The sequence below is a fragment of the Poeciliopsis prolifica genome, unplaced genomic scaffold, assembly GCF_027474105.1.
Source record: "Poeciliopsis prolifica strain line A6 unplaced genomic scaffold, Auburn_PproV2 SCAFFOLD022, whole genome shotgun sequence".
In the NCBI taxonomy this organism is placed as follows: Eukaryota; Metazoa; Chordata; class Actinopteri; order Cyprinodontiformes; family Poeciliidae; genus Poeciliopsis; species Poeciliopsis prolifica.
In genome coordinates this window covers 3093461-3153160 of record NW_026562397.1, presented here as the reverse complement: position 1 = coordinate 3153160, position 59700 = coordinate 3093461, and the positions used below count along the sequence as shown (strand labels likewise).

The 59700-nt window shown below is 42.1% G+C and overlaps 3 protein-coding genes, 2 long non-coding RNA genes, 1 other non-coding gene and 2 pseudogenes across 9 annotated transcripts; 6 read left to right on the top strand and 2 right to left on the bottom strand.

The window, feature by feature from the left end:
* Positions 1 to 16078: 16078 nt before the first annotated feature.
* On the top strand, positions 16079 to 28368 carry si:ch211-149e23.4 (uncharacterized). Its single transcript, XM_055045471.1, has 14 exons — positions 16079 to 16188; positions 18833 to 19168; positions 20032 to 20340; positions 22933 to 23214; positions 23299 to 23455; positions 24348 to 24517; positions 24630 to 24902; positions 25037 to 25336; positions 25436 to 25711; positions 25793 to 25955; positions 26585 to 26736; positions 26834 to 26909; positions 27854 to 27878; positions 27970 to 28368. Exons 1-14 carry the CDS (start codon positions 16122 to 16124, stop codon positions 28117 to 28119), a joined length of 2736 nt encoding a protein of 911 aa, XP_054901446.1. The 5' UTR covers positions 16079 to 16121; the 3' UTR covers positions 28120 to 28368.
* Positions 17860 to 20317, bottom strand: LOC129369830 (uncharacterized). Its single transcript, XR_008606988.1, has 3 exons — positions 20205 to 20317; positions 18328 to 18414; positions 17860 to 18250 (listed from the first exon to the last, which is right to left on the bottom strand). It is a non-coding gene; the product is annotated as an uncharacterized LOC129369830 (long non-coding RNA).
* Positions 28369 to 28947: 579 nt separating the features above from the next.
* Positions 28948 to 46125, bottom strand: rrp8 (ribosomal RNA processing 8). 3 transcript variants are annotated; one of them, XM_055045473.1, is made up of 8 exons: positions 45792 to 46125; positions 33126 to 33254; positions 32761 to 33022; positions 31329 to 32196; positions 30763 to 30892; positions 30578 to 30684; positions 29772 to 29868; positions 28948 to 29421 (listed from the first exon to the last, which is right to left on the bottom strand). In XM_055045473.1, exons 2-8 carry the CDS (start codon positions 33228 to 33230, stop codon positions 29308 to 29310), a joined length of 1683 nt encoding a protein of 560 aa, XP_054901448.1. In that variant the 5' UTR covers positions 33231 to 33254; positions 45792 to 46125; the 3' UTR covers positions 28948 to 29307. The 3 variants fall into 3 exon arrangements, with proteins under 3 accessions (XP_054901448.1, XP_054901447.1, XP_054901450.1); XM_055045472.1 differs by lacking the exon at positions 45792 to 46125 and adding an exon at positions 33379 to 33396; XM_055045475.1 differs by lacking the exon at positions 45792 to 46125 and having other exon boundaries at positions 31329 to 32193; positions 33126 to 33379.
* LOC129369714 (uncharacterized) lies at positions 34646 to 40190 on the top strand (annotated as a pseudogene).
* On the top strand, positions 39716 to 39900 carry LOC129370028 (U2 spliceosomal RNA). The gene has a single exon (XR_008607012.1). It is a non-coding gene; the product is annotated as a U2 spliceosomal RNA (small nuclear RNA).
* On the top strand, positions 39968 to 42069 carry LOC129369829 (lysophosphatidic acid receptor 1-A). Its single transcript, XM_055045477.1, has one exon. The coding sequence runs from the start codon at positions 40441 to 40443 to the stop codon at positions 41494 to 41496; it is 1056 nt and encodes a 351-aa protein (XP_054901452.1). The 5' UTR covers positions 39968 to 40440; the 3' UTR covers positions 41497 to 42069.
* Positions 42086 to 42256, top strand: LOC129370029 (U2 spliceosomal RNA; annotated as a pseudogene).
* Positions 46126 to 51967: 5842 nt separating the features above from the next.
* Positions 51968 to 55659, top strand: LOC129369834 (uncharacterized). 2 transcript variants are annotated; one of them, XR_008606993.1, is made up of 3 exons: positions 51968 to 52066; positions 55409 to 55505; positions 55598 to 55659. It is a non-coding gene; the product is annotated as an uncharacterized LOC129369834 (long non-coding RNA). The 2 variants fall into 2 exon arrangements; XR_008606992.1 differs by lacking the exon at positions 51968 to 52066 and adding an exon at positions 54804 to 54965.
* Positions 55660 to 59700: the final 4041 nt, after the last annotated feature.

The following is a 59700-nucleotide window of genomic DNA, read 5'->3' as shown; positions in this document are numbered from 1 at the left end:
TCTGGCTCTCGGTGCGGTTCATGATTTTTACCAGGATTAAAATAAGTTTCTGCTGACTTGAACTCTTCGTCGCTCTGCCCACCCGGAGCTCCTCTCCGTCCTAATTAGTCAAATATCCGGGCGTTTCCCGCGGTGATGTTAGAACAACTGTCACGGGGCGTCGTTCCTTCGGCCGATGCCCGTGTTTGTTCGGGTGTAAAAGAAAAAAAAGGCAGAATGATCTCCCCAGGCTGCCTGTCAGCGGCCCTGAGGATCAGCAGCCCGGTAGCCGTGAAGATACACTTTCATTTCAGCCAGCTCGTAATCCCACAGCGCAATAAAACCGTCTGGCCTCTTTGACTCTGGCTCCAGTCAGACCAAGAAGTTTACTCACAAAAATGTTCCAACCCCCCCTGCAGCATTAGTGAGTGGAATGTAAATCTTAAATGCTTTTTCCTCCACTATTTTTCCCTATAATTGTCACCAAAGCGCTCCCGCGAAGAACCAAAAAGAAAAGAGTCGGTCATTTTACACCCGGAGAGAATTGCGAGGAAGGAAGAGAGTCTCCCCGTAAAGCAGGACACCAGCAGGGTCAGAGGTCACAGCGGTGCGGTCGACAGTGTTTTGGTTGGCGAAGCAGCTGCGGCTTCGTGCAGGAAGGCTCTATCTCACAGCTGCCTCTGGTTACGGTTTCAAAACAAACAAGCAGCTTCTGCGATTCCCCCCAATTAGTTTTGTCATTTCACGAACTCGCATTTTGTGTGTGTGTGACCAAAAAATCGATAGCGGTTCTGCGGTCGACTCTGCTCCTTTCTCTCTTTTTTTTTTCAGGTACTGAGTGATAAAGTAGCCTGGGAACCGAGCGATGTTGAGGCCGCTTCTCCCGTTTGAGTTGGCGGTATGCGCAGGCCCTCTTCCTACTCAAACAGAGTTCCCCTCTGCGTTCCCACAGCGGGCCGAGCACAAAAGATCGGAGTCGCTCTTCATCTGCGTGTCGCCGATGGCGTTTGCTTGTTGAGGTTTTGTCGATCTGCCGATCCGATCTACAGTAAAAGTGATCTCAGGGCACAACATGGCCAAGAGAAACAAATTCACTAAATTCACATTTTTATACAAATGTCTTCGTCCAGATTGAGAGGCACTTAAAACCGGACCGGGATGGAAGATTGGATCATGCAGATAAAAAATAATTCACAAAAAAAGCGTTTCTTCATCCAACATTTGATGTGCATTTTATGGAATAAGCAACACAAAATGTAGCCAAGCAGAAATATTAGATGTTTTCCAACGAAAATTAAAATTTTAATACGATCTCCTAAACCAAAGGCCCAGTGACTCAGACTGCAGCCAATTGGAAATATTTAGCAGGCTTTAAGTATTTTAATCACATATTTAAGAGGTTGCTGTGCAACTCTGTGACCCTGAATCAGCTCAAAGGAGGCAGACAGGCATGAAACAAAGAGGCCTTACCTCCCTGAAGGAGAAATGAGCTGAAAATGGCTGGAAAGACAAAAAACAAACAACAAAACTGTGCAAAGTTAGGAACATACAAGAAATCTACAACTGGAAACTGACATATTAAAATGAAAATAAGACCAAGGAAAAGTGACAACAAATATAACCAACAATCTGCTGATGATGAATACAGATAGAGCAAATGGTACAGCAGCTCCTCCAGCTCAGATTATGAACAAATTAACATGAAACTGCTGGATCTTATCAGCAACATCTCATTAAAGGACAGACGCAAAAATGAATCAGGAAGAAGATAAACACAAAATAAACTCGCACAGAATCATCAGATCGTCTGTTTTTTGTCTAATTCAATCATTTCAGAGGATGTTTTGGTTAAAATTGAAGATTCAGAAGAGAGACTTAGCATCCAGGTGCTTCTGAAGCAACAAGTGTGTACAAATTTTCATATTTCATCCCAAATCCATCCTCATTATGTGTTTGTTTTTCTTGGTTTTCTACTGAGGTTATTTTAGTTCTTCTGATTGGTGAAGGTGTGTGTGGGAAAGCCAGAGCCCAAGAACTGCTGTGCTGAAAATATCCTTTTTTAAAACAGAATAAACCTGCCCTACTGCTGCAGTTCCCCCAGAGTCACTGCCAATCAAGTGATTGGTTAATGGATCATCAAGACGTCTGTAAGAGTCAGAGCTTTGTTGGTTGTTTGCTGGTCTGGAGCAAACATATTAAGATGAAGGGGTTTTGAGTCAAGCTGATCATTCTGAGCGAGAAACACTCATATTTAGGATAGAAGCTAATCTTCCCAAGATACGCCCTGGAAAATTCACTCCAAATACAGACTGCGTAATGCCGACAAGAGCTGCCAAAAACTGCATGAATACAAAAACCCCCAAGAGTTCAATCCCAGCCTCTGCAGCCCCGGGCAGATTGAAGTCATTGAGTCAACCTCAATGACTGTTTGACAAAGTACTTTGAAGTTCAATGTGAGAATGCAGTCTGACGGCTAACGCTAGGCCAAAACCGAAAACTGTTCCCAAACAGCAACGACTCTGTAACCGATCAGTTTAAGAGAAACGAGTCAGAGAAATTTATCCCAACTTCAGAAATGCTTAAAACGGACAAACTGGCCAATTAATAACACTTTTATCACCGTAGAAATGCGCCCAGGTTTTCACGACCCAAGCTCGAGAAAGTTCATGTCTTTCATTTTTGGCTAAATGGACTGGTAAAAAATCTGGTCACTTCCTGGATTAGCTGCTCAAAGATCTGAGTTCGAATTCCAACCTGTTGGATCTGCTGTGGCACAGAGACCCATAGAGCCATAGAGCTTACACATCATTTTGATCTGCGGCTTAGGATCCAAAGTATTCCTACAAAAGTGAACTGACTCCACCTTGTCTGATTTGCTACATGGTGCTGCTGTCAAAGCAGGTATGGGGAATTTTGTCATAAGGTAGTAGTGGTCCAACTCACCCCACGATGTTTAAAACCAGGAAACATTGGAGTGAAATCTGCCGAGGTTCATACGCTTGTTTAGACACCAAGTGGACCAGAGAACGCTGCAAAAGCAGGAAGCAAACGATAGTGCAAGGCATTCTGGGTAAATACAACCAAAACAAACATGCTGATCTATTGCTAACTGGAGAAACGAGCGTTTACCAAAGAGAAACCCAACAACTGCTAAAATCTACCACTCTATTTTTAACAACATTTTGTGAAGAAGGAAGCTGCGCTCAAGTCTTCTTGAGAGGTTTTGTGTGTCGCTTCCGTTACTGGTTTCTGCTACAGCGCCACCACAGGCGAGGAGGGAGAATAGGTTTTTCAAACGCAGTGGAAAGCAGCTAAAAATGGAGCCGGTGTTGCAAGTTTCGGTCTCCTGTGAAAGCAAATCTTACACCTCAGTTGCCTAAAGCAATTCTGGAAAGAAGTGTTAGTCAAAAACATGAGGAACTGGAAAAATATTAAAGCTCCTCTGCTTAAATCTGGCTGCAAATATAAATGACAAACTGGAAGCCACATTTAAAGCTGCGCAGCGGTGACATATTGTTGCCGACATTGAATACAGAAAATATGAAACCTAGAGTTGACCTCTGTTTCCTTATCTCAGATCAGTTTCATGCAGCGCTGCCTGAAACTTGACCATCTGATATTAAACTTACTTCCTGGATCACATATTCTCTGAGCTCCGAATCACCTCCTCGGGGTTCATAACAATCAGATGTCATAATAATAAAGGGAAAGGATTGTGTGACAGATACACTGAACATTTAATGAATTAAATCACACTCATATCAATCAAACTCCCCCAGCCCCACCCTCTCCCAGCAGCTCATCTGCTGCAGTTGAACTGATTTCATAATCATAAACTTCCTGGCAGCCTCCGACTCCGGAGCAGAACTGAGCCAAGACCAGATTCTAAATCGAGGCTTTGCCACTGCAGTAAACATATATGGCGACTCTGATTTCTCATCATAAGTTAGATCATTAACATCAGATGGTTTGGGCCACGAGCTTCAGATTTAAGAGCTCGAGCAGCAAGACAACACGTTGGTTTCAAAAAAATAAAAACAGAATAAAAAAATGAAGTTCACACCCACTGGCAGCCGCTCACAGCAGAATAATCACTCAGCATCAAGGAGCAAATGCTGAGTCAGTGAAGGTATGATGAAGGTCAGCCTGTGCAGTGTGTGTGTGTGTGTGCGTGTGCGTGTGTGTGTGGGGGTGTGTGTGTGTGTGTGTGTGTGTGTGTGTGGGTGTGCGTGTGTGTGTGTGTGTGTGTGTGTCGGTGCCAGATTCAGAGAGAGAGTGCTGGTCACCAAGGGACAATTAAGCCTCTTCCTTCCTTGTTCTGGTCTGGAACAATGTGTGCTGATGAGGCTGCGCCGACACTTTCTGTCCATCATCATTTCCTGGTGTGGGAAAAGTCATTTAGCGTTCAGTCGGGGCTGCAGGAGTCGCAGGACGACGTGCTGCAGGAATGCACCGGCTGAACGGTCACTGCATTCACAACGCCGTGGAGATTCCTGTGGCTCGTTTGTCCTCCTTAGTTCACAAGACAAACTTCCATGCTGCTTGCTGCACTCAGACAGATGGAACGCTCTGGAAAGATTCTCCTCACAACACAATTGCACGTCATCAGAAAGTTGTGGGTTCAAATCCCACTAGGACTTCTCCTGCATGGAGTTTGTTTGTTCTCCCTGTGCATCCATGGGCGTTCTCCGGGTACCCCGACTTCCTCCTGCAGTCCAAAATAATGACTAATGTTGGTTTGTCTCTTTAAGACCAGTGTGTGTGTGTATGTGTGTGTGCGAGTTCATGTGTGTGTGTGTGTGTGTGTGTGTGTGTGTGTGTGTGTGTGTGTGTGTGTGTTCATTACCCTGAGGCAAACTGGCGGTCCCCGCCCCTCTCCCGACTGGGCCTGTCACAATAACAAATTTTGCTGTCCCAGAAATGATTGCGATAAATGATAATATTGTTTGAAGTCAATGTCCTGCCAAAAATAAATGCACTTTACTTTCAAAAGAACACTTAATGCCAGAAATGATGAACAAAAATAAACCAAAAATAAAACGGACTCTCAGTTTCTGTAAAATGCACTTGAATAAAAAATAAACAACATAAAAGCAAAGTGGAAATAAAAACTACATTCAACCAAAAGAGTGCAGATTAAGTCTGTGCACTACATTTCCCTTCAATAATTGTTAGATTCAGATTGAGACTTGGCGCATCGACTACCTGATGCAATAGTTCAGGTCCTCACACTGAGCAAATGAGGAGGGAGAGTCAGTGGAGAGCACTGGACTTCAGTCTTTTTTTATCCAGTGACTTCAATAGAAAAGAAAAAAGGCCAGAAGAAACCATGAATTAAAACGATAATTTCATCTATCATGCGATTAATTGGTTTATTGTTTGTATTTTCTGTCCAATCTAAGTGAGCCTCTTAAAAAAGTCTCCAAATCTCTTTTTCTTCCCACCAGTCATCAGATCTCCCTATATGTGGCAGCCATGACTTTTTTTATATTATTATTTCTTTTATAATACGGAAGCTCTTGAGTCGGGTTTGTTGCACAGACTTTCCCACCTGGTACAACTGTTTGCCTTCTGCGACTGCAACCTGAAACTCGCAGGCGGAATGTGGGACCGGTTCTGGTACGGAGTAGAAAAACAGGTGTTGCTGTCAGAGCGACTTCATCACTTCATCTAAGCGTCGTCGTCTCAAAGCCTGGCGGTGTTGGACGTCAGCTGAGCTGAACGCCAACATTCAAGGCGTGATTCAGGTGCATCGATTTGTCTCCTGTCCTTCCTTCTCCATCGTCCCCCGACGGGTCGGTTGGTGCCGGTGTCCCCCCCCCTCCCCTCTCTCCTCCAGTCTAAAGTTGCATGTGAATTTTCTGTGGTGTCAGCTGGGTTTTAAGTGCAGCGTGTGCTGGAGTGGAGGTGAACTCTGGTTATCCCCACGCGGCTTTAATTAAGAGCTCGGTGTCAATAAACGCGACATCTTTAACTGGTTTTGCGGCCTCCCTGCAGGAGGAGGCGTCCTCCACCCGCAACAGGCAGTTTGTCATCTTCCACGGTAGAAAGCGAGGGCTTGTCATGGACACATCTGAAGCAAATAAATGCAGAGATGAATAAATCAGCAGGAGACGGGGGACGTAATTGAAACTGATGCGTGGCTCTTAAGTCATAAGCCATCGCTTATTACTCAATACTTTTGCTTCCAAGGAGGTGGAGTTTGTGATCTGTTAAAGGGTTCGTGGGGAACAGATCTCCAGGATTTGCAGGAAAGTTGTTTTTTTTCTTTCTATTGTTGTTGATGAAGGAATCTCGTCCTCAAGGAGTTTCCGTCCATTTAAAAAAATGGTGCAAATGCCAAACATAACTTAAAAGAAATTTGACTTCTAAATTAGATGGCTTGAAATTGGGCCTCTGTATCTTTAAGAAGCGCTTGCACTTTCCGACTCTTTCAACACAACATGCTTCTCATGATGTCATTTACGACTGTTCTCAGAAACATTGAGCTGAGAGCTGGTTCATACTACGACCTCAGCAGACCTGCAGGTCCAGCATGTGTTTGGGTTGCCATGGGAGATTCAAAGCTTCCTTAGACATTCATGAGAGAATCAAAGCAACACTTCAGGTGTTTTTTTTTTTTTTACGAAAGAATAAGATTATAACATCTTAAAAACTCTAATGATGACGAGAGAGCAAGCCCAAATCCCACAGAGGTTAAAGGTTAAAGTTCATGGATAACCAAAGAGCAGGAAGGGAAGGATCAACATTTCTTCCATCAATCATGAAGCCCAAAAATGATTGGACCCAGCCTCCAACAATATTTTAAAGAGTGACAACAAAAGCAAATGAAATGAATTAGCAGACCTTGCCAACAACTCATGATGCCAGTCGACTTTATTTATAGCATCGGATTTGGTTTAGTCAGCTTTCTTCCCAAACAGAAAACCTAACAAATCCACAAATAGAAATCTGATTAAAAGTGACTTTTAAGGGGTGACATTAAGCAAAGTTGACTTTCTTGAGCTTTACATCTTGTTATAATGTTTTTTCCTCATCAAAAACATACCTGGAGTTTTGCTTTGATTATTTCATGCATGTTTGAAAAATGCTTTAGTTTCCTGTGGCAACCATTCAGCTGGGTGGACCAAGATCAGCGCTGCAGTTTCCCAGCTTCCTCCCCACAGAGCAGCCCTATCCCACAGTTTCTACATTCAGCTCCTTCAGACGAGCCAGCAGCAATTAGCAAACACCTGGTGGATCTGAGCATCTTCTGAGCTCGTTATAGGAGCAACACTGACAAGTAGCTCAACGTTGCATTTCTCAGCTATTAAAGGAGCTGTTAAAGGGTTAATGGATGGATGTTGTGATGACTTTGGCGGAGTTTCAGGAAGAGCAGGAGTTTTTAAAGAGACAGAGGCCCAAATTCAAGGCGTTAATTTACAAAGCCAAGCTGATGTATTTAGCATTTTTATAACAACTGAAGGCAACATACTTACTTGATGGTGCTGTAGAATGGCACAGACACTGAGCAGCAAGAGTCTTCAGTCAGAGGCCTCAACACATTTTTTGCAAAACTGACTGCTAGTGGAGCTCCTTCCTGCCTACATGATTACTATTCACAACAACTCTGTTAAAATGAAGATACGAGTTATGTCAACATTTAATTTCCCTTCGGGAAAAATGAAGTACTTTTGAATTCAATTCAATTTGGACAAAATTATCGGGTTGGGCCGCACCTGGCCACCTCTTGGTGGCGCCACTGACTGATCAATTCATTATTCTGCCTCTTGTAATGTCAGTGAGCCTAAATAATAAACAAAAAGCAGAAGCAGCTGACGTGTTTTTTTTTCAGTGTGCTTTGATTTTTACTGAAGCTGTTCTCCACCAGGAGACAGAAACGGCGTGAGGCGGGATGGTTTCAGTGGTTCACTACGGCTGTGGTGGAGGCCATATGATCTGGGTGGAGCAGGTCATCATGAGACAAAGGCACTTAAAGATAAAAACCAAGCCATATTTACTATTGTTTTTTTTTCTTTTTCACACATCTGTTTCTGAGGCACAGATAAAAACAGCCAAACCTCAGCACAGCCCTGCAGGAAGATTGTGTAGCTCTAAATTTAGTGTAACTGAAGCTCCACAGCGTGGCTTCACAGCTCCACCCTTAAAGGTGGGACTTTAAACTGTAGTAAACACAACACCTTCTTCTATTCTGCTTTTGTTTTTTTTTTGTTGTTGTTGTTTGTTTTTTGGGTGGTGGGAGTGAATTTAAGGCTGTTTTTTGTGCTCCAAACACCTCGAAACGTCAGGTCAAAACGTTGGTTGAAACGCGTGGCTCTGGGGACGTCTGGCCCTCGGTAATTCAAACGTTTCCTCCACAGCTAATCATCACCTTTCAAAGCTATAAACACTTGCTTACTTACACATCCACCGGAGCAACATTTGCATCCATCTGCAGACACGTTTCCAATATTCTCCTCTCCTGCTGCTCCGTTCTGGCCTCGCTCATCTCCTGAGGGAGACTTCTGACTCCTTAGCTGCTAAATCCTGCAGTGCTCTCGCTAATTGTGTATGTCCGCTGTTTCTTTGCTGCTGAGCCACTAATTTGTGCAGGATTCATTATACAAAAAAAGAGGGAGAAAACCCCCACCCCTCCAGCTCTCTTGTTGCTAAAAAAAAAAAAAAAACACCACATGTGGGAACGTGGAAAATTCTTCAACAAAAATACAGTGAGATATTTTTTTAATACAACAGTTGAATATTTTGTGATACACCAACCACATCAGGCCTGATAATGCCAAAATAAATAAATAAATAAAAAGATAATCAAATAGAAACTATGAGTAACAAAAGAGATGAGGTAGAACAAACATTTCCAGGCAGATAGTTGCAGTTCGGTGGTATTTTTGTTACTGCAGCAACTTGGCACTCTAGATGTTTTTTCCACTCTTAATTTCCACCTACTTCCACATCTGATAAACTTGTTTATTGTTGCACCAAAGCCCATTTCTTCTCACTTTAGTCACTGAATGAATTACATGAACATTTTAGCATTTTGTGAAAAACTACAAGATTATTTTTAACAATAAAAAAAATATTTAAAAAAGCCTGGGCAGCCCAGCCTGCAAAACCCTGTCACATGGTCATGTTCGGATGTGGTTAATGAGGTGTGTCCCTCTGGTTCTGCAGCAACGACAGCCTCGCGGTTTGGGTTTTTCAGAACAGGGTTAGTGTGCACAATTCAAACGCCGCTCCTATAACAAGTTTCACTGTCAACACAAATGCTAAAAACATCATTCCTTCCATTTGCAGGGATTTTATAAAGGATTATTTGGAATTTTTCACATAACCTGATAATATTCAATGTGTTTATAGCACAATCAAGTAACCATGTTACCTTCAGCTGCTATAGAAATGCAGCATATGTCAAATATGAATTGAAAGACATCTTGACTTTCCATTTTGACGCCTGGAAATTGGTTGTCTGTCTCTTTAAGAAGCTCCTACTGTTTCCAACACTTCATCATCACAACAAAGCATTCTTAGCACCATTGGACTGAGCAGTAGCTCGTCTGATGAGCTCACCAGGCTCGCAGCTGTTTGCTAATTGCTGCTCCCACTACTCTGGTGGAGCTGAGTGGAGAAGTTGAGAGGGAGGACTGCCTGGTGGGCTGGAAGCTCGGCTGTGGACTGCAGCTCCAAGGAGGAGCTTTGTGGGAACGGGCGGGGCTTTTTGGAAGTAGGTGGAGCTTTGTGGGAATGGGTGGAACGTTGTGAAAGGAGGTGTTTAGGTACCTCCTAATGGTTTTTCATTTATGAATGAATCGAAGTAACATGACACGTGTTTTTGATTTACGCGGTGGGCTACAAATTTCCATACATAGAAAAAATAAACATGTTTTCTATGAAAGTTTTGTGCAACCATGCAACTGCTTTCCCATCCAGCCATCAGTATAATTTCAATTCTTGACCTGAACTGGTCAAAGAGAGCATTCATAAGAAAAGAAGCCCACAGTAACTATAAAGCTGCTGTTAAGTTCTTCAGCTCACTTGGGAATATCTGTCATCAGGACTCAACAAATCTAATCTGTACAGAAAAGAAGTGATAAGAAAACCATAAGTCACCCTGTTTGCAGTTCGCCACGTAGAGCATGTAGCAAACATGTGGAAGAATGTGTTCTAGTAAGATTAGACTAAAACAGCATGCAGAAAGCTTGAGCTGATGAAAAATGAACACCTTGAACACATGAGAGTTGATGAAATTACAGTTGGAACTCAAACCTTTGGCAAATCAAAGGTTTGAAACGGGTTCAGAAGTTTCACTTCAGTATATTGCTTTGTCTTGTTATGAAACTAAGAGGTGCTTTTTGCAAAGCACCGCGTATTGATTTCCCTCAACCATAAAAGCCATTGATTCTTCCAGAGCGTGTCAGGAAGTCAGTCTGTCTTCTGCCTGGCGTTGTGGAGGTTTCCTCAACACAGGCTCTCAGCCTGCTGGCTGCTCCAGAGGACGACTGGTGCCAGGACGGGTCTGCAGGCCCAGGCATGACCAGCGGGTTACCAAACAACCCACAGCAGATGAACCAGAACCATCTGGTGCCTATTTCACCACCAATCTCACTTGATGCTGCGCCAGTCGCCTCCCTCTTTCATCCCTGGAAGTAAAGTCTCTCACAAAAAAAGAAACGAGCCACCGAAGGATGACCGTACCAGCCACCATTTGGGTTTTGTCTTCTTTTTTTTCTCTCCTGATTTCTGCGTCAAAACGAAGAGATATGCTTCCCTGAAAATCCGTCTGAAGAAGAAGAATTGTCTTTTATCATGAGCGCTCTTTCTCCCTCTCACTCCATCAAATGCTTACCGTATTTGATGGAGTGAGACCAGAAATGCGTCTTCGCTCCACTTGAGTGTGTTTAAGTCATTTCCATCAACTAAATAACCATTAAGCACTCAGCGGTCTGGCCTCAACTGTTGAAACACATAAATGGCCCATGAACCGAACATTAGACTCCTCTTCCTCGGAACTTCCGGATCACTGTTTGAGTAATTTCCACCACCTTAATAACCATTAGGCACTCAGTGATCAGTCCATTTTATAACCTCCTCCGCCCAAGGAATCCCTTGGGGGCATTAAAAAAAAAAGGAAATTGGTGGAAGAAGTTACAATGTTTCTGTCCTTGCAAACCGTTTCATTGTGCGAAAGTTTCTTTATTGTGTCTGCATCAGTGTCAGTTTGCATGATAAGCTGCGGGTACTTCCTGTCAGTTGTAAGAAAGTAAACCAGCATTTCAAAATGAGTCACTTTACGTTGCAGATGGATAAAAACTTCCTCAAGAAGCACAGTGATTCATAAAGAGTCACAGCACATTTCTCTGAATACTTTTGTCTCCAGTAGCAACATGGCTTTAAAAGGTTAGACTACAAGTCATAAATATTTATACGAACATCCAGGCATGTATATCATTTTATAGGAGATAGTAAATGCACCGCTGACCATTATGTGGTCCTAAAAACCAGACGAGGCCCTAAAGAGTGCTCTTTGTTCATGATGGGACTAATGTCTGAACTGCTGCAGGAGGATGCACTGCGCACTGAAAGGTGTTGATTGTTTTCTTTGTCTTTTTTTTTTTTTTTGTGCTAGCTGGTTCTGTGGTCTCTGCACAGGGTTGTACCTGCCTCCGCAGAAAGCGCAATCAGCCGAGCGATCTGGCAAACTGTCAAAAGCGTCCGTCACAAACAAGAAGTTACAGACGAGCGGATGGGAGCGGTGCTGCAAGAGTCTGCATCATGATTTTGGATCTGAAGACGTGTTGTGTTCTTTGCACAGGTGTCACGCAGGGACAAAGACACTTTTTAAAAGCGGACAATGGGCTGTGAGAGAATTGGAGAATTTTGAACATCTTGGGTTAGGAGCTCTGGTTTAAGCAATTAAAAATTGCTTAAACAAGAACTGGGAGCTGAGCCTTTGTGCTCAGCAGATCTTTTTTTTTCTTTTTTTTTTGAAACTCAAAACTCTTGATTGTTTGTCATATTTGCCCAATCTATTTTTATTGAATGAATCAGTAATATCAACCATAGCAAAGGCAAAATTAGACCTGCAGAATAGCTTTTGATGCTTTTCTGGGTTGCCTGGTTGAGTCATTGGGACTTTGTTGCAGTAATTTTAGTTTGGCCTGGGAAGAGTCACTATATTCTAGGTTTCTTCAATTTGTGGTTCACTGAAGTCCCAAAGCATAAACATAAAGTTTTGTCACTTTCAATGTTTATTGATAACAATGACTTAGATTCTCACCTTTCTTGAATTTATTTCAATCATTTCCTCATGTCTATTTTTTTAGTCTCCTTCATGTTCTCAGGTTTTGTTTTTCTTCTTGATTCTTGAGTAGTAACATTTAATTCAACTTTTCAAAACATGTTCTAATCATGTAAGATGCACTTCAAGTAATTAGTATTGATTAATTGGATTTTAATGCATTCTTCTGAATCCTTCTATTTGCGTTTCCAGTAGGCCTTTTTATCTGACGCGCAACCAACGTTCACAAACAGCGGTGAATGACAAAGCCGCTTCTCCTGGCCCAATGGATGTTCATTTCTCCTTCAAGAAATTATCCGATGGAACAGTGGAAAAGGCCATTATTGTACAAAAAGCAGTTAGGCAACCGGTGAAGCTGTTCAACCCTAAACTAGCATCTCAATGCTACACATGTTGCAGCAGAACAGACATCCCCACAGCTGATATCAGACTCCACAAGTCATATTTTTAGAGAAGTTCCATGAATGATCAGGGATTCTGGAAACATTTGTGTAGAACAGCACTTTGCACCAATCTGATGGCTGAACAACCCAAATCACAGATTAAAAACAATGAAATGTCTCTGTTGTTGAGTTTGAACGTCTATTTATTCAATAATTTAGCTACCAAATGGATTTTAGATAAAAAATGTTGCTTATTTTGTTGTTGGTTTCCATTTAAAATGTGATTGGTTACAATTATTTAAATACAGACTCTGCACTTAACACTATTATACATTTTATTTGAGTTCCACAATTGGAGTGTTGCAAAAGTTACAGCATGCCCAAATAAAACGTGTTAGCAGAGAGGGAACGGGTTTTTCATTGTTTCACTATCTCAAACAGATGAGTCTGTCGTGATCACTGTGTTGCCTCATATATATATGTGTTCCCAGCAACTTATCTCACATCAAAATTTGCAGAGTCCATTGAAAGTTGCCTATTTTTACTCACCTGCAGCTGAAAACCAGAATGAATCTGCTGGAAAAGGTTGGGGCTGTATTTTGTTCACCCAGTTTGCACTTATTTTTGGATTTCTGCTCCTTTTGTTTAGTGCATGGATGCCAGTAGAGTCACAGGCCAGCCCTGGTATGTGACTCGGATTGAGAGTGTCAAATCAATCAGGCTGAGAGTCAGAGTGGTATCTCTTCAGCATTTGGGGTGTGTGTGTGTGTGTGTGTGTGTGTGGGAGAATTAGACTTTTCAAGCGATAGCTTTGCTCTAAATGAGCAACAGCTGGCAGAGACGGTGCCGATGATCAGAGATTTTACTCCTCCGCTGAGAGATAAGGTTACAAATGCCAGTAATAACTCGTGTACTCGTTCCTGTAAGGAACGAGTACACGAGTTATTACTGGCTGATCACCAACCTGTTTTTTTTCTTTGTTTCTTCCAGCTATTTCCAGATGTGCATCTACAGAGAAAAATGATAAAAGTGAGAGAAAGCATTGCAAAAGCAGAGCCTGTTACACATCTGTGAAAACTGTAAATACCTTGTCAGGGAAATGTTAACATTTCACTGTCATGTAAAACGAATCAGCTCAAAGTCTGCAAGCGATACACCCGGAGAAGATTGAAAATTTCCAGACGCTCCAAAATTTCCAGCCTCCACCCACCCACTGGGACCAGCCACATCAGGTAATTTGATTAGCAGGAAGTATTAAGTGCGTGTCCGGGTCCGCGGGATGCGGAGAGACAGACGTGCGTGTCCAGAACTTGCCCTCAGAATTCAGCGATGCGTGTGACTTTTTTTTTTTTTTTTTTTTGGTCTCAGTATTACCTTCCGGAGGTTCAATCCCGAACAGTCAGTGAATAAATTGGAGCAAAAGGAACACAAAGTAATAAGAAAGTTAATGTTGCGTGCGAAATCGCTTAATGCCCGTTAAATTCAGAATGCCTTCAAAATGTATTTATACTCCTTCAACTTTTCCCAGTTGTGTCAAATCCTAACCACGGACTTCAAAGTATTTATGTGCCACATAATTACAAACTGAACAAGGATGATTCTTTTTTTTGTAGTGTTTATCACCAATAAAGGCGTAAAAATGTTGTTTGCGTTTGTCTTCATCTTGCCTGAGTCAATATTTAGTAGCTCCATGTTTCACCGCAGTTGTGTTTGCGACTCCCTTGAGGTTTGGCACATCTGGAGTCTAAAATCTAATTACTTGTTTTTGTTAAATAACCTGATACTCAGTCACAATGGATGGAGTCTGGACTTTGACTGGTCCATTCTGACATATGAGCATGCTTTGATCAGTTTGATCCTTTTGAGTTTAGTTCTGTCTGTTCTTTTCAGATTGAATTTAGCATCATCACTATCAGCACTGAACAGCTTCTGTCTCCCTGTTAAAAACCCCCATCCCCACAGCATGATTCAGCCGCCACCATGTTTCCATATCTGCTGTCGTGTCTTGTACATGCTTTTTTAGAAAAAAAAAAAAAAAAAAAAAAAAACCATTTACCTCTCCAGTTATCTGGGGTCTTTTGGCCGCTTGATTGATCGTGTCTTTGCATTTTTGTCACAGTCTTTGGATTTGCAGACGACTGAATTAACAGCTAAATTGTTTTCTAAACTTACCGTGCCTAAAATGTCTCCACAACTTTATAACTGATCTGGTGTATCTTTGGGTCTTCATGTTGTTTGTTCAATAACGTTCTCTGAAAACAAACGGATAAAATGTGGACGAATCATCCATCTAACCAAATCTGGAACAAACTTCAAGAAAACTGCTGTAACAGTTTTCCTTTAAGGCTAAAAACCCCCTTGTTTGAAGCTGGCTTTCATTCTTAGTAACTGGAATATTGATCAATATATTTATGTATTTGCTTGATAATAGCTTTTGGCAAAATGTAATATTTATTGCTCGTCTCATAATTGGTTACTGTATTGTTTTATGATGTAAAACACTTTGAACTGCCTGGTTGAAGCAATGCACCACACTAACTTAATGCGATGCTCTCTGAAGTCATGGAAACTCATATCGTTGTGAACGTGTGTGATCTGCAAGTGTGTAAGTCGTAGTATTTCCTCTTTTGTGAAACCCAGTTTCACATGCTGCAAGTTCTCTCGCTGTGCCTGCTGGTTTCAGAAGCGATCATTCAAAAGACCGTTACAAACCGCACAATAAAAAATGTGATGGCAGCACTTTTTTTTTTTCTATACATACATATTGGGTCATCACATTCACCGTAGCGGTTTGAATGACTCAACACTAAAGCTGGAAAGATGGCACACGGTCTAAAACTTTACACAGCGCGGAGCTGCATCGCTGATCCATATTGCATGCTCTCCATAAAACGGCGACAGCTCGAGCAAATAATCTGTCTGAAAGAGAAGCGGCATCCAGAGTGAATTAAGGAAACATTATGTCATAAAACAATGACCCAGGGTGAGTGATTCCCCCCCAGCACTCGGGCATAAGCAGAAGCAGTCAGACTGGTCGTCTCTGAGGTTACCCCACAGGGACGGGACGGTATGAATGATACATGGCTTTAAACACTTCCCTCCCCAGCAGACGCATCCTGCAAGCAGACATGCTAAAAACAAACAAACAAACAAAACAAAAAAACAACACACACCGTGCATCTGAGACATAAAAATCATGAGACATGCAAAGCTTTGCTGAAGCATTGTTTGAGAAAGGAAAACGACAAAAAAGGAGAAGTTGGTCCTCACACAGCTGTTTGTTTCTGTATGTATATCTGTGCACACACACAGTATGCGGTTGGGTAAATGAACCACGCACACGCTTCGGTATCAGCTGTAAAGGGTGTGCACCTATAACCATGAACCACAGAAACACACACTTTAAATACCCTTGTGCCTCCTGCACAGTTGGTGCATCTAGCTCTGGGTTGTTAAATGACACCATCATGGGATGCTCGTTGCTGTTGATTCTGGCTCTCGTCCAAAATGTTGCACATTCCTTGGAAATTCAGGGTAAGTCTGCAGGGTTACAGCCCATCTGTGGCTGTCGGCTGTTTATGGGCTTATTTTACTGGACCTTCAGGTCTTATTTAACCTGTAGGATTTATATTCTGGGGCTGCTTTGGCTTTTCCAAAATGATCAGTTAAATTATAAATGCGTGCAGCCTATAAAAATCAGATGATTAACTGCGCATGGAACTATTTCTTCCATATTTTCCTGATGGCATGCCTGCATTGTCACTCTGCCAGGGAGGGGGTGGGGAAGTTTATTGTTATTGATCAGCTGTTTCACCTAAAAACCTCAGTAATTTCTTTACAGCCTATTAAAACTAATATACGAGGGGTGTTAAGGTGCGTTTTTCTCGGCGTAAGGGAAAAACCCTCTACGACCCGAGACCATAGGCATGTGCTTTTTTTTTTTTTTTTTTTGCTTTTTGCTTCTGCAAAGTCACAAAGTTTCTGAGATGAAAGTTTTAATCGTGAGGAAGAGCTCTGTATGCCTGCACTGAAAGACTTTATTTGTTTACCACATCCCCAGCCTGCAGGACAAAGACTTGCTGTGAATTGTCACTGTTGAATTTGTGAGAAAAAGAAAGAACCCCCCGGGCTTTAAGAAATATGATGCACTAAATGAATGCATGTTTTTTTTTCTCTCTCTCTTTTTCTCAGTTATTACCTTGTTTGTGTCCTCAAGGCACAGCGTTTCCATTCTTGGCTGACATTTATTTTGGCAATAACCTGCAAGGGCAAATGGACCCAGAAGGCGTTACTGAAGAGATGGAGCGTATTTATTTATTTTTTCCCATCTCAAAGGCTTTGGAAGCCCTCCACATTGTTTCCATTTGCTGTGAGATACAGTGAGCCCAGCTGCATTTTCGGTTGCAAAAGAGCTGGATGCGTTCTTTGGGTTTGCCGTGACACTGTGCAGCACCAACTTGTTGCCATTGTCCTCATTGTGAATATAAAGCCAGAGAAGAAGCTCTTGGCTTCTCCTGACAGGTCAAATAAATGCTGTCCTTAAGCGCACCTTTGATGAAGTTGGCAGAGGAAGTGGAGAAGTGAACTGAGTTAGCAATGCAGGAAACACTCTAAGTGTCTCCTCTTTAAGGGGTCTTTCCTTTGAAACATCCCCCAAATTGTGACTGATTTGTGCAGGAAAAACCATGTTGTCTGGACACAGACCCATCGTAACTTCTGAACTGTTTTCATTAACTTAATGGACTCCTCAGATACATACACACCGCAAAGACCAGGCGGCATTCATCAAACGCGGAGCGCAACAAAGTCAATTTCTTGTCTGCAGCCTCTTTGAGTGTTGACAGGCACAAGTTGAACTGCTACAGACTCTCAGCCAGCTGGAGAAAGAACTGCCTGCCAACTTAGAACAGATTATTTATAGAACTTTAATCATCTTCACACTTTGGATGCATTTCTGTTGGGGTCTTGACATGACACTCATCACTGGGCTGCAGGAGAAGAAAGAAACATGTTGGGGGTTTTTCCAGTGACAGTCGGGTTTTGATGTTTGTAAGCAGAAAAACATTAATTTCTTTATTTAATTTTCCAGTCACACAAGGGATTTTTAAAGTCCACACTGTGCCTTTGGTATGGCATGAAGACCTTTCTAGATCTATTGATGGAGGATTTATGCTCATGATATTTCCACATGTCAAAAAGAAACAATGAAATTGAATTATATTTATTTTATCCAGAGGATACAGGTGAAGCTGAATTTCCTTCATGTAGCTGAACAACCTTTTCAATGGAGGAGCATCCTAAGAGATCAGTTTGACTCTCAAATCAGTCACAAGGTTTGTTCACTGCTTTTCAGTCTCCATGGTAATCACCTGTTGCACTGGCTGATGGATGGTGGTAGTTTCATCAGCAATCACCACCGTTTCAGGATGTATTGTATTCTTACCAGTTGCCTACATTTCTTGTGACAAACTCCTACATTTCCCACAATCCAGTTTTGATGAGCTGGTTGGTACCCAACTCCATTTCTGACAGTCCAGTTGATGCGCATCCTTGCATCTGGTTGTGCCAACTTTCAACCTTATCAGCTCTGTGTCACCTACAAAACAGTTTGACGTGAACACTGTTCAGTTCACCGGGTGACACAGACATGTACACGTGGCTGTAAAAATGTACCTTTTTACGTAGGTGTGCATTGGGTCCGCGCAAAGAACCTCAGCGTAGTGAAACATGTCCGAGTACGAGGGGGCATGACTGCAGGATCTGCAACAAATGTAGTTTGTTGCAGTTTACAACTTTGCCACCTGATATCACTTTTTTGCCAAACTTAAAAAAAAACATCTGAATATTTTCATTGGGAATTTGAAATTCCATAGTTACCGACATTAAGCTGACGAAAATATTTCTTTGTTCATACCACAATCGCCACCCGCTGCCCTTGTATTGTCGTTTCTATTGACATGCAACTTGGAACATTTTGATCGCGATAAAACAACAAAAGACCACTTTAATATGAGTAGTGTGACTCATCTATCAGTTTCATTACTGAGAATCTGAAAGGTCTTACATGGGGCAGAGTGAACATCAGTTCATCGGAACAACAGTTCTTCTTTTCTAGGTGTGTTCACGTGAACTTCTGACCTCTCCGTTTGACTGATCATGTTGCTGCGTTGTGTCTCAGGTTCAGGTGAAGAACCGGCTACTGTGATTGCTCACAACGCCACCGGAGTCCTGGGGGAGGACGTCTACCTGAGATGTGAATATCTGGGCGCGGGTCAGATCCAGAAGGCCGAGTGGAAGCTCAAGCTCAACTCTCAGAATAAATTCAGGCGACTGGTCAGATTTTCTCAACCAAATCAGAAGCCTTTCACCCGAGAGGACTTCTCGGAACCGGCCTCTCTCAAAAACCTCACGGTCAGGATGAGGGTCTCCAGCGTGGAAGCAGAAGGAGAGTACATGTGTGAATTTGAGAACGAGGAGGAGAATTCATTCTCCATCATCTTTGTAACTGTGCTTGGTAAGTGGAAGAAAGTCCCAAATGAGACAAACTTTAAGAAGCATCTTCTAAAGCTGCAGTATGTAACTTTTATAAAATATGTTTTTACGTGTTTGTTAAAATTATTATTACTATGTCCTGACAGTAGAATATAAGATGGGACAGTCTGTGAAAAAAACAAACAAACATGCTGCTCTGTCAGAAACAGCCAATCAGAGCCAGGAGGAGGGTCTTAGCGTTGTCAACTGTGCTTTGTTGTGTCGCTGTGGGTTCGGGCTCAGAATTTGACGTGCACAAAGTTTGCCATTTGCTTAACTGGTGGAGAGACAGTGATTGTCACCACAAGCTCCATAGGAATCCACCCCACAGGTTTTCCCCCCCTGCCATTAGAACATTTAGCAGCATGTACACAAGCTTGATTGACAGCGCTAAGACTTCCCTTCTGGCTTGGATTGGTTGCTTTTGATCAGGAGTGGTGCATTTTTTTGTTCCTTCTTTAACACTTTTTACAGTCCTAGGGAGCTGATAAGATGCTTCTCTGCCATTAGCACATTTAGCAGCGCATACATTAGCATGACTGCCAGCGCTGAGACCTCCCTCCTAGCTGATTGGATGGTTTTGAGCAGGACTGTGCATTTAGTTTTTTATTTATTTTTTGTTTGTTTTGTCTTGTTTATTAATCATTTTTCGACTCTGTGGACTTTTATTTGAAAAGGTAAGAAAGGAGGGAAAAGACACGAGACATGAAGCAGGTGGAGAAGCTTCGTTCTCTCTCTCTCTCTCTCTCTCTCTCTCTCTCTCTCTCTCTGTTTCATGCCACGCTGTAATGACAGCATATTAAAACGAAACGGTTTAAAGCTGACCCTGCTTCTAAATGCCCGCAGCTAAACCCGAGGTTCAGACGGCGGTGAGCTCGGAGACCATAAACGGCACTCACTACCAGTCGGTGTCGTGCTCCGCCGTTGGCGGCAGGCCGACGCCCCGCATCGACTGGCTGGTCGGCGGCCGTCCTCCTTCGGGCTTCCCCTTCACCGTGACCGAGCGCGAAGCGGCTCACCTGAACGGCACGTCCACGCTGAGCAGCGTCCTCCGCTTCCCCACGCGCCTCCAGGACGAGCAGAGCGTCACCTGCGTGGTCAGGCACGAGACCCTCCCGAAGCCCGAGCGCAGCAGCGTCAGGGTGGAAACATACGGTGAATATGTCTAAAGCCGCGCGCGCCCCGCCAGCGACACTCGGCGTCTTGCCGCAGCCCTGCTGCCGCGAGGCGTTGCGTCAGAAGCTTGCCGTCAAGCGCCGTGACTCAGCAGCTTACAACGCTTTAACTTTCTCCTGCTGTTCCCTTTCACTCTGCCCCGCACGCACACTGACAGACCATAAATCACGCAGCGCACTGCGGCGCGTTCATGTGGGATTGCAGTATTTCACCGAATTTGAGCAAAGGGAGCAGGAAGAAAAGCTGAAAAACTGTTTTAAAAACAATGATATAGTGCAGTGCAGAGCTTTGGTGACCGATTTAAAAGCAGAACAAGGAGGGGTGCCTGCAAATCAGAAGTTCAAGAACACCTGTTGAGCTATGTGGAAATATGTTTCGCTTATTTGTTACAATAGCTGGAATCAGTTTGATCTATTAGAGCCAGTGAATATGTTTACAGGGATGGTTCTGTGGGGGTCTGAGGTGATGGGTTAAGAAAGGGTCAGGATTTTACTCCACAATCCTCTCAAGGTTGCTGCCATCCCAGTTGCGGGTGTATCTTTTTCTAACTCACGTTTTCCTTCCACTCAACTTTCTATGAGCATGCCAGTGAACAATCAGCTTCTTCAGCAATCATCTTTCCTGGCTTTGTCTCCTTATGGAGGGTTTTAGAACAAATCTAGAAACATCAACATTAAAGATGTTTGATGTTTTTTTGTGTGTGTGAAAATAATTTTTAATGATGTGGGGAAAACTAAATCCCTAAATGAAATAGTGAAGGTGCAAAAAATGAAGCTACTTCAGGCCCGATTTACACCCATCATTATGTTCATGTTTATGTTTATTCTGGGGGAAGGTGCAATATGTGGCATTAGGCGACCGGTGATTTTCACCAAAGCAGCCCTCGCCGAAATAGGAAGTGAGACCTTCTTGCAGCCATTACAAAGAGATCAGAGGAAGAAAACATGGAAGTTACGCCTGATTAAAGACATGCTCTGTTGTGCACAGCTGTAATGCTAACCCTCAAAAATGTCAAATATTTGAGTCCTCAAAGCTGGTGGTAATCTCACAAACAGTTGTGCTTCGCGCGCACACACACACGCAGACAAAAGGAAGTTATGTGCGTCTGTATCACTGTAATTTTACATCACATTGAAACGGTAAACAGCTGCCCTGCCCAGTTTTTTTTTTGCAGCTGAAACCTGCGGCTTAACCAACTGCAATGCAATGGAACATCACTAAAAGTATCTGTAATATTTTTAGAACTATAATTTTCATCATTAATTCATCTTTTTTTTTTTTTATACTCATTCACGGCCCTCAACAGGTTTTACTTGAGCAAAAATGGCTCTTAGGACTGTAAATGTTGCAGACTCCAGGTCTAAACCGTTTCATTGTAGCATTCAGCTGTGCAAACGCCTGATGGAGTTTCCTAGCATGCGTCCCAAAAGCAGCACTCTCCTGCAATTCCCCCCACTCAACACCTTCAGACTAGCCAACAACAATTAGCAAACACCTGGTGGAACTGCACATTAACTGAGTTCATTATAGGAGCTACTTCTCAGTGCAACACTGGTGAAAATGTCTTTAAAGGGCCAATAGAGAATGACTTCCTAAAGATGGAGTGACAGAGCGGGAGTTCCTTAAAGAGACAGAGACCCATTTTAACAGAGGCAATCATTTACTAAGTAAAATTTATTTTAACTCATGTTTGAGATATATATATATATATCTATATTTAATTTTTCTAATAACTGAAGATACTATGTGCCTGAAAATCAAGTACTACTGTCCCTCTAGCAGAAATTCTTTCAAGATTTCTCCTTGTTCAGCCCCACCATGTTCCCATGTGGTGGTGTGTTCAGGGTGATATACGGTGTTTGTTTTCCTCGGCACATTGGGTTTTGCATAGAGGCTTTTCAGTCCACGCTTTAAGCCACGCAGAACCTCGAAACTGCATCAGTGACTGTTTATGCAGCGCGCTGTACGGAAAGCGCCGGCCCGGCCATGCAGCTCATTTGTCTACCATAAATTTACACTTGTGCTGAGGTCATTTTCTGACTGCTGTGGTTAAATCACACGTAGCTTGGTGGAGGTGTTAACGGATGGAACGTTTTTCGATCTGAAGTGAGTTAACTCCCAAACACCTGAGCTCTTATGAAGTGTTTTCTCACCTTTGCTGCTCATGAGGGACGCCGGCGTGTTGCATGAAGCGACTTTTAATACATTTGATGACAGACTGCAGCCCTGTTGACTTCCTGGTATTAAAACCTGCAGTTCTGCTTGGCTTTGGTTGGACAGCATCTGCTTCAGACATCTGCGCTCAGCTGCAGCTTTAAGACAGCAGATGGGACAGGTGATAAGCCCATAAGTCTGTGCTCTAAAACACAAACAGGATCCCCTCGGCACAACTCCATTTTCGGCCCATGTTTGCTTAACTCGCTGCTCATCCGGGCCGCTAACTTCCTACTCAACATGAACCACCACAGAGCCTTTCTGACTTTTTAATTTGCCGGAGAAAGCACTGACAGTTGGAGAAAGGATAACTAATTCTTCCATTTTTTTTAAATACTTTGTCTTCCTGCTTCTCAGTGAGGCCAAACGTGACGATTAAAGAAGAGATGGTACAAGAAGGAGGAAACGATTTCTGGGTGGTCTCTTGTGTTTCTTCCGGAGGGAGACCCGACGCTGACATCTCCCTGGCTTTGGACGGGAGCGAAGAGGTGCGAAGAGAGAGCGGCGAGAGGTCAGAGGGGAGAAGTCTCTCCGTCCGGCTCCCTGTGGCGGAGCACGAGGGCCGCAACGTCACCTGTGTGTTTAAACACCCAAAGTTCTCACACCCTGAGGCGAGAGCCGTCACCCTGCCCACTTTGTGTGAGCACCGAGCCTCAGAATCAGGACCGCTTTGTTTCTAATGTGGCGAAGCAGAAACGAGAAACGCTTTTGTTCTGTCCGTAGACTTGTCCGGAGTTCAGCTCCGCTCAGATCTGAGAAGCAGCAGCGGTGAAGACTTGAAAGAGGCTGAATTTTTAGAGCTTCACGAGGGAGACGGCGGCGTTATCATCAGCCTGGAGGTCGCGGGGAATGTGCCACGCTACACCGTTATCTGTAAAAAGTAAGAGGTATTCGGTGATACGGAGGCGCTTCATTAATCTCATGATACAACATAAGCTTCAGGTTAAACTGCGGCAATATAATGATCTAACAGCTTGTTATTTAGACGCAAGCAAACAGAGGTCAGTGCATGAGAGTTTGTAGTGTTTCTTTTTTAGCATTTGCCTTTATTTACAAACCCTGAATTTCTATTGATGCATCATAGAGTACCTTTCAAAAAATATCTAAATTTGTCTGATTTTGTTGCAATATTAAACTCTAGAAAGGTTTTTTTTCTCCTGTAAGTTATTATGTCTGTAACAGCTTTTAATTTCAATGCGGTGATTAAATATTGGGTAAAAGTTGCACAACTGAATAATATTTTCCATATACACACACGTGAACTGACACAACATAGACATCCTGGAAAGGATGTGGTGAAACATTTGGTGGCATCAAACCACAAGTGACAGACAGTAGGAACCAGATTCTGGTGTTTTTAAAAAAAAAAAACTCATTTCGTTGTTTACTCAATTTCTCGTGAGATCCTAAAAGATAACAGAGGAGAAAACAAAAAGAAGAATTTGCAGCAACTATAATGCATAACTTAATGATCGCAAAATTAACAAATAGAGCAAAGACAATGCAAACAACAGTTTGAACAGTGTGTGCCTATCTCCAGTCGAGATTGGGTGAAAGGCGGCGTACTTAATGGACAGATTATCAGTCCATCACAGGGCAACACAGAAACACGCAGGACAAAGCTCTGAAGACACAATGTGGACCAACCCGGAGAGAAACAGAGAGCAGCAACGACAGCTCTGCCAATGAACCTGATGTGATCAAACAAAGATGTCCTGACCCAGGGGTACTTTCTAGCTCATTGTTTTTGTCTTTGTGTGTCTGCCCTGTAGAGACGATGGGCCCTTGCCTGAAGACGTGGAGCTGGTTGGTAGAAACCTCACAATTCAAGGTGTGGTGAAGCATCAGCATGCCGGTCTGTATGAATGCAACTGCTCCTACCTCCACCTTAAAGCAACGCTGCAGTTTAACCTCACAGTTAAAGCTCTACCTCCACTGCTGGGTGGGTGAAAAGAAGATTAATTTGACTTCGAATGGTTTTCTTCATTATATCTTCACGGTATTGCTCAAGAAATTTTGATGTGGAATCTTTCTCGCCACATTCTTTCTTTCAGTTTCTCCCACAATCAAAGTCGATTCACGTAGTGGAGGCGGATTCAGGATGATTGAGTGCGCTGCGGCCGACGCCGTTCCTGCAGCCAGTGTTTCTTGGATTCTACCAGAGGCTGATTCTGAAGACTTTTGGTCCAATTCCACTTTTTATAATGGGACTCACTCGGTTTTGCTCCTCCCTGCATGCTTGCCTCAGGAGCTCACAGCGTTGTGTGTGATAAATCACCCTGCATTTAAGGAAGCACAGAACAGAAGTGTAACACTCCCACTTTGCGGTATGTTCTACAAATCAGCCAATATATAACTTGGCACATATTTGGCTACGTTGACACACCATGGATTCTATCAATTACTCAGAGGAAACACCTCATTTCCTGTTTTTGACTTCTTTTTTTTTTTTCCCACGCAGCTCGACCAAACATCACCGTCAGCCTCAGCTCTGAGTGGGAAAGCGGTCAGAAATACTCTAAGATGAACTGCTCTGTTGTCAGTGTTGCCTCTGCTGCAGCTGTAGCCTGGCACACCGGAGACAAAAACGACAACATCAGTCATTCGACAAAATCTGAATTTCAGGCCGAAGGCTTGGTATCAACCTGGAGCTCTGTGTTTTTCCTGACCTCTCTTTATGCCGGTCAGAACTTTACTTGCACCGTGAAACATGCAAGTTTGGAGAGTCCAGAAGAAAGAACAATACGCATTCCGCTGCAAAGTATGCCAACTTTTTCCTCTGATGACTGTTTTTCCTTGACAAATAAAGTCCCAAAACTGCTGCTCACCTCCTTCCTGCCACTGCTCTTTTCTTTTTCAGAACCCCCTCGGCTCAGTGCGTCTGTGGTGAGACAGCAAGACTCCCTTCACTGGCTGGCAGTGTGCAACTGCAAGGGGGATTGCGTTGACTCAAACCTTGCATGGACCCTGCCTACAAAAGCCACAGGTGAAACAATCCGGCACACGAGACACAAAGGACACATAAAGGTGACTTATCAGTTCCCTCTGGTCCTTCACGAGGGCCACAACCTGACCTGTGTGTACCAATCTGACAACGGGGTCACACAATATACGACTCTTCGCATCCCGAAATACCGTGAGTGCAACTGAGGGTCATAAGAACACCAATGCAGAGGTTGTTCTTAAGATGCTTGATGTTCATCTCATGTTTCTGCAGATATCTCCTCTGTAAAAGTCCTGAACAACACGAACACCCTGAAGAGCCGCTACGCCGATCAGCCTGTTGTGTACAGAGTGTCCGCCTACGAGAATCGACCCAACCAGAAAGTGCTGCTCGGAGTTGAAGGAAACGTGCCGGATTACAGCCTTGATTGTCGAAGGTGGTTTATCTCTTTGCTGTGGAGGCTCTGAAACATACTCATAAGTACCACCTCAGTAAATACTACTACATAAATCACAATAGAATCTTTACTGTCATTGTAACAATCAACCATTGTACAAAAAAATGTGGGTGCAATTCTCAAGATAAAAACAATGATTTAAAAACAGATTTATATTGTAGCTATTAATTGATGATAGACGAGGTCAAATTGACCTCTTGGTAGCCTTCACCATGGTGATGACTGATGGGTAATCATACCTTTGTGTGCTCAACTTTTTCCTCAATGTTGTTGCAAGACATGTGGAAATACCTCTCTACCTTCACCTAATTATCAATTTACCATGAGAGCATGCATGCAATCTGGTGCCCAGACAAGCTATGTTGCTAGGGAGTATTTTGCTAACTAGCTACATTGCATTTCAACACACAACTGTTTACTCTCTCTTGTTGTAGGCTTGATGTCAAAGTAAAAAAACCCAAAGAACGGATAAAAAAAGGCAGAGTTTCTCAGGTGTTTTTGTTCCCCTAAGTGACAAAGATAGCTGCCTCCCTGCTAGCTCTTTTGTTAGCCATCGAAAATGTTAATAAAATGTTTCACCCTAAATTTTAGCATTGTGTGTGTTTTAGGAGTGATGGCTCAATTGTTCAACTGGACGGGGCTGCAGTGATCCTTCAGTCGGGGCAGAATAAAGGCCTGTACATCTGCTTTGCTTCTTTTTACCATCACACAGCGTCTGTCAGCTTTCAAGTGGAAGTCCTGAGAGAGAGCGAACAGTTCGGTAAGTGCTGGTGCTCCCTAACACACTTAGTCAAGAACCCCTGATGCTATCTGGTTGCCTTGTTGAGATGTCCGATAACCGTGGTTGTGTGTTGCAGTGCCGGTCGTCCTGATCTGCATCTCCTCAGCCTCTGCAATCCTTATCGTCTTCACCGTCATCCTCTGCGTTTGCTGGTGAGTCCCGCAGGCGTCGGCTCGGCAGGCGACGCGCAAACGAGGGCAGCGCTGCCAACTCAGTACGTTCAGTACAATGTGAGACAAACAGGATGTGTGGATCGTTAACCCAACTCACCAGCCAACCACTCCAGTGTCGTTATTCACAAACAGGAAGGCTGTGGGTGAAGCAGACAGGTGCCTGTGCCACCGCAGTCTCCGCTTGCTCTAGTCAGGTAGAAATTGTTCGGCGCAGTGCAAAAACAGATTTATTTTCTAGTTTCCTGCGCTGGGTTTTAGGAAGCTTAAAGTTATTTCACTTCTGGGCCATTACCAGAAGGTAATGTCATTCAAGCTGTTTGTACATCAGCCTTGACATGATTTTGATTTTTTATGCCACTGCTGGGAAAAGTTGGGTCAGTCATAGTTGAAAACGCTGTTTGTGTTTTCTACCTGCAGAGGTTCGTATACTTTCTAACAATGAGAGATTTGTGGGACTCACATTTAGAAAATAAGGCTACATGAGAGATTTATAGCTTGTTTCAATAAGTTTGTGACTTCTGCTCCAACACTTGGATTGGAGCTGTCTCATTATCCGTGGGATGATGCCGGCAGGCTAATTTTGGAAGGTCAGTCACCCGGCGAACAAGAAGAAAAACAGGAGAAAAGTTATTTTGAGTTTACCTCAGGCCTCCTGACCTTCCACACCGACTCGGGAGAGCATGACAGCGCAGCTCCTTCTCCAGGCTACGATCAAAGACGAAGGAAGCTGCTTCTCAGAGTTCAGTGACAAAGAGTTGGGCCAATTTTCCATCTGCTAAAATTCATGCTGCGTGCACTGCCACCAAGTCAGCCGTCTGAAATGATTCTGAGCTCACAATTATACCACACCGCCATCTAGTGGCTGTGTGGCGCCACTAGCTGAAAATAAACTTTTTCTAAGTTGCCTTTTTCTGGTTTTGCAGTAAAAGAAAGAAGACACCATATAAGGTACATTTAAACATCTTATTATTTGTTTTTCACGTTTTCGAAAGCTTTCGTCTTATAACTCCTGTTTTTGTGTTTGACCTTGGTAACAAAGGAACGGGAGTCCGTCTCAGCCTTGACGAGTCTCATGCATGAACCGGGTTCACCGGAGGTCAGGAAGCCACTGGCAGGGATGGACGGCAGTAAGGAGTATGCTCAGCTGACCAGCTTCGCCATAGTCTTTGACGCCAAGAGTACAGTGTGAGGAGAAGTCGGAGAATTTTTACATCTCATTTAGCTTGAACTGTGCATTTAACGTCCAACTGCAGCACTGTGTGGGTTTTTTGTGTGTGAAAATGTAGCATTTGATATGAAATTGAATATGCACTGACATTTGTAGCATTAATGGTTTAAACAGCAACGAGTCGGCACTTTTTCTAAGCCTAACTTGAACTTTGCATTCAATTTTATATTTTCTTGTTTTTTATGGCAATAAAAAAAAAGTTAAACTGAACATTTCAATGCAATTTGTTCCTGAAGTTTTTTATTTTTAATCTATATTCATGCACACTTGTTCACATTATCCACTGGGGGATTTTTAGGTTGCTGAATGAGAAGAATCACAGAAGCACTGGTGTGATGAAGACTTCCTGAAGTCAGAAAGCGAGGGAGCTTCTCGAAAAGAGAGGTCCGGTTTTTTAAGTTTGTTTGGTACATAACAAACTGAAGCTAACGTGGTTACTTGGTTGTGCTATAAAGTCCATGAAAATGACTTTATACAAGGCAGGAGCATCGTTTCTCCGTCCTGCAGTAGAAAATATTTCTGCAGGTGAATCTGTTCAAATAACTCAGCTTTGGTTTTCTCAAATGACTTAAAAGAAAAAATTAAGACAATTTAAAAAAATACATGAAAAACAAATTTGTTTCAGAAGTTATTTGTAATAAACTTTTCAAACAAACAAGAAAAAGGAACAGAATATACATGAAATGTCTTAAAAACTTAAAACCATCTGAATGATCATTTCAGCAAATATCTAATAAGGATAGAATGAAATGGCTTCAAATTACTTAATTTAAACAGGTTGAACCAGAAAACAATAATGGCAGATATTTATTCTGTGTTTACAAATCTTTTTGTAACATGAAATGTTTGTGCAGTCTTGGTTGAATACCAGCTGTAGCGTTTTAGTTAAACACAAAGGAAGTTTGGCTTTTCTTCAGTTTATGCCAGCCTGCGTTTTTGGGTTTCTTCAGGTCAAAGACACATTCCACCAATACATTAGTAAAAGGAAACTAAATATGAAGAGTTTGGGGTCATTTTCTGTTTCTGTATCGAAACTGCAGCCAATCGTCCGCCTGTAGTCCTGCCGACTACAGGAAGCCCAGAGGTTCGGTCAGTCAAATGACCTGCTGACGTCCAGCAACATTTTACACATCGACTTCTCCACTGTCCTCATCTTTTCTTGTACAGACAAGGCTTTAACTGCAGTCTCAATTTCTTCACGTTTTGGGGAACATTTCCTGTCTTCACAAACTGGAAGGAGAAGAAGTGACTGTTTTCTGTATCCTAAAAGAAAGAAGAAAAAAAAAGACGAGACAGTTATTTCCGCAGCTTTTTACCTAAACTCGAGATGCTGACACGCTCAAAATCTTGATCTGAATGAGTTGCAGGTTATCTAAGCTCACTGCATTTAACCATCTGTTTGTTGCCAATGATAAACCAGTTCACGTAATGTTCTTTTCAGCTGGTGGTTTCCTGCCCGCTGCGCCACACGCTACAAATGATCAAATTTTTTTAAAAAATGCTGCAGACAGCCACCAGCTCATGCCGCGTGCCTTCACTATGTGATAAAGTCTTGGCACAGAAAGACATTTTTTTTGTTTCTAACATCACATTTGAGATGTTCGAGTCCTCACCTTGGATGTCAACTTAAAACCCAGGCCTGCGAGTGCAGAGGTGAAGCTCTGCACGTTGTCGAATCGGCTCGCGACTTCTGCAACTTTCAGGACGCCCCTGGAATGATTGGACATAAAAAAATGTAAACATACCAAAATAGATTCATGCAAAACTGCTAACCTTACTAATAATTTGCAGGTGAAAGGTACGACCGCAAACATCTATGTGTCACCTGTATAACTGGATAGTAAAAGGATCTAAATAGGAGATTTTTTTTTTCCCTTTTTTGCAGAATTTGAAGCTTCAGTTTTTGCACAGCTCTATTCACTGACAAGTGAAGGTTTTCCTTTTTATATCTTGAATGCAAAATGTGTATTTATATTTTTGTATAGTTAGTTTACTGTTTTGACTGTGCTGTTCTTTCATGTTTGAGTTTGTACACTGCAGGTGACGATTAATCGATTACTGGATTCCTTGATGAGTCTGTCAATGAATTTGACTGAGTGTGAAGTAAATCCAATCAACACTGGGTGACAATTCACAATGTTTAGATATGCAAAGCTGGCAGAGAGACATTCTGCAATTTGCGGCTTTACAATGCCGTTCTATGTAGCATCGACTCAAAAGAACAAGATGCAAATAAAAGTCACACTTTTTCTTTTTTTTTATTTTAAATAAAAGCTTAAAAACGCCTCAATTTAGAAACGATGCACTGCATAAGCCACGTTACGTAGTTGTAAGGCGACAAAACGTGGAGAAGTCCAAGTGGTTTAAATATGACGGCAAGGCTAACGCTGACATGTACAATCAACTTTCCCTCGTTTACCTCATTTTCAAGACGCGGTTGGCTTCTGCCAGGAATTCCACCAGGTTGGTCCCCATGAGGGACAAGCAGAACACGGCGATGTCCACAGAGCCGTCACCGAGAGGCACCTGCACGGGCAAGCTGCATGTTTACACACGAGAAAAACACAGAGAGAGAGAGAGAGAGAGAGACGGCAGCCGACTCACTTTGGCCATGTCACAGACGGTGACGAGGTCACAGGCGGCAGCCAGGTCAAAGCTGTGCACTTTGTTCTTCACGCTGCGCGCGATCTTACAGTCACCGCATCCGAAGTCCGCCACCACCAGGGAAGGTGACCTGCAGCAAATTATAATCAAAAGAAAGTAAATGAATAAAATCTGCTTTCTTTGAACAAGAATGGTCTTTGTGAAACTGTTTTTCCCTCTGCTGTTGATGAAGGCAGTTTCCTCACAGCGGGGAACAATAAAAGCATCACTTTCACAGAGCAGAGCAGAGCTACGTCTGCAGCAGTTATTTATTTACAGCAAATGTTCTTAAAGAACACTTATATATATATATAATATATATATATATATAAATTTGATTTTTTTCTTTTACTTAAAAACAGTGACTCTTTATTTTGGGATGTTAAGTCGCAATTTGGTTATAAAGTCGTATTTTTTCCGTGCATTTGATGGACAAACTGATATGATCAAATCAAAGCAATAGATGGATGGTGAATGGATGGTGAATGGATGGCTGAAGAGTGAATGGGTGGATGAATAGCTCTGACCTCTTGTGGATGTAAGCGATGATGGCGTCCAGCGGGTTGGCGGGCCACCTCTGGACCTGTGCCGTGTATCCTCTGTGGTACACCCAGAATGCCTCTGGGTCCTGCTGGAACATGCGCCTGGCCTCGCCGCTCGCCGTGCTGTACAGACGCTCGTTGATGTAGCGGAAGCGCGCCGCCTCCAGGCGCTGCTCCATGCGGGACCTGAGGGAGTCGGAGCGGCTCTGCTCCGCCGCCGGGACCGCCGCCTCCGGAACCGCCGCCACCGGAACCGCCGCCACCGGAACCGCCGCCACCGGAACCGCCGCCTCCATCTCCGTCCTCTCTGCTGGACCCTCGGCGCTGACCCTTTCCTGGCGGAGGAGGATCTTCTGCAGCTTCTGCCTTTTCAGACTCCGCTCCCTGCTCAGCTCGGGTTTCTGTCGGTCGGTGCTCGCCACCAGAACTTCACCTGCTCCGTGTTCTAATCCCTCAGCAGAGCCTTCAGGTCCACTTTTTAACTTCTCCGGCTGGTTTCGCCCTCTCACCGCGCTGCGTCCGTCTGCCTCTCTCTCCGTGTTCGTCCTTTTCACCTTCTCCTTCTTTCGTTTCCGGTTTGCCATCTTGCTGAGGTTTTCCCCGTTGTGTGGATCTTTTTTGACGTCTTCTGTTGGTTCCCGTTTATCGGCGGTTCGAGCTCCGTCTGCAGCGTCCTCGGGTTTGTTCTGGCGGAACTTGTTCTTGGATCTCTTCTTATTCTTCATCTTGTTTCTCCACTGCTGCCTGCTCAGCCTCTCTAGGCCTTGATGTTTGTCTACAGTCTCTAGCGAAGGTTCTGGAACTTTTTCAACTTCTGTCTCCCCTGAAGGCATCCTTGGTGCTTTTGGGGCTACTTCAGAAAAAACAAACAAAACAAAACAAATGAATCACTTCTTCACTCAAGAATGGTACAGAATGTGGAAATTTAAACATTTTATAGGAGCCCAAGGAAAAGTTTGGGTATGAAGGATTATTCATGTGTTGTGTGACTGTTTTTCTCTTTAACAGCTTTGCAAAAATGTACAGAGCTGCCCGCATTTTTGACAACCCTGTTAAAGAGCCTTAATGCAAACTGCTCTTTTATTACAGCAGGAAACTCGCAAACTAACAAAAATGAATCTGTTGATTTAAAAAACTGCACACCAGTGCCAATTGTCAATTGACTAAAAAAAATGTTAGAACATTACTAAGAGATCAGTTGTTGTTATTCAATTGTCTAAATCTAAAGTTCAGCAGTTATTTGTGGTTCATAAGCTCTGACATAAAGTTTAAACCAGGGACAGAACTTTTGCTCCCCAATGACGACACTTTTTCCAACTTTATCTGTGTGAAATCATGCTGCCGCAATGAAAGATGAATTTTTCACTCATCCCAATAAATGCAGTCCTAGTCCGACTGCATCCTAAGAGTTACTAACCAGTTAGTAACTCTGGTTTGTTTTCCCTCTTCTTCTTCTTCAGCTCAGGTTTCTCTTTGACAGCTTGAGGTTCGTCTCCTCCTTCCTGCCTCTCCTCTGACTGCTCTCCGTGTTTCCTCCTTTTCTTCCTCTTCTTCTTGCTGGGTGATGAAGGGACCTCTGTCTCACTGCCGCTGTCCTGCTCCTGCTCGCCTCTCCTCCAGTCTGGTGTTGACCCCAGAGTCTCCAGGGTCCGCAGCAGACTCTTCCTCCCAACACTGGACTGACCGAGACAGAGAGGACAATTACAAGTCTTCCTCTTTTTTAAGAAGGGAAATTTATCACAAGTAGAAACTAATAAACTATTAAAACTATGAAGTGTTTACCTGTAGATGTAGGCTGCTGTTCGCCTTCGGGGACGTTTTGAAGACAGCTTTGCTCAGGATTCGTCCCTCTTGTTCGTCACTCCAGTCCTCGTCCTCATTAAACATTTTTTTGTTTGTTTTTCTCGATTCCTGTCAAGAAAAGAAAAAAAACTGGCTAGAAATAAATAAATGTGCGTGAGAACGAAGAATGCTGCACGAAGCTGCAGTGAAGTTTCTTGGGAAGGGAGCGCCGTGGCAAGGTGGTTCGACTCACGTGCGTCCAGGAAGCAAAACAGAACGGCGGACGCGGGCGGATGACGTAGTGAAAAGACGAGTGAAGTCTGGGATAAGAAGTTTTATCTGTGTCTCTCGTCGTTCTCCTCTGGTCGTTTCTGACTAATGTTAATGTATAATTTAAAAAAAAACTACTGGCTAGTTTTTATCTTTATATTATTTTGAAATACAGTCGTGTGTGAGATTGTGAAATATAAATAAACACAAACATAAAATATAAAAAAATATTGACAAAAGAATCTTTGTTATAATTATACGAAGTTTTGTGATTATTAATAAGCGATCTCTGTGGTAAATTAGCTGATCTGATCTACTGTCAGAGTTGGTCAATAGTTTGTCTTTCTATTATTTTGCATGTGAACCAAAACAAATGATAAGACTGTCAAAGTAAAACTAGCTTAACTGAACTACTTCCCTCCCCTCACAATTTATTTTTCTGCATTGAGACTTTTTCTTGCCCTCATCTAGTTGTCTTAGTGTTGACAATTAGTAGTATCAGTTTTTTGCTGAAGAGACTCTAACTCTCCACTAGAGAGCGCTGTAAGCTCATTGTTTAGAGCCAAAAACCGTGAAAGGCTTCATTCATTTCTATCGCACAGTTGTATTCATTGTATTCAAATGTAAATCCAATGGCATGAATAGCAGCCATTGGGTATCACAGCTTTGCTAATGTTTAAGCTTTTATGTAAGGTAGTGTTTTTCTTTAAACGACTTTCATCCTTCAGGCTTCCTATTGGCTTTAGGCATGTCATGTGACCAGAAACAAACCACATCGTTTAGTTTTCCATGCGAGTTTGTAGTTTGATGTGGCTCATTCATTTTTATTTACCACTGCAAATCAACATCAGTGATTTATAAATAATACTTTCTATTTGCACTGCTTGTTTTGTCAGTGATAAGATGTCAAAATTTGTAAACCGTTAGCCAGAATGGAGTGTACGAGATTTATATGGTTTCCTCCCCAGTTAAATGGGTTATCGCTTCTCGGCCTTTTGGCTAAGATCAGCGATCGCCTCCGTTGGGTGGTGATAGCGGTAGTCTTTGTGACTTGGCTGTTATCACTGATTTGAGGTAAATAGAACCTGTCCCAGGTTGAGTTGTTTTCCGCTACTCTAGTGCAAAATACCTCATCCTTTTAGGTCGATTTTATTCGCGTTTTTACTGTGCTATTTATTTATTTATTTATTTATTTATTGACTATTTATTTATTTGTTGGATTTTTGTAAAGTTTTTACCGTTTCCTCTCACGGGTGGTGCCTCCACCATGGCGGCTAGCCATGCCGGCATGCGGAGGCACCACAGCGTCCGCTTTTTATTTAACGACCGAGGAAAGGACACCGGACTGACGAGATTGGATTTCTCCAGAAAATTGATTCAGCAAACGCTAAAGTTTCGGCCAGATGACCTGAATTGTATCCTTACCCTGCCTTTCAACAAGGGATACGACCTCAGTTTTGCTTCCGCCGCACTTTTAAAAGATTTTTGGACCCGCTTCGAGAACGCGAAAACCCAGTTTTTGGCATTTGACGTCGAGAAACTGACTGACAACTCCCTGAAAACGGTGATTGTCAGGATGTTCAATGAGACTGTCAGTGCCGAAGACATCTGTATGTGGCTGGGTAGATTTTGCACTGTGAAAGGCCAGGCTATGAAGGTGCGGGATGCGGACGGCATCTGGAATTGCGCTTGGAGGGTCCCCATTAAACAATGGGAAGACCCCCAGGGCTTCCAGGGCCTGAAACATCTCCCATCCATGATAGTCCTGGGGGAGAACAGAGGCTACATTCATTACCAGGGCCAACCGAAGTTATGTAGAAAGTGCGGCGAACACGGTCATCTGGCCGAAACTTGCGATAAAGTCTTCTGCGGTAAGTGTAGAGAGGTGGGACACACTTTTGAGGAATGTACGAACGGGCGGAAATGTAATTTGTGCGGAGAACAGGACCATTTGTTCAGAGACTGTCCAAAATCGTTTGCGAATAAACTAAAGAAAGGTAAAGTTACAGAAATAGGAAATGTAACGGAGCAAGTCGGCTTTGCTGGGCCGGAAAATTCAAATTTCCCGCCAAGCCCTCTGATTGGAGGAGGAGAGGAGGAACTGGCGGGAAACGGGGAGAGGAAGGAAGCCCCCCTCCCCCAGCTCGAAACACCTAGCGAGGAGGGGGAGATGCAGACCGAAGGCGGAGCTAGCTTGGATCCTGAAGAGTCCCAGACGGACAGTAGCGATGATGCCCCTCTCCCCGACGCCCAGCTGGCCAAGAGGCCGGCATCGGAATCCCCGCCCGACGTCACCAACATGGCGGAGAAGAGGGGGAGATTGGAGGAACTCTTCGGCTCACTCGGGGAGGAATCCATGTTCTCCCCCTCGGACTCATACAGCCAGGCCTCCTTTTTAGAACTTGCTCACCAATCAACCCCGAAGGACCCAAATAAGGTACCGGCTTTAGAAAAAAGACCAAACCCGAGAGTCCGGAGGGGGACCGGAGCTCCGGCCTGCCCCGTACACCCATACGGGGCGGAGGACGAGCTCCGTCCACAGGACAGTCTCTGAGCAAGACGCTAATTAAGGTCACGCCCGTTCGTACTGATACAACTGTTTTATTCCTTTAAAATGTCTTACCTGTTTTTAACCATAATACTCATGGCTTTCACCTTCTCAACCATAAATGTTAGAAGTGTGAAGTCGCGAGTTAGAGCGCAGAGTGTTTTATCCTTTTTAAGCTCCGTTCAGTCGGATGTGTTTTTACTACAAGAATGTGCACTCCCGTTTTTAAAGAACTACACCCGGTGGCAGGATTTATGGCCACGACCGTCAATATGGAGCGGCTCAAACGAAAATAAAAATGATGGTGTGGCCATTTTAATTAACAACCCACACATCTTGGTGAAGGGCAACACTGTGGTGAAAGAAGGACGAGCACTTTTAGCAAATCTGACTTTTAACGGACAGGATTTTAACCTCTTAAATATTTATGGTTTTAGCGACAAGCACGACAGGTACGACTTTTTAGAGGAACTGCAGCCCCACATGCTAGGAAGAAAGCCTTTAATAGTTGGGGGGATTTTAATTGCATTTTAACGAGAAAAGATAGGAAAAGAGACAAGCAGGATTTTAAGTTTGATAAAACATCGCTTTTATTACAAAGAATAGTTAGGGATTTAAAATTGACGGACTGTTTTAGAACTATGCATCCTGGAGAGGAGGGCTTCACCTGGGTCAGTGATGACAGCTCTAAAGCCTCTCGCATTGATTATTTCTTCATCAGGGATTGCGCCCTAACCGATGCTAGATTGTCACCGGTTTTCTTTTCCGATCACCTCCTTCTGTCCTGCACGCTTTCACTCCCTTCAGGTGCGAAGACAGGGAGAGGTCTGTGGAAACTCAACCGCTCCCTGCTGGAAGACCAGGTTCTGGTCGGCCAGTACCGGGAGCGGTACCGTGAGTGGCAGACCCTCCAAGACCTGTACGATACACGAGCACAGTGGTGGGAGATGGTGAAGGGTAGGACCCAGACTTTCTTCCGACTGGCAGGGAAAAATAAAAAGAAGAAAGAACAGAGATGCATGATGGGGCTGCAGAAGAGATTACAAAGGTATTATTTTTTAAATCAACATGGTTTTGATTTTAATAAAGAAATACGAGAAGTAAAACAAGAAATGAGTATTTTAGCAGAAATAAAGAGTAAGGGAGTCATTTTAAGAAGTAGAGAAAGAGAAATAGAAGAAGGAGAAAAATGTACCAGATACTTTTTTAAGAAAATAATAAATAATCCAAGTTTTATTCCTGAACTGAAATCAAACAATGACAACATAGTAACGGAGATAGAGGAAAAGAAGAAAGTAATTGAAACATTTTATGGTGAATTATATGCAGAAAAAGCAGTAAACGAAGACAACATAAAAGAAACCTTGGATTTTATTGAAAAAAGTATCACAGAAAGTAGTTTTTTAGAGCAGGATTTTACCCTTTTAGAGCTTTTAGAATCATTGAAGGGCTTTAAAAGAGGAAAATCTCCAGGCTCTGATGGACTCTCCTTTAGAATTTTATCTGACTTTTTGGGACATTTTAGCACCAGATTTAATTGTTGTTTTTACGGATTTTAGCAAACTAGACACACTCCCCGGTTTTACGGATTTTCAGAACAGGAATAGTGACACTTTTACATAAAGATAAAGACAAAACGGACTTAAAAAACTGGAGGCCCATCACACTTTTAAACGTAGATTGTAAGCTTTTTAGCAAGATTTTAGCAGCTAGGATGCGCCGAGTGTTGGGGGATCTAATCCACCCGGATCAAGCCTGCGCCGTGCCAGGGAGGAAGATCACGGACAGCCTGGTACTGATCCGAGACACCATCTGTTTTGCGAGAGACAGAAACATTCGGCTGATAGTCCTAAATTTAGATTTTGAGAAAGCTTTTGATCGGGTCTCGCACCAGTACCTTTTCCAGGTACTGCGAAAAATGGGATTTCCAGGGAGGTTCGTAGCGTGGGTGGGACTGCTGTACCGAGATATCTCCAGCAGATTTCTAGTTAACGGGTTTTTGACAAAAGCAGTGAAAGTGAACTGCGGTGTCCGTCAGGGGTGTCCGTTATCTGCCCTCCTCTACGTGGCCTGCATCGAGCCGCTGGCGCAGGTCTTGAGAAGGGACCCACAGATTTTAGGAGTCAAGATACCGGGGAGTGGAGGGCAGGAAGCCAAATGTCTTTTATATATGGATGATTTTAACATTTTATGTACAGATCTTTTATCAGTGGAGAGGGTTTTACAGTTAACTGAATGGTTTGGGAAGGCGTCGGGGTCAAAACTAAACAAAGAAAAAACGAAAGCACAATTTTACGGCCCATGGAAAAATAGTGACAAGACAAAAATACAACTACAGATACAAGAAGAACAAAAAATACTAGGAGTAAAATTTGACAAAAACGGAGGGGGAGAGACAAACTGGACGGATATAATAAAAAGAGTAAAACAAAGACTGGGGTTTTGGGAAATGAGAAGCTTAACAATAGAAGGAAAGATTTTAATAGTCAAAGATGTGATTTTACCCCTGTTTTTACTAACCAGTTCTGTTTTTATCCCTCCTAGGAGAGTGTTTTTAGCGCTGCAAAGAGCCATTTTTTATTTCATCTGGAACTCCAAGTGGGAAAGATTGAAAAGAGACATAATGTTTAAACCGAAAGAAAAGGGAGGGAAAGGAGTTCCAGATCTGTTTTTATTTCTAGGCAGCTTTTATACCAGCACGCATTTTAAACAAGCTTTAAACGTCTCCACAAATGAAAAGTCAAATGCTATGACAAGGTTTTGGATGGGATCATATTTAAGAAAATTAAAACTTCTAAAAAGTGATTTTAGAACCCCTGTGGCTTTTAACCTCCCACCGTTTTATGCTTTTATACAAAGATTTTTAGAACATTTTAAACTGGAGGGAGAGGAGAGCAGGATTTTAACTAATCATCGTTTGCAGGACCGGGAACCAGTGACTCCAGTGTGCGGGCTCCTGTATGGGGACGCCACCACGGTATGGCGCAACGTGAGTCACCCCGTCCTCCCAAACAGACTCCAGGACATGTCATGGATGGCGGCTCATGGGATCCTCCCGGTCAGAGCCGTCATGCACTCCCGCGGCATGTCCGCAACGTCCATCTGCCCCCGACCCGGTTGTGGCGCGCCGGAGTCGGTGAGGCACCTGCTGTGGGAGTGCAGCGCTGCTGAGGACCTGTGGCAACGGCCGGCTCCTCGCAATTCCCACACTTGCCAGCAGGGGAGGTCCTCAATGCACAGCTCGTGCTGTACGGGGTGAGCCAACAGAAAATAACAAGAAAAGACTTTGCAGAGATGTGGCTCACCCTCGCCACCATCAAAGACGCCATCTGGACCTCCAGAAACCTGCTGGTGAGCAGGCGCAGGCAGATACACCCGTGGCTGTGATCCGAATGGCGGCAGAGAAGAGGAAAACATCAAGAGCTGCAGGTGGCGAGCCAAGGACACAGCCACCAAGAAGAATCGCCTGCGCCTCCGTGGACGGAGGAGCCGGAGCTTCACGGACGGCAGCGTCGGCCTGGCTCTCCGGGTGAGGTTGGAGGGAAGGAGCATGAGGGGGGACCCCCGCTGAGTGCCATCACTGTTTGGGGGACGGGATGACTCTGAGGATGTCACCCCGGTCCTGTGCAACTTTTAACTGAGATGGTTTTATCCTTGTTCTTACCTACTTTTAGTTTAACTTAATTGAAATTGTGATATTTTAAAAAGAGAAATGGAAAAGACTTCTGTATAAAAGCATAATGTTATGATTTTAAAATGTCCCAATGTAACAATAAACTTAAAAAAAAAAAAAAAAAAAAAAAATCTGTTCTTATCAGTTTAATATCTGATACGTCCCCTACCCGGGGACCATATATTAAATTGATTTTTGGAACAGGGAGATGGAATAGGGGCTTGCTCCGTCCACTCCACGCATCGACCTGGTATTGCAGTACCTCCAGGAACGGTGCACCCCCTTTCACTGTTATATGAAAAAAAAAAACAGCATTCAAGGACTTATGTTACAATCATCAGTTTATTTCATTGCCCGGTGCAAGTGCGTGTGTGTGTGACGTCACGTGCAGACCCTTCTCGCGCTCCGTGTGACAGTGCGTGTGACGTGCGTGTAGGCGTGTGCGTGTGTTTGTGTGTGGCAGGCGTTCAGTGAGGGAAGGAGAGAGACTCGCCTGCACAGAGAGGCGCGGAGCCGGAGCGGAGAGCATCAAGCAGACCGCATCCTGAACCGGCGCAGGACTCGGGAAAAGTAACACAAACTCTGACGCACTTATAGGACGCGTTAGTGCGGGGACTGTGTTGGTATTTGGACTTAAAATGAAAGGTTTACCTGTCTCTTTATTGGATCTGGAGTCCAATTTGCGGCGGCTTTGACAGAGGAATTGCGCATGCAGAGTGGGCTTTCGAACCGAACTTGACTTGGACATCCAGGATCCCCAAACCACCTTAAACCTTCCCCCCCACCCCCGCTGGACATCATCAAGCTCAACGATCACCACCATCATGGATGAAGAGCAGTGCTACTACAACGAGACCATTGCCTTCTTCTACAACCGCAGTGAAAAGCACCTGGCTACCACCTGGAACACCGTGAGCAGGCTGGTGATGGGTCTGGGCATCACTGTGTGCATCTTCATCATGCTCGCCAACCTTCTGGTAATGGTCGCCATCTACATCAACAGGAGATTCCACTTCCCAATCTACTACCTGATGGCCAACCTGGCGGCTGCTGACTTTTTTGCTGGACTGGCCTACTTGTACTTAATGTTCAACACAGGACCAAACACAAGGTGGCTGAGTGTTTCAACATGGCTGTTGCGTCAAGGCTTGATCGATACCAGTCTTACAGCTTCGGTGGCCAACCTGCTTGCCATCGCCATAGAGCGTCACATCACTGTCTTCCGCATGCAGCTACATACGCGTATGAGCAACCGACGTGTAGTGGTGGTGATCGTTATAATCTGGACTATGTCCATAGTGATGGGGGCAATCCCCAGTTTGGGCTGGAACTGTATCTGCGCCCTGCAAAGTTGCTCCAGTATGGCACCGCTTTACAGCAACTCCTACTTGATCTTCTGGGCAGTGTTTAACCTGGTGACGTTTGTCGTGATGGTGACTCTTTATGCCCACATTTTTGTCTATGTGCGACAGAGAACCATGAGGATGTCGCGGCACAGCTCTGGCCCACGACGCAACCGAGACACAATGATGTCTCTGCTCAAAACTGTGGTCATTGTGTTGGGTGCCTTTATAATCTGTTGGACCCCAGGCTTAGTCCTCATACTTCTCGATGTCTTCTGCTCCAGCTGCACCGTCCTCAACTATGAGAAGTTCTTCCTGCTCCTTGCCGAGTTCAACTCGGCTATGAATCCTATCATCTACTCATACCGGGACAAGGAGATGAGCGCCACCTTCAAGCAGATCTTGTGCTGCCAGCGGCAGGAGAACGTCAATGGGGCGGTGGTGGACGGATCCGACCGCTCGGCGTCTTCGGTCAACCACACGGTGCTGGGCGCTGGCGGCGTCCATCACCATCACAATGAGCACTCGGTGGTTTGAAATGAATGCAAAAAGGAAGCCTGAAAGTTGTAGCTGTTCTGCCTGAGACTAGGTAAATACGAAACGAGGGATGTGAATGTGACAGATCATAGACTGCTCTTTGAATTTACAAACAGATGACACAAACTGATCAACATGATGGAGAGATCAATGAAGAAACGACAAAAAAGAAGAATGGAAGTAAAAAGAATGATGGAAAAACCATATGAAGGAAGAGGGGAAGTCTAATGTTCGGGGACTCTGACTGGGTGTTCGTATTTTTGTTTAGCAGTATGTTGTTTTTCTGTGTTAAAGGTGATTTTTTTTTTTTTTTTTTTTTTTTACAAGCAAAGATGATATGAATTATTTAAGTAATCTGTGAAATGGTAATGCCAGTATAACCATTCAGTTTGTTTAACTTTGGAACTTCTACAATTCAAGACACACAGAGACTAAACTGTTGAGACCCATTTTCATGTTACCTTTCCCATAACTGAGGCATGAGCAAACTCCTCATAGATTCACCACCATTCTGGTTTCTGAACAGAAGCTGCTTTATGATTATGTCATGTGATGGAGCAGATGGACTGTATGGTGAATGATTAAAGTATCAACTTCACAAAAAAAATCTGTTCTTATCAGTTTAATATCTGATACGTCCCCTACCCGGGGACCATATATTAAATTGATTTTTGGAACAGGGAGATGGAATAGGGGCTTGCTCTGTCCACTCCACGCATCGACCTGGTATTGCAGTACCTCCAGGAACGGTGCACCCCCTTTCACTGTTATATGAAAAAAAACAGCATTCAAGGATTTATATTACAATCATCAGTCCATTTTCAATATGGTGTCTTCATAAACATCTTCTTTCGTTTTTACTACTTTTCATTGTTTTATTAAACTTTCAAATTACCACGTAAATCAGTGACGTTTTGACTGGACAGAATGCAAATTCAAGATATCTTAAATAGAAAAGTTGAATAATTCAAGGTATCTCATTACATATCTTAAAAGGAATTTTGAGAAGTTAAAATTATATTTAAGATATCTCTAAGTTTTGTCTAGTCATTATTTACTTTTAAGATATCTATAATTTAATTTCCACTAGTCAAAACTACATTTCTCCTATCCAAAAAATTCATTTAAGATATCTTGAATTATGGACTCAATAGAGATATCTTTAATTAGAAATATGACTAGTCAAAACTAAAATCAAGATATCTTGAATTTACCTTTTGGACTAGTCAAAATTTAACTGTAGATATCTGAAATGTGTATTTCAGTCAGTAATTCGGTGTAGATATCTTGATTTGAAGTCTCCATACAACTCAATGGTAAAGCTGACGTCATTTCGACTAGTCAGAATGTAATTAGAGATATCTCAAATAGGTTTTTTGTGCAGTCAAAATATAATTAGACATATCTTAGATTGCTAAACCTTCTAGCCATAAAACTATTTTTAATAAAACAAAATAACACAGAGACTTAAAGGAACATGGCTACATTTTTCTAAAAGCGACAACTTCAGCAGCAAAAAGGCCTGAATCGTAATCTAACTACATAATATACTTGAAAGTAAGGTAAAAACATTGTCCCTTAGAATGGATGAAAAATGTTTATACTTAAATGACAGACTTTAACAAGAAAAATGTCCAAAAATATTGCCTACTAGCATAAGCTAAAGCTAATGTTAGCCAGAAAGTGAAACTCACCTTTGTGTCTGTAGGAGTGAATGCCTGGCTCTCCCGGTGAGGTAGGCGGGAAGGATCCCCTTTGAACACCAGTGCCGCTTGGAGTGACAGGACGGCTCTGAACTTTGTAGGGAGTCACCCCGGTCCTGCTCAACTTTTCAGATACATAGTCCTTGTTTATTTATATCCTTGTTCTTATCTTCTTTTAGTTTAATTTAATTGATGGATTGTATTTTTAAAAGAAAAGTAAGAAATTTCAGTGTAACTGTATAAAAAATAAATGGGGAATTGCTTTCATTGAGGGAAGAAATTCTTGTAGTTATATTAAGCAGTTTAATAAAAGAAAAAAAAGGGTCATTGAGGTTGTCTTGTGTCAAGCATTTTGATCCATTGTTGTTCCTGGATCCATTTTTTTCGTTTCGACCAGTTGGGGTTGTGGGTGAGTGGCCTGGTTCTGAAGGAGTCAAGTCCATGTGTAAGGAAGTGCTGGACCAAAGTGGTCTCCATCTTCTTGTTGTTTCTAATGTTGGATCTGTGTGCTGTGAGACTTTTGGGGCGGAAACAGTTGGTTTGAAGTAGAGTTTACTGTCCAGTTTGCCCGTTCTGAGGAAACCTTCTCCCTTGAAAGTGGTGGTGTCCAAGAAGACCACCTGGCGGGGATCTATTGTGGGTTTGACCTTAATGAAAGGGTGATTGTTGTTTAGTGTGTGGAAAAAGTGGTCTAGTTCTTATCGGCTATGGTTCCAGATTCCCCAGATGTCGTCCAGGTATCTGTAGTAAGCTTCCGGTTGTTTTGGATTCTGGTGGAAAGTTTTCCTTTCCCATTTTGCCTTGTAGATGTTGGCATACGATGGTGAGAAGCATTTTCCCATGACTGTGCCTTTTCTTTGTCATCAAACATTAAGTAATTTCTTTCAAGGCTGATTTTCAATAATTCAAGAATAATGTTGTCTGGTCGGGTGGGGTCCAGATTCTCCTGGAGGCATTCCCGATGGCTTCCAGTCCCCTGTTTGTTTCGATGTTAGTGTACAAGCTTTCAATGTCCCTGATGATAGGTGTGTTTCCATATTTTATGTAAGAAATCCCAAGTGTCCTTGATGTAGCTGGGTTGCTTGTTGGAGAGGGGATTCAGCTCTCCCTCTTCAGATGCCAAATAAGCTGCATTTCCCTCTCAATTCTTTTTTTCTTTTGCATAATGACTAGTTGTGTGCACCTATAGTGTGTGAAGTAGAGTAATCGTAATGGGTTTTTTTCTTCATGTTGGCCACATTTTCTGTACTGACTATTTATTTTTCTCATTTTCAGCACTGACCTTACTGAAAGGGAAAACTTGAGGCTTATAGAAACTTTGTATTTTCTGTCCTGGAGGGTATATATACTAAGAAGCTGGTTCAGTTGTAAAGCAGGTTAAGTTAACCTTGTGATTTAAGTAAAGCACCTAATTTTCTTAACTGAATGATGCCTGCAGGTATATCTATTAGCAGGTTTCATTTTGCCTGCACTTTGTTGTGTACATTATTTTACGTGTATTTAACAAGTTTACCAAAATATAAAAAATGTCATTTAAACTGCCTTGTTTTACTTTTTACTTGTACTTTTCATTACATTACTTGAGTACATCCATTTTTGCAGTAATTTCCATACTTAAGTACAAGACATTTCAGATACTTTAATACTTTAACTCAGGTAACATTTCAATCAGTTACTTTTACTTTGACCAAAGTCATATTTTGGTGCGGTACCTATACTTTTACTTAACTCCGAGATTTCAGTACTTTATACAACACTGAACAGGTTACAATTGTTTGAAATTATTTATAAAAGCCTTTTTTGATTATTTTGTTTTGAGGAAGTAAGAGTAAATTAATTGTGAACTAAAAGATTGTTTAGCAAATGTGTAAGGTGGGGTTTATTAATAAATGATCAGACAGCGGTGGTGGGAGTTAAAATGGTGGACCGGCTGTCGTTTTTTCTAGTTTTATTGCTAAATAATATAGCTAGTAGAAGTAGAATTTGCAAGGAGAGGTAAATCAATTAAAGCTTTAAGGCTCTTTAGCAGACCTTAAAGTTCTTGTTTTATTGAGAATAAGTTTTTAGTTGCTTGAGCTGTAGCGGATTCAAAATGGCGGCCCGGCTGGCGTCCTCGGTGTTTTTCTCGTGTTATACATAAATATAAAGCGAATAGAATGTGCTATTTCGTTTGGGAGTAGGGAGAAGTAAACAAATAGAAGCGTTAAGGCTGTTTAGAAAACCTTAAAGTTGTGGTTTTATTGGAACTTGAAGAACGAATTGATTGAGCTGCGGTGGAAGAAATGTAAAATGGCGGGTCGGCTGGCGTCCTCGTTATTCTAATTTTTATTTCTTAACTGATAACGGCTTGGTTTGTTACTTTGTTAGTCAATGAGTAGAAGAAGGTGAACATTATAATAAAATAGGAGTAAACTGTTTAGCAGACTTTTCAGCTGTGGATTAGAGCGGAATTGCCGGGTTCCGGTGGGGAAATAAAATTGCGGTTTTGTTTTCGAACCTGTTGTGGTGTGTGACGCTATTCCTCAAGAAGACTGAACTACACTTTCTGACGTGCTGTTCCTACAGGCGGACCATAAGGAGGCTGATACTTACCGGGTCCTTGGTTTCAAAAACACGCTGTCCATCCAAGAAGCAGAAGAGTTCCTCCGTTGATTCTCTGCGTTCCGGTACGTTTCGTTCTGTTGAGAGTGTTTTGTCAGCTTGCTGGCGGCGGCTGTGGCTGGTCTGGTCCGCGGCTCCGGCTGTGGCCACTTTGCGTCCCGCTCTGCGGCGTTCGCTGTTTGCTCGACGGCGGCAAACAAGAGGAGAGGAGGCAGGATGAATAAAGATGCAGAAAATCTAAAAGCGGAGAGCATACTTATTTTTGTGGAATAGTTGTTAAGAGGACTATTGGTTCTCTGTCGGCGGTGAGATCTACAGTAGACCTTTTTCACGACAACCGGATGCTGCACCTGAAAACCCTGGGTCACTTCCTGTTTTGGTGACTATATCCTCCTCCGGTCCTTTTCGTCATCTTTACTTAATTTGCCAGCACTTTCTTTCGCTGATGCGGAGGAAATCGCAGCGGCGAATTCGCCCACCAATAAATGTGTGAAAGAAAAGACGTAGCTTAGCAAGCTAACCGCTAGCTGCAATATATGAACTACACAAAGATCGCAATGAAAGATGAAGAACTTTCATGTACATCTTCTGGACAACTCAGAACTTATTCTAACATCTTCCTGTTCAGTGGTCACTATTTGTCACTATTTGTTTTCTGCAACATAGTCTGTTTTTTTTCTGCTGTTGTTGTTGAAGCTTACCTAAACAAGAACCTACTTGTTTGAAGCTAAACATGCTATATGTATGGATGTATATATGTGTTGCTAAAACAGTTGTCTATTTTAGATATCACTGGGTGTTGGAAAAGAAAAGGCTGAATTATTGGATTATTCCTGTAGCTGTGCAGCTGGTAAAGGTGTTTGCAATCACGTAGTTGCACTTCTTTACCAGACAGCACACCAGTCCCAACTCCAGGTGCCAAATGTTCCTCCTGCACAGACCAAGAACACAGGTCAGAAAAAGAGTGGAACACATTGTCCTGTGGTATATAAATACACTACATATACTTAATTATATACTATATTACATATACTTTCATATATATGATCTTAAAACAACAGTACTATAGTTATGTACTCAATTTATTCCTCCTTTGTGATTGTGTCGCACAGCCATTTATGTTCCTTTCCAACCTGTATTTTATAACTGCCATATAAAATTTGTTGTAATCTCAATATTACTTGTATCAAGTATAATTTCTCTCATAATTTGCTTTGAATATGAATTTATTTGTAGGCAATAAAAAAGATACAAATGCAATCAATTTGTTTTATTTGCGAGTTGGGTCAAAATCTAAATGGTGCCAAATCGGTGCCATTATGTCCTAACAAGTTGCTCAGTGACCCCTTCATTTGTTCTTTAGTTTGATATATCTTTCTGTGTATTTCTGGTAAGGGGAAACATCCTGAACCTGTCAGCGACATGGTGGTGCAGAAGCCCAAAACTATGGGGAAAAGATATCTGCACTCCACACTTTACAGAGCTTACACAGGTATAACTTTTATTTTATTTTTTTATACCTATGTTTCCTTTGTCAAAACTTAGTATGATTTTGTCACTGATGTTTGTCGGACCATTTCCAGATCCTGACATCAGGAGAAAAATTACACCTGCTGGAGTCCCAACCACTTATGGCTCTTGTCCTTGTCTTTCTGATTTGGAGCTGGTTCCATCCAAATTTGGGCCTGTGTCACAGGGCTCACCAATGTCTTATCAGAGTCTGCCTCAGAAGTCCTCTGGTAGCACCATTCTGCACCACTTGACTCCAGACTTCCCTTCTCCTCCTTTGACGCTTCCAAATGTTTTATGCTGTAATGAAGGTCTTCATTACTTGGATGGAAAACACTTAAAAGGGTGTGTTGAATGATAAAAGAGACAGAAGGAAGTATTTTATTGTCTGTTTTTATACGGTGGCATTTCAGCTGGAACTGATGATGTCCCGTTAAAATAAAACAAATGAATGGAATGGGTCTCGTAACTGTTTGAAATGCACTGAAATGTTTGTGTAGATGTAACTTACCTCTGTCTCATCCTCTGCAGGGTGTTCAGGCTTAAAGATTCCCTGGGGTGCTCAGGGCCCCAGGGAATCTTTAAGCCTGGAAGAGACTAAATGCAGGTGGAAGAGGGGGAGCAAAAGCACTACACATTTTAGAAGTTTAATGATTGAATTTATACTTATAGAAAGGTATTTTTAGAAATGAAATGACTATTTAAAAATGAAGAGTATTTGCTAATATTATGCTGATGTGGTTGTTTTATCAAGTTTGTTTGTGTATATGTATTTTGTCTTACGCTGTTCTTGGTGGGTTTGTTAATTGGAGCAGCCAGGAACTATATTTTACTTATAATTTAAATCAATGTGTAATACAGTTAAAATGGTTCAGGTTAAATCCCGCTGAAATGTGTTTCATAGTTGTCCTGTAATGAGTGGTTTTTGGCACCCTCTACTGGTTGCCTATAAAACAGGGGTGTCAAACTCCAGTCCTCGAGGGCCACTGTCCTGCAGTATTTCGATGAGCTACAGGTAGAAAACACAGGAATGCAATGGCTTAATTACCTCCTCCTTGTGTAGATAAGTTCTCCAGAGTCTTGCTAATGACCTAATTATTCTATTCTGGAGTGGTGCAGCAGAGGCACATCTAAAAGTTGCAGGACACCAGCCCTCGAGGACTGGATGTTGACACCCCTGCTATAAAAGGAGGAGAAACTGTAAATTCCACACAGTCTGTTCAGCACTCCACTGTGGTAAGTCATCAAATCCAGTTCTTTTCTGAACAGTAATGCTAGATGTGCTCAAGGACTAATGTGGAGTTTTATTGTAGTACCCAGAGAGAGGCTCACTGTGCTGTTTGTGGCTAACCATTCATTGCAGGTAATTATGTTATATTAAATGTCAGAAATGTATGTTGTCAGTTTGCTGTATTTGCCAGTCTGTCTATTCCCTGTTTCTATGATGACATGACCAGCTTTTTTTTTTTGAAACACTAGAGGGTGCTGTTAAATAGCTTAAATTTGACTGCTGTTATTTTTTCGATTTAAGACCAAAGACCAAATTGTATGAAATTTATTTAGAAGATGTACTATCAATCAAAAATCACTATAAAATGACCTGTTAGAAATGCCCCTTTCTCACCTGTTAGGTAAGAGAGGGGCACTGGGATTCTGGGCTTGTGCACTTCATGCTTCCTCAAAGTCTTGAATTGTCCACTTTGTTGTTGGACCCGATTGTAATGATTATTTGTAAGACACAGTCTGTTCAGCACTCTACTGTGTACCCAGAACTAGTGGATCAGCAGGGAGGCTCACTGTGCTGTTTGTTGTTAACCATTCATGACAGAAAATTCAACCAACTAGCCTCCGCAATGTGCTGTGTGTGGAAGAGAAGTCTCAAATGTATGGTGTACAATTATAAAATATTAAATAGTTAAGGGTTTTTGATTTCCTTGCACCTCAACTTAAACAAGACAATACAAAAAAAAGTACACTATGCTGCTAAAGTGTGTTTTAATTGAATATATTTTTCTTAAATACATTCAATTAACTTTATTTAAAAAGTTGAACAACTTTTTATGTAGCATTACAACAAGTAACCTACAGAAACAATTTAGTCTGCAACACAAAATGGGCCTTGATAATTTGCCAAAACACAACAGTTGTGCCAGATTTGATTGACAGCTCCCATTAAAGTGAGAGGCACCGGAGAATCCCAGATGTGGTAGCACTTTACTCTAGCGATCGCTCGCTCCACAATGATCTGCAGCTGAGCAATGGTCTGGGTCTCCTTTGTCTCTTTCTTGCTGAACTGGCCAGGATGCCTAAATTGTGGAATGGTGAGCTTGGCTCCAACTTCATGAAGGAGGTCTTGAATGAGGAAGTCTTTATCTGCCATGACTTCATCTCCCAGCTCAAGCAGAGGAAGGATTCCACTGACCTTCGTTATTTCTCTGTCGGAGATGCAGCCTGTGTACAACGCTGAAATAAATGTCACCAACCCACAGGGAGAAACTCCAATCAGCCCTTTCAGAGTGGTGTGGTTCTTGAAGGTAGAGAACGTTTCAGACTGTAATGACGGCGTCTCCAGAGCAACTTCTGTGCAGTCCAAGATGACGCGGACATTTGGAGAGAACTTCAGAAATCTCTGAGGCATACTGGCTTTTACCTTCTCACGACTAATCCACAGGTTGATGGAAGAGAACACAATGAAGAGGTAGTTGGCCCAGGTGATGGTCACTCGGCTGACAGTAGCTATGCTGACTTGAAACATGTCAGCAATGATCTGCTCCTTCATGCCCACTGCTACCCTGAATGAGTACATCAGGAACTCATCAATCAGAGGCATGCAGCGGGCAGGGCTGGCTTCAGCACATGCTTCCTCTCCAAGTTTCTGTGCTCTGGTCCAGTACACAAGGAGTGATGCAGAGGGCGCAATGGACTCCCAGAAGATCCGGAACACACGTTCAGATGGAAATTTGGTGTAGAACCGGATCTGTTCATCAGAGGCACAGTAGCGGCTAAAAAGTATGGCAGACGAATCCACTTTCTGAAGTCTGGCCTCCAACTCCTTGATATAATCCAGAGCTTCATCAAGTGCACCTGTAAAACCACAACATAAATGATCAAAACATACGGTTAGCAACAAGTTTTAATTATATAGACATAACATTACTTCTGTGAACATCAATACATGTTGTGAGTCGCAGCATGTATGTATACAGCCATTGACTTCATCTCTCCACATAATCTCATAATAATGATTTCATTATTATGTCATAATAATAATCCAATTATTATCGTAATAGTTATATTTGACTGAAATTATCTTACAAATGTATACAATGTAGTATCTTTGACCTTTACCTGCGGGTGGTTGTGCCGTGTAGTCATGGTCCGCATCCTGGCTAGCTTCCTGAGAGAGGACCAACTGTTGTTTCTTAGCGCTCTGGAAAGAACACTCTCTCGTTGCTGGTGCACTGAAGTTATTCCAGGCGAAAAGGGAAGGAACAGCCCCTCTCTTAAGGCGGCTGGTGGTGGATCTGCTAACAAAATCCTCTGGTGTGAAGTGGCGGCTACATACGAAAGTGCTCCCTGTCTTTATGCAAAAGTCGGGACCTTCGTTTCTTCGGATCGCCTGGATCCACTGCTTCCGTCGGTCTGGGTCCGTGGGGAAGGCATGATAGGACAAATATGGCTGTTTTCTTGCTCCACATGAACAGCCAGGGACCGAACAAAAACAACTGCGTCGAGACTGAGCCATTTTCCTAGGCTACTAATGCTAACGCTATAGCCGCCGGAAGTTGTCCAACTCCACGTCCGCTTTAAAACCCGGAAGCGTGAGATCATGCAACTATCTTGAGGAGTTAAACGTCCAAAAGATTATGGTGAAAAGGTAAATATTATGAAAATTATGGGAATTATGAGATGGAAAAATGCACAGACCAGGTAAATAGTGAGAGTTGGAATAAGAATAGAATATTAATTATGTACTTTCCGGGAAATATAAGAAATAATTAAACTACTAAAAGGTATTATGAGGTTGAAAATGTGAAAATTGAGAATTAAAAACTAGAGAATTTAAAAAAATAGAGAAAAAAAATAGAAAAATTACAAAACCAATCCTTAAGAAATAAAAAATAAAATGTTTAATAACTATATTCATTTAGGATTGTACTTAAAAAGGTAGACAAAAATTAAAAGTCAGGGTTAGCGGTTCATTAAATATCCCATATCCAACCTGAAAACAACTTTACTGTCGGTAACACAATGAAAACACTGGAATAAAGTTTGTTGTGGTCTGTGGGCTTTAAAATGGCGCCGAGCGACTGCGCGAGACGTAAACGTCGTATGCAGTGACGTTGTTCCAAAGAAATTTGCTCAACTTTGATGTTTGGGACATTCATCAGCTTTTGTCAGTTTATTATTATTATTATTATTATTATTATTATTATTATTATTATTATTATTATTATTGTTGTTGTTGTTGTTATTATATTCCTTGTTACGTTTTGCGTCATACAGTCGGAAGAACAAACGATACAACAAAGAGAAAAAGAGAAGAAAATAAACACGACCTGAGGCGGTGATTTTTAACTTGTTGCAGCTCTCTCTTTCGCCAGTAGAGGGCACTATACCCTCCGTCAGTTCTGTAAACGTTTTAGGGGGCGCAGAGGGTGTGGACCTATCTCATTTTACCCAGAGATAACCACAAGCTGTATTACTAATAACTTCTTTTCTGACTGCATTACGACCAAATAAGCTGCAATTGTCAGGTATGTCTATTCTATAATATCAGTTTAAAAGTACTTCAGCAGTAAAAAAAGTGACTTTTGAGACATCAGTCAATTCAGCGGCACGTTCGAGAGAAACAGCCCATGGCGTCGGAATAGTTGGTTAGCTTGCTAGCAAAAACCTGCTTTCGTCTCATTTTCTCTTGCTTTCTTATTATATGACGTAGCCGTGGCACTGTTTCTGTTCAATATGGAGCAATAGAATAGTTCCGTCGTGTTTTACAGAGATTCACCGACTAGCTTTTAGCTTTCCTTCATGGTTGTTAGCTTGATAGCAGAGCGGCTAGTGCAGCTACTTTCAGTTGAGAACGGTGACAGCATATTGCTTGAGCGTTATTGACAGATTTACTCACTAATTCACACACAAATTCAATGCCAAGTGATAGTCTTGAAATGCTTTTTAAACGACATAGAGCAGCATTACGTGTCATGAGGGTTTGTATTCACACAGCAGCTAAGCATAGCGTGTTACCTGTTACACTATTACTCCGTGATTAAAATGATTGAACACTTCCATCCTATTAGTGGTCACTTCCTACTTGATTATAACCCTGCCCAAACTTTCTATTTGTATTACTACACCTACATATGTTTTTAAATATAATCGCAAGAATAATTTAGAAGTTAAACAGAAAAAGTTCCTTCACCATGGTTTTCTTATAGTACCCTTAATGTTTTGAAAAGCATTCATTTTTACAACTTTCGCTGAAAACAACACGAGAAATCAGCATTCACTTGTAAACCTTAATGTCCAATACGTGCTGCCATAGTTCCAACCAGCTCTACATACAGATGTGCATCTATAAAGTTAAATGGATTTTTATTGACTTGTTTTTGTGTGTTTTTATTCATGCATGGGTGTCCACTTCGAGAAACAACTGCAGTGTTACTTTACTAAAAGCATCAGCAAATTTTTTTTTAAAGTCCTATACTAAATAGAATTTAGCACCTGCCAGCTATTTTCTGGTGGTTTTCTTTGGATAAATAATAAAAAAAAAAATCTGATTCCAGTTTTGACCAATTTTGGTTCGTTTCTAGAGAAGCAAATAAAAGTGCTGCAGCTTCTTTGGAATCGTCTGCCATAACCGGCCCTGTTGTTGCACTAGGAAAATAGGGTGGTGAGATTGCAATAATCTTGGTAAATATGGAGATGATTATTCCAGTTTGAACAGACTTGCCCTTTTTTCACTTTGCTGTTTTCTGTTTTGTCAACCAGTCCTGTGAGCTTTTTTTTTCATCTGGGATGCTTTTATCTGAAATGGCGATGTGGTTAAATGCAAATGGTGAGAGAGCATCTGATCCAAACAGCTGCACAGAGAACAAATGCAATCCACTTGGAAAATCATAGTTTTCCTAATATTGACCTTCAAGGATTAATTTTCAGGTTTTCTACTTTTCAAGCTAAAGATCAGCTGACTATTTGACTAATCTGTCAAGATTTTTTCTTTTTAGTCAGTCACTTTAACTTATCTCTGTTTCATTTGAGGATCTTTAAGTCTTCACAAGTATACCCCTTCTTCTCAAATCTGCAATCTATACAGTCATTTTCACCCTGATGCCGCCACATTTTCACAAACATTTATAAAATAAATGTGAGAGTGGAAAACACTATTTTTACAATATATTCCTGCTTGCGATTTAAAATGTCAGTTAGGCCTAAAATATATTGGTTATTTGACAAACTACACCTTATAGCTTCTTTCACCTTTTTTCTGTTTGTGAAAAAACAGAAAAAAAACAGGTGATTTAATTTTTTTTGTGTCCATCTGTATGCAAGCAAACTACAAAAGACTGAAGCCAAATTGACTTATTTCACACTAAACAAAGACTTGCGTTTTCAAAAAAAAAAAAAAAAAGTGCTTCACATATGCAATATTTTGTTTTAAAAGGAAATTAATTTAAAGTATAATGGTAATCTCCGGTGTGAGTAGTTATTTTAGTGGCACCCACGTCTCTGCAAAACTCACTGAAACTACAACGCATACCGATTTTCATTGGTGTATTTTAGATATTAACTCATTCACATATGGATAATGCATTTATGTGACAAAAAAATTTTCTGTTGACATTTTTTGTTATCAGCTATGTCGACGAGTCGTTGGATTCTAACATGAAGGGATGGTTTAACATTGCTCTGTATCAAAACGCTGCACTCATGTTTTCTTTCTATTACAATTTTGAATTATGTGCATCAAAATGAAACACTACACACAGAATTCACCAGGACTATTGGTTCTCTGTCGGCGATGAGATCTACAGTAGACCTTTTTCACGACAACCGGATGCTGCACCTGAAAACCCTGGGGCACTTCCTGTTTTGGTGACTATATCCTCCTCCGGTCCTTTTCGTCATCTTTACTTAATTTGCCAGCACTTTCTTTCGCTGATGCGGAGGAAATCGCAGCGGCGAATTCGCCCACCAATAAATGTGTGAAAGAAAAGACGTAGCTTAGCAAGCTAACCGCTAGCTGCAATATATGAACTACACAAAGATCGCAATGAAAGATGAAGAACTTTCATGTACATCTTCTGGACAACTCAGAACTTATTCTAACATCTTCCTGTTCAGTGGTCACTATTTGTCACTATTTGTTTTCTGCAACATAGTCTGTTTTTTTTCTGCTGTTGTTGAAGCTTACCTAAACAAGAACCTACTTGTTTGAAGCTAAACATGCTATAACAGACAACTGTTGCTAAAACAGTTGTCTATTTTAGATATCACTGGGTGTTGGAAAAGAAAAGGCTGAATTATTGGATTATTCCTGTAGCTGTGCAGCTGGTAAAGGTGTTTGCAATCACGTAGTTGCACTTCTTTACCAGACAGCACACCAGTCCCAACTCCAGGTGCCAAATGTTCCTCCTGCACAGACCAAGAACACAGGTCAGAAAAAGAGTGGAACACATTGTCCTGTGGTATATAAATACACTACATATACTTAATTATATACTATATTACATATACTTTCATATATATGATCTTAAAACAACAGTACTATAGTTATGTACTCAATTTATTCCTCCTTTGTGATTGTGTCGCACAGCCATTTATGTTCCTTTCCAACCTGTATTTTATAACTGCCATATAAAATTTGTTGTAATCTCAATATTACTTGTATCAAGTATAATTTCTCTCATAATTTGCTTTGAATATGAATTTATTTGTAGGCAATAAAAAAGATACAAATGCAATCAATTTGTTTTATTTGCGAGTTGGGTCAAAATCTAAATGGTGCCAAATCGGTGCCATTATGTCCTAACAAGTTGCTCAGTGACCCCTTCATTTGTTCTTTAGTTTGATATATCTTTCTGTGTATTTCTGGTAAGGGGAAACATCCTGAACCTGTCAGCGACATGGTGGTGCAGAAGCCTAAAACTATGGGGAAAAGATATCTGCACTCCACACTTTACAGAGCTTACACAGGTATAACTTTTATTTTATTTTTTTTATACCTATGTTTCCTTTGTCAAAACTTAGTATGATTTTGTCACTGATGTTTGTCGGACCATTTCCAGATCCTGACATCAGGAGAAAAATTACACCTGCTGGAGTCCCAACCACTTATGGCTCTTGTCCTTGTCTTTCTGATTTGGAGCTGGTTCCATCCAAATTTGGGCCTGTGTCACAGGGCTCACCAATGTCTTATCAGAGTCTGCCTCAGAAGTCCTCTGGTAGCACCATTCTGCACCACTTGACTCCAGACTTCCCTTCTCCTCCTTTGACGCTTCCAAATGTTTTATGCTGTAATGAAGGTCTTCATTACTTGGATGGAAAACACTTAAAAGGGTGTGTTGAATGATAAAAGAGACAGAAGGAAGTATTTTATTGTCTGTTTTTATACGGTGGCATTTCAGCTGGAACTGATGATGTCCCGTTAAAATAAAACAAATGAATGGAATGGGTCTCGTAACTGTTTGAAATGCACTGAAATGTTTGTGTAGATGTAACTTACCTCTGTCTCATCCTCTGCAGGGTGTTCAGGCTTAAAGATTCCCTGGGGTGCTCAGGGCCCCAGGGAATCTTTAAGCCTGGAAGAGACTAAATGCAGGTGGAAGAGGGGAGCAAAAGCACTACACATTTTAGAAGTTTAATGATTGAATTTATACTTATAGAAAGGTATTTTTAGAAATGAAATGACTATTTAAAAATGAAGAGTATTTGCTAATATTATGCTGATGTGGTTGTTTTGTCAAGTTTGTTTGTGTATATGTATTTTGTCTTACGCTGTTCTTGGTGGGTTTGTTAATTGGAGCAGCCAGGAACTATATTTTACTTATAATTTAAATCAATGTGTAATACAGTTAAAATGGTTCAGGTTAAATCCCGCTGAAATGTGTTTCATAGTTGTCCTGTAATGAGTGGTTTTTGGCACCCTCTACTGGTTGCCTATAAAACAGGGGTGTCAAACTCCAGTCCTCGAGGGCCACTGTCCTGCAGTATTTCGATGAGCTACAGGTAGAAAACACAGGAATGCAATGGCTTAATTACCTCCTCCTTGTGTAGATAAGTTCTCCAGAGTCTTGCTAATGACCTAATTATTCTATTCTGGAGTGGTGCAGCAGAGGCACATCTAAAAGTTGCAGGACACCAGCCCTCGAGGACTGGATGTTGACACCCCTGCTATAAAAGGAGGAGAAACTGTAAATTCCACACAGTCTGTTCAGCACTCCACTGTGGTAAGTCATCAAATCCAGTTCTTTTCTGAACAGTAATGCTAGATGTGCTCAAGGACTAATGTGGAGTTTTATTGTAGTACCCAGAGAGAGGCTCACTGTGCTGTTTGTGGCTAACCATTCATTGCAGGTAATTATGTTATATTAAATGTCAGAAATGTATGTTGTCAGTTTGCTGTATTTGCCAGTCTGTCTATTCCCTGTTTCTATGATGACATGACCAGCTTCTTTTTTTTTGAAACACTAGAGGGTGCTGTTAAATAGCTTAAATTTGACTGCTGTTATTTTTTCGATTTAAGACCAAAGACCAAATTGTATGAAATTTATTTAGAAGATGTACTATCAATCAAAAATCACTATAAAATGACCTGTTAGAAATGCCCCTTTCTCACCTGTTAGGTAAGAGAGGGGCACTGGGATTCTGGGCTTGTGCACTTCATGCTTCCTCAAAGTCTTGAATTGTCCACTTTGTTGTTGGACCCGATTGTAATGATTATTTGTAAGACACAGTCTGTTCAGCACTCTACTGTGTACCCAGAACTAGTGGATCAGCAGGGAGGCTCACTGTGCTGTTTGTTGTTAACCATTCATGACAGAAAATTCAACCAACTAGCCTCCGCAATGTGCTGTGTGTGGAAGAGAAGTCTCAAATGTATGGTGTACAATTAAAATATTAAATAGTTAAGGGTTTTTGATTTCCTTGCACCTCAACTTAAACAAGACAATACAAAAAAAAGTACACTATGCTGCTAAAGTGTGTTTAATTGAATATATTTTTCTTAAATACATTCAATTAACTTTATTTAAAAAGTTGAACAACTTTTTATGTAGCATTACAACAAGTAACCTACAGAAACAATTTAGTCTGCAACACAAAATGGGCCTTGATAATTTGCCAAAACACAACAGTTGTGCCAGATTTGATTGACAGCTCCCATTAAAGTGAGAGGCACCGGAGAATCCCAGATGTGGTAGCACTTTACTCTAGCGATCGCTCGCTCCACAATGATCTGCAGCTGAGCAATGGTCTGGGTCTCCTTTGTCTCTTTCTTGCTGAACTGGCCAGGATGCCTAAATTGTGGAATGGTGAGCTTGGCTCCAACTTCATGAAGGAGGTCTTGAATGAGGAAGTCTTTATCTGCCATGACTTCATCTCCAGCTCAAGCAGAGGAAGGATTCCACTGACCTTCGTTATTTCTCTGTCGGAGATGCAGCCTGTGTACAACGCTGAAATAAATGTCACCAACCCACAGGGAGAAACTCCAATCAGCCCTTTCAGAGTGGTGTGGTTCTTGAAGGTAGAGAACGTTTCAGACTGTAATGACGGCGTCTCCAGAGCAACTTCTGTGCAGTCCAAGATGACGCGGACATTTGGAGAGAACTTCAGAAATCTCTGAGGCATACTGGCTTTTACCTTCTCACGACTAATCCACAGGTTGATGGAAGAGAACACAATGAAGAGGTAGTTGGCCCAGGTGATGGTCACTCGGCTGACAGTAGCTATGCTGACTTGAAACATGTCAGCAATGATCTGCTCCTTCATGCCCACTGCTACCCTGAATGAGTACATCAGGAACTCATCAATCAGAGGCATGCAGCGGGCAGGGCTGGCTTCAGCACATGCTTCCTCTCCAAGTTTCTGTGCTCTGGTCCAGTACACAAGGAGTGATGCAGAGGGCGCAATGGACTCCCAGAAGATCCGGAACACACGTTCAGATGGAATTTGGTGTAGAACCGGATCTGTTCATCAGAGGCACAGTAGCGGCTAAAAAGTATGGCAGACGAATCCACTTTCTGAAGTCTGGCCTCCAACTCCTTGATATAATCCAGAGCTTCATCAAGTGCACCTGTAAAACCACAACATAAATGATCAAAACATACGGTTAGCAACAAGTTTTAATTATATAGACATAACATTACTTCTGTGAACATCAATACATGTTGTGAGTCGCAGCATGTATGTATACAGCCATTGACTTCATCTCTCCACATAATCTCATAATAATGATTTCATTATTATGTCATAATAATAATCCAATTATTATCGTAATAGTTATATTTGACTGAAATTATCTACAAATGTATACAATGTAGTATCTTTGACCTTTACCTGCGGGTGGTTGTGCCGTGTAGTCATGGTCCGCATCCTGGCTAGCTTCCTGAGAGAGGACCAACTGTTGTTTCTTAGCGCTCTGGAAAGAACACTCTCTCGTTGCTGGTGCACTGAAGTTATTCCAGGCGAAAAGGGAAGGAACAGCCTCTCTTAAGGCGGCTGGTGGTGGATCTGCTAACAAAATCCTCTGGTGTGAAGTGGCGGCTACATACGAAAGTGCTCCCTGTCTTTATGCAAAAGTCGGGACCTTCGTTTCTTCGGATCGCCTGGATCCACTGCTTCCGTCGGTCTGGGTCCGTGGGGAAGGCATGATAGGACAAATATGGCTGTTTTCTTGCTCCACATGAACAGCCAGGGACCGAACAAAAACAACTGCGTCGAGACTGAGCCATTTTCCTAGGCTACTAATGCTAACGCTATAGCCGCCGGAAGTTGTCCAACTCCACGTCCGCTTTAAAACCCGGAAGCGTGAGATCATGCAACTATCTTGAGGAGTTAAACGTCCAAAAGATTATGGTGAAAAGGTAAATATTATGAAAATTATGGGAATTATGAGATGGAAAAATGCACAGACCAGGTAAATAGTGAGAGTTGGAATAAGAATAGAATATTAATTATGTACTTTCCGGGAAATATAAGAAATAATTAAACTACTAAAAGGTATTATGAGGTTGAAAATGTGAAAATTGAGAATTAAAAACTAGAGAATTTTAAAAAATAGAGAAAAAAATAGAAAAATTACAAAACCAATCCTTAAGAAATAAAAAATAAAATGTTTAATAACTATATTCATTTAGGATTGTACTTAAAAAGGTAGACAAAAATTAAAAGT

Bases quoted from the DNA above. Each gene is read 5' to 3' on its own strand.
- si:ch211-149e23.4 (XM_055045471.1), top strand. From the start codon at position 16,122: ATGGGATGCTCGTTGCTGTTGATTCTGGCTCTCGTCCAAAATGTTGCA. The intron at 23,456-24,347 runs GTAAGAGGTATT...TCTGCCCTGTAG, and splicing joins TACACCGTTATCTGTAAAAA to AGACGATGGGCCCTTGCCTG. The intron at 25,337-25,435 runs GTATGCCAACTT...TTTCTTTTTCAG, and splicing joins AATACGCATTCCGCTGCAAA to AACCCCCTCGGCTCAGTGCG.
- rrp8 (XM_055045473.1), bottom strand. From the start codon at position 33,230: ATGTTTAATGAGGACGAGGACTGGAGTGACGAACAAGAGGGACGAATC. The intron at 33,023-33,125 runs GTAAACACTTCA...TGTCTCGGTCAG, and splicing joins ACAGCAGCCTACATCTACAG to TCCAGTGTTGGGAGGAAGAG. The intron at 30,685-30,762 runs GTGAGTCGGCTG...TTGCCCGTGCAG, and splicing joins CCGTCTGTGACATGGCCAAA to GTGCCTCTCGGTGACGGCTC.
- LOC129369829 (XM_055045477.1), top strand. From the start codon at position 40,441: ATGGATGAAGAGCAGTGCTACTACAACGAGACCATTGCCTTCTTCTAC.